The 72,089-nt window shown below is 43.2% G+C and overlaps 3 protein-coding genes across 5 annotated transcripts in view; 2 read left to right on the top strand and 1 right to left on the bottom strand.

Moving 5' to 3' along the window:
* LOC112258306 (protein FAM53C) overlaps positions 1–9,625 on the bottom strand; it is a 21,387-nt gene extending 11,762 nt beyond the window's left edge. The window contains exons 1-4 of one of the 2 annotated variants that reach the window (XM_024432594.2): positions 9,475–9,625; positions 9,172–9,301; positions 7,674–7,914; positions 3,831–3,888 (exon numbers count right to left, since the gene is read on the bottom strand). In XM_024432594.2, coding sequence (XP_024288362.1) covers positions 3,831–3,888; positions 7,674–7,745 — 130 coding nt within the window. In that variant the 5' untranslated portion in view covers positions 7,746–7,914; positions 9,172–9,301; positions 9,475–9,625. Of the gene's footprint in view, positions 1–3,830; positions 3,889–7,673; positions 7,915–8,956; positions 9,069–9,171; positions 9,302–9,474 lie in introns of those variants that run through there. The other variant, XM_024432595.2, reaches the window with a different exon arrangement.
* A 35,274-nt stretch (positions 9,626–44,899) lies between these two features.
* Positions 44,900–56,623, top strand: LOC112258305 (lymphocyte cytosolic protein 2). 2 transcript variants are annotated; one of them, XM_024432592.2, is made up of 21 exons: positions 44,900–45,466; positions 45,615–45,677; positions 45,810–45,856; positions 46,481–46,546; positions 46,643–46,671; positions 46,795–46,835; positions 46,961–47,054; positions 47,547–47,644; positions 47,742–47,802; positions 47,918–48,019; positions 48,106–48,131; positions 48,427–48,446; positions 48,704–48,808; positions 49,264–49,288; positions 50,425–50,437; positions 50,575–50,650; positions 50,790–50,833; positions 50,954–51,039; positions 54,765–54,839; positions 55,090–55,239; positions 55,570–56,623. In XM_024432592.2, exons 1-21 carry the CDS (start codon positions 45,389–45,391, stop codon positions 55,705–55,707), a joined length of 1,437 nt encoding a protein of 478 aa, XP_024288360.1. In that variant the 5' UTR covers positions 44,900–45,388; the 3' UTR covers positions 55,708–56,623. The 2 variants fall into 2 exon arrangements, with proteins under 2 accessions (XP_024288360.1, XP_024288359.1); XM_024432591.2 differs by having other exon boundaries at positions 46,961–47,159.
* Positions 56,624–61,019: 4,396 nt separating this feature from the next.
* Positions 61,020–62,855, top strand: LOC112259391 (forkhead box protein I1-ema). The gene is made up of 2 exons (XM_024434096.2): positions 61,020–61,790; positions 61,970–62,855. Exons 1-2 carry the CDS (start codon positions 61,196–61,198, stop codon positions 62,509–62,511), a joined length of 1,137 nt encoding a protein of 378 aa, XP_024289864.1. The 5' UTR covers positions 61,020–61,195; the 3' UTR covers positions 62,512–62,855.
* Positions 62,856–72,089: the final 9,234 nt, after the last annotated feature.

Here is a 72,089-nt window from a genome sequence, read left to right as displayed (position 1 = left end):
CTTGGGTTAACTGTTGGAATCATGGGAATAGAATGTTTATTCTAATTATATAGTTAGAATATAATAGTGGGCACTTTTAATACAGTGTTGTTTGACATGACAACGAATGAAAATGCCAGGGAGGAGTTATTGTGACAGGGTAGAAACTAATGTGTTGATAGGTGTTTCCTAGGGGACCCTATAATCTTTGGCTACATTGAATGTTTTCTCTTAGCTACTTCATGTAGATAACATTCTTGCTTTGCGTTTACCTCTTTAATTTAGAAGACACTGTTGCACAAACATGCCGATTACGTCTACGAAATCACTGGTATTATCAGGCTGCATAGCTAATTACGCTTGCTCTTACTCAGTACATTTATTAGCTAGCTAGCGATTAGCATTAGCGGCTAACAAGATTTAGGAACAAAATGCTAAGAAAAGACAAACTAGCTGTTTGCAGATGTAAGAAAAAAGCTAATAGTGTAATTATAGAATGCTAGTAGATTTATATTAAGAAGCAAAGTGACAACTGCATCGATGTTATCAACTGTGTTGCATATGCTGCATTGACCATGCAGACTGAAGGCAAGTGTCTCCTGATTAAGGAACATCAAATACGCTCCTTGAGTGACAGGGAGTGTGCCTAGGTCTGTGTGGAAATCGGCATAGAAAGAGATGACTCAAGTAGCAGAGTAAACTATAAAAATGGACGCTACACATTGCGTATCACATTTAAGAAACCAAACATTCAAATACCGGTACAGAAGGTAAAGTAAAAACCCAAACCAGTCCGTGTATCAATACTTGTATATAGCTAAAACAAAAAAGGGTATACCGCCCAGCCCTTAAGCTTACTCTAATAAACTCAGCAAAAAAATAAACATCCCTTTTTCAGGACCCTGTCTTTCAAAGACAATTTGTAAAAATCCAAATAAATTCACAGATCTTCATTTAAAGGGTTTAAAACACTGTTTCCTATGCTTGAACCATAATTAATGAACATGCACCTGTGGAACGGTTGTTAAAACACTAACAGCATACAGATGTAGGCAATTAAGGTCACAGTTATGAAAACTTAGGTCACTAAAGAGGCCTTTTTACTGACTCTGAATTACACCAAAAGAAAGATGCCCAGGGTCCCTGCTCATCTGCGTGAATGTGCCTTAGGCATGCTTCAAGGAGGCATGAGGACTGCAGATGTGGCCAGGGCAATATATTGCAATGTCCGTACTGTGAGACGCCGCTACAGGGAGACAGGGCGGACAGCTGATCGTCCTCGCAGTGGCAGACCACGTGTAACAACACCTGCACAAGATTGGTACATCCGAACATCACACCTGGGGGACAGGTACAGGATGGCAACAACTGCCCGAGTTACACCAGGAACGCACAATCCCTCCATCAGTGCTTAGACTCTCCACAATAGGCTGAGAGAGGCTGGACTGAGGGCTTGTAGGCCTGTTGTAAGGTAGGTCCTAACTAGACATCACCAGCAACGTCGCCTATGGGCACAAACCCACCGTCGCTGGACCAGACAGGACTGGCAAAAAGTGCTCTTCAAGTGACGAGTCGCGGTTTTGTCTCACCAGGGGGGTGACGGTCGGATTCACGTTTATAGTCGAAGGAATGAGCATTACACCGAGGCCTGTACCCTGGAGCGGGATCAATTTGGAGGTGGAGTGTCCGTCATGGTCTGGGACGGTGTGTCACAGCATCATCGGACTGAGCTTGTTGTCATAGCAGGCAATCTCAACACTGTGCTTTACAGGGAAGAGATCCGTCTCCGTCATGTGGTACCCTTCGTGCAGGCTCATCCTAACATGACGTGACTAACAGAAATTTAATAATGTGTCCCTGAACAAAGTGGGGGTCAAAATCAAAAGTAACAGTCAGTATCTGGTGTGGCCACCAGCTGCATTAAGTACTGCAGTGCATCTCCTCCTCATGGACTGCACCAGATTTGCCAGTTCTTGCTGTGAGATGTTACAGGTGCCTTGGTGGAAGAGTGGGGTAAGTTCCCGGACATTTCTGGGGGGAATGGCCCTAGCCCTCACCTTCCGATCCAACAGGTCCCAGACGTGCTCAATGGGTTTGAGATCCTGGCTCTTCGCTGGCCATGGCAGAACATTGACATTCCTGTCTTGCAGGAAATCACGCACAGAACGAGCAGTATGGCTGGTAACGTTGTCATGCTGGAGAATGCATCTGTGGAACTTGTTCAGTTTATATCTCAGTTATTGAATCTTATGTTCATATAAATATTTACAGATGTTACGTTTGCTGAAAATAAAACGCAGTTGACAGTGAGTGGATGTATCTTTTTTTTGCTGAGTTTATATTTACTGCTCTACACGGTGCATTCGGAAAGTATTCAGACCCCTTGCTCTTTTCCACATTGTTACGTTATAGCCTTACTCCAAAATGAAATACAATTTTTTCCTCAAACGACACACAATACCACATAACAAAGCAAAAACAGGTTTTTAGAAATTCTTGCAAATGTATAAATGTTTTATTTTTAAATAACAGAAATACCTTTTTTACACAAGTATTAAGACCCTTTGCTGTGAGACTCAAAATTGAGCTCAGGTGCATCCTGTTTCCATTGATCATCATTGAGATCTTTCTACAATTTGATTGGAGTCAACCTGTGGTAAATGACATTGATTGGACAGGATTGTGTCAAGGCACAGATCTGAGGAAGGGTACAAAAACATTTCTGCAGCATTGAAGGTTCCCAAGAACACAGTGGACTCCAGCATTATTAAATGGAAGAAGTCTGTAACCACCAAGACTATTCCTAGAGCTGGTTGACCGGCCAAACTGAGCAATCAAAGAAGGGATGTGGTCAGGAAGGTGACCAAGAACCCAATGGTCACTGACAGAGCTCCAGAGTTCCTCTGTGGAGATGGGAGAACCTTCTAGAAGGACAACCATCTCTACAGCACTCCACCAATCAGGCCTATATGTTAGGGAGGCCAGACAGAAGCCACTCCTCAGTAAAAAAGCACAACAGCCTGCATGCAGTTTGCCAAAAGGCATCAAAAGGACTCTCAGCCCATGATAAACAAGATTCTCTGATCTGATGAAACCAAGATGGAACTCTTTGGCCTGAATGCCAAGCGTCACATCTGGAGGAAACCTGGCACCATCCCTACAGTGAAGCATGGGTGGCAGCATCAAGCTGTGGGGATGTTTTTCAGCATTAGGGACTTGGAGATTACTCAGGATCTACGCAAAGATGAACGGGGCAAAGTACAGAGAGATCCAACCTGACAAAGCTTGAGGAGCTGCAGAGAAGAATGGGAGAAACTCCCCAAATATAGGTGTGCCAAGCTTGTAGCGTCATACCCAAGAAGACTCGAGGATGTAATCGCTGCCAAAGGTTCTTCAACAAAGTACAGAGTAAAGTGTCTGAATACTTAAGAAAATGTGATTTCAGTTTAAATACATTTGGGGGGAAAAAATGTAAAACAGTTTTTGCTTTGTCATTATGGGGTATTGTATGTATCTGATTGAGGGTAAAATAACAATTTAAGAATAAGGCTGTAACATAACAATATGTGGAAAAAGTCAAGGGGTCGGAATAGTTTCCGAACGCACTGTATTGCTGAGTCTACCTTTAAGAAGACTCCCTTTGCATGAGCAGCCTGAGAAGATACATGCGTGGAATAAATCACGTAATGTGGTTTCCTGTTTAACAACCTATACAAACATTTCCTTTCTGTCATTTGGAATTCACCTCCATTTATCTGTGCTCTTATCAACAGTGCAAAGCCAAAGTTACAATGCCTAATGCAAGACATTGCTGAATAACAGGCTACGTGGTTTCACTTGTACATACTCACCAGGCATCAATCCATCTGTAGGCCAGCAAATTCCTAGGTTGTTGGGGTCCAGCAGAAACTGGAAGACAGACATGTTTATTGAGGAGCAAAAGCACAGGGGAAAAAAATTCAGAACGGCTCAATTAACAGCAAGAGAAATAAATGGTCATGAAGCTGAGCACTGTTACAATCAAGACAAGGACATGCAAGCAGAGTCATAGGCTGACACATAAGTGGGCTCCCGAGTGGTGCATCGGTCTGGTTTCGATCCAGGGCTGTATCACAACCGGCTGTGATCGGGAGTCCCATAGGGCGCCGCACAATTTGCCTAGCGTCGTGCAGTTTAGGGGAGGGTTTGGCCATTATTGTAAAATAAGAATTTATTCTCGACTTCAAAACTAATTTTATTAGTCATATGCGCCGAATACAACAAGTGTAGACCTTACAGTGAAATGCTTACTTAGGAGCCTCTAACCAACAATGCAGTTTAAAAATACTGCCTTACGCAGTACCCTCTGTAGTGCCTTGCGGTTGGAGGCCGAGCAGTTGCCATACCAGACAATGACGCAACCAGTCAGGATGCTCTCAATGGTGCAGCTGTAGAACCTTTTGAGGATCTGAGGACCCATGCCAAACCTTTTCAGTCTCCTGAGGGGGAATAGGTTTTGTCGTGCCCTCTTCACAACTGTCTTGGTGTGCTTGGACCATGTTAGTTTGTTGGTGATGTGGACACCAATGAACTTGAAGCTCTCAACCAGCTCTGTCGATGAGAATGGGGGCGTGCTCGGTCCTCTTTTTCATGTAGTCCACAATCACCTTTGTCTTGATCACGTTGAGGGATAGGTTGTTGTCCTGGCACCACACGGCCAGGTCTCTGACCTCCTCCCTATAGGCTGTCTCATCATTGTCTGTGATCAGGCTGTTGTGTCATTGGCAAACTTAATGACGGCGTTGGAGTCGTGCCTGGCCATGCAGTCATGAGTGAACAGGGAGTACAGGAAAGGACTGAGCACGCACCACTGAAGGGCCCCTGTGTTGAGGATTAGCGTGGCGGATGTGTTGTTACCTACCCTTACCACCTTGGGGCACACCGTCAGGAAGTCCAGGATCCAGTTGCAGAGGGAGGTGTTTAGTCCCAGGGTCCTTAGCTTATTGATGAGATTTGAGGGCACTATGGTGTTGAACACTGAGCTGTAGTCAATGAATAGCATTCTCACATAGGTGTTCCTTTTGTCCAGGTGGGAAAGGGCAGTGTGGAGTGCAATAAAGATTGCATCTGTGGATCTGTTAGGGCGGAATGCAAATTGGAGTGGGTCTAGAGTTTCTGGTATAATGGTGTTAATATTAGAGGTCGACCGATTAATCGGAATAGCCGATTAACTATGGCCGATTTCAAGTTTTTATAACAATCGGAAATCGGTATTTTTGGACACCGATTTACATTTTTATTTTATTTATTTCATCTTCATTTAACCAGACAAGTCAGTTAAGAACACATTCTGGGCCTCACGGGTGGCGCAGTGGTTAAGGGTGCTGTACTGCAGCGCCAGCTGTGCCACCAGAGACTCTGGGTTCGCGCCCAGTCTCTGTCGTAACCGGCCGCGACAGGGAGGTCCGTGGGGCGACGCACAATTGGCTTAGCGTCGTCCGGGTTAGGGAGGGCTTGGCCGGTAGGGATATCCTTGTCTCATCGCGCACCAGCGACTCCTGTGGCGGGCCGGGCGCAGTGCACACTAACCAAGGTTGCCAGGTGCAAAGTGTTTCCTCCGACACATTGGTGAGGCTGGCTTCCGGGTTGGATGCGCGTTGTGTTAAGAAGCAGTGTGGCTTGGTTGGGTTGTGTATCGGAGGACGCATGACTTTTAACCTTCGTCTCTCCCGAGCCCGTACGGGAGTTGTAGCGATGAGACAAGATAGTAGCTACTAAACAATTGGATACCACGAAATTGGGGAGAAAAAAAGGGGGGTAAAAATTCCCCAAAAAAGAAGAAAAAAGAACGCATTCTTATTTTCAATAACTGCCTTGTTCAGGGGCAGAACGACAGATTTTTACCTTGTCAGCTCAGGGATTCAATCTTGCAAACTATCTAGTCCAACGCTCTAACCACCTGCCTCTCATTGCACTCCACGAGGAGACTGCCTGTTACACGAATGCAGTAAGCCAAGGTAAGTTGCTAGCGAGCATTAAACTTATCTTATAAAAAAAATCAATCATAATCACTAGTTAAACTAGTAATATCATCAACCATGTGTAGTTATCTAGCGTGTCCTGCGTTGCATATAATCGATGCTGTGCGTATCATTGCTCCAATGTGTATCTAACCATAAACATCAATGCCTTTCTTAAAATCAATACACAGAAGTATATATTTTTAAACCTGCATATTTAGCTAAAAGAAATCCAGGTTAGCAGGCAATATTAACCAGGTGAAATTGTGTCACTTCTCTTGTGTCCATTGCACGCAGAGTCAGTGTAAATGCAACAGTTTGGGCCGCCTAATTTACCAGAATTTTACATAATTATGACATAACATTGAAGGTTGTGCAATGTAACAGGAATATTTAGACTTATGGATGCCACCCGTTAGATAAAATACAGAACGGTTCCGTATTTCACTGAAAGAATAAACGTCTTGTTTTCGAGATGATAGTTTCCGGATTCGGCCATATTAATGACCTAAGGCTCGTATTTCTGTGTATCATGTTATAACTAAGTCTATGATTTGATAGAGCAGTCTGACTGAGCGATGGTAGGCAGCAGCAGGCTGGTAAGCATTCATTCAAACAGCACTTTTGTGCATTTGCCAGCAGCTGTTTATGACTTCAAGCCTATCAACTCCCGAGATTAGGCTGGTGTAACCGATGTGAAATGGCTAGCTAGTTAGCGGGGTGCGCGCTAATAGCGTTTCAAACGTCACTCGCTCTGAGACTTGGAGTGGTTGTTCCCCTTGCTCTGCATGGGTAATGCTGCTTCGAGGGTGGCTGTTGTCGTTGTGTTCCTGGTTCGAGCCCAGGTAGGAGCGAGGAGAGGGATGGAAGCTATACTGTTACACTGGCAATACTAAAGTGCCTATAAGAACATCCAATAGTCAAAGGTTAATGAAATAGAAATGGTATAGAGAGAAATAGTCCTATAATTCCTATAATAACTACAACCTAAAACTTCTTACCTGGGAATATTTAAGACTCATGTTAAAAGGAACCACCAGCTTTCATATGTTCTCATGTTCTGAGCAAGGAACTGAAACGTTAGCTTTCTTACATAACACATATTGCACTTTTACTTTCTTCTCCAACACTTTGGTTTTGCATTATTTAAACCAAATTGAACATGTTTCATTGTTTATTTGAGGCTAAATTGATTTTATTGATGTATTAAGTTAAAATAAGTGTTCATTCAGAATTGTTGTAATTGTCATTATTACAAATAAATAAATAAAATTAAAATCGTCCAATTAATCAGTATCGGATTTTTTTTGGTCCTCCAATAAATCGGTATCGGTGTTGAAAAATCATAATCGGTCGACCTCCAGTTGATATGACCAGCGTTTCAAAGCACTTCATGGCTACAGACGTGAGTGCTACGGGTCGGTAGTCATTTAGGCAGGTTACCTTAGTGTTCTTGGGCACAGGGACTACAGTGGTCTGCTTAAAACATGTTGTTATTACAGACGCGGACAGGGATAGGTTGAAAATGTCTGTGAAGACACTTGCCCTGCAACCTTGTGAATGTTAACCTGTTTAAAAGGTCTTACTCACATCGGCTGCGGAGAGAGTGATCACACGGTCCTCCGGAAAAGCTGGAGCTCTTATTTATGTTTCAGACTTGCTTAGTTAAATAAAGGTTCAATTTTAAAAACTTACCACGTTTAGGGCCCTTTGGTGAGCGTTGCTGTCCAGACTATGTTTCTGCAGATGCTCGATCAGTGAAACCATGCATGGTTGCGAGGTAGTGGGCAGTGTTGAGGGGAAGGGGCGTGTCCCTCTATCTGTTCTTCAATCTAATTGTGACTGGCAGAGCTTCTCTGGCACCTCCACTCCTCCTCTGGGCCAGGTTGCCCTGCCCAGTCTCACTGGGACATGGTCATCACTGTAGTCAGCTCACCTGAAGGGTAAAGTCCGATAGCAGGACGGACCAGTGTTACCAAAAGGAAATGACAGTGCAGGGGTTTTCAAATACAGGTGATTTCAAATACAGGTGATACCGCTCAAATGGGGAAGCTGTTAATGTTTTAGGACATTTGTAATCACATTTTCATGTTCTGTACAGTTTGCCATATTGACTTTTGGTAACCCATCACTTTCTCTGTATCTTATGGAGTAGACAAATTAAGCCTAGATGTCGAAATGTGGTCTTTTCCAGACCTGACATAACTTTAACACGTCTTTAGATGCTCAACCACTGACCAAACGTGCTCACAGGTGTTCAGACACACCATCTCTGAGTGCAGAAGTAATGGTGACAGGTGCCTGGGATGAGATGGCCTTCCTGATGCCACTCGGGGGTTTATTGAATACCTACTCAAGATCACGAGGCACATGTCCGACAACCAGAAAATGTAACCAAAAACGAACACCTCAACCAGTAACCGTAATGATGGATACGTGAATTTGAAAAGAGTGCATACTGAGGTCCAATCTGGCAAAGTACCAAGCATGTCATGATCTATCAAGAACTGGCATGCTCTTCTTCACTCAATAACAAGATTGAGAAAAAAGCTTCTTAGCTAGCTAACGTTTCGTAGCTACCATTTTGATAAGAACATTTGGAAAGCCAGAATGATGGCTACATAACTAGTTTATATCAAATGATGGTATCCTTGCTGTCCATTACAAACCTTTCAAATGAGCAATGTGTGGTAGCGAGCTATTCATTCACAATTAGTATATCATATTTTTGAAGATAGTTCTAAACCCCTTCACAGAATATGAAGCCTTCACTTAGCTAGCTCAGTCAAGATGACTAACGTTAGCAATAGCAAGCCGCACTGACAATATGATGCTAACTAGCTCGGTTAGCTAACGCAAATCGTAATTTGTATGGTTAGCAAGCTAGCTAGCTTAGCGTACGTCCATTTAACCGATTATGCAGACACATCCACACAAAACACCGCTTGTTAATCTGTAATAAACAAATGAATTATTACCTCCTACCCGATTAGATCACTAGCTGTCGAGGCTCGCTAGCTATTATTGCATGCATTTATCGCTAGAGCCTTGGACCGCTGTGCCATGTCTAGGACGCGTGCTTACAAAAACACGGCCAAGCATTTTATAACGCAGTGAGACGTTTCAGATAAATACAACTGCTAATCAATAAATTTTCTTTGTAACGGCTACTTGATTCAAATGTTGTTCTTACCTCGACCAACACCACCGTACATCAGGCCTTACAGGGGTTAAATGCTGCTGGTGAAGGATAAACCAATTTGGAGCCTGTGCAGAAAGCGACTGGCAGCCACGTTAGTATCTGTGTCTCCGATATTATTGACCTATTAAAAAGCATAACATGTACCAGAACCGTTGTTGATTACAATATCTGGAACATAAAATTAACGTCATAATCAACGTGCGATTGAAATATACAAGACATATCCGTATTAGACAAAAATTGCACAGCGTACAATTCAGTCGTCCATTTAAAATAAATTAAAAACGTTCAAACCTGTGAGCGATTTGAATGTATAAATAGGGGGCGCCCAAGCAGTGGGCGCATTCGATGATTATTCGAACAACAGAATAAGTAGCTGACGTGCAATAGCGTAGCATTTTAAAAGAGCGGACAAAAACTTCTTTTTTTTAAAAGATCGCAAGATTTCATTCATTGTTGAAAATGGCACAACTTTGACTGAACTGACGTAAGGTTATTAGATGGCTATAAAGTGTGGTACTTGTAGTTCACTACTCATATTCGGATCAGTTGTTTACTTGACACATTGATAGGCCCTGGGACCATTTTAAAGTCACGCCTTAACACTGGAATATGTCACTTTTCATATTACTTATATATCATCCCACCGTACGACTTATTGGTGAGGCAAGTACAAGAAATAGCGTATACCGTTATCTTGTGGATGCTTTGAATACTGCAGTTAGCGTTGCATGTTGGACCGGCCAAATGAAAGCGCAAAACGTTATGACCTCAGCGCTACCACCCCCCCAATCCCGGAGACCCATTAAACCAGGAAAGCGCGGACATCTCCTGAGAATTGTGTGTGGAAAAATCAAATCTTTATTAATTTCGCTTTGCATCAGTACTCCGGTTGTAACAAATGACAATTGAGAAAAACAAAATAAGAAACCAACAAAACAAAGTGATCAACATTCTGTTATTAGAAAAAGAGTGAGGTAGGTAGGATAGATGAGACAGCATTAGACAGTAGACCCTGAGAGTCAGCTGAGTCGCAGACTGGTGAACATGGTGAAGTGGCTAGTGGGTCAAAAGCAACAAAGCCAAATATGACGTCATTAATCTTTAGAAAGAAAACAGAATTGGGAGGGTGAGAAGAGTGTTAGAGAGCTGGGCCATGAAGAAAACCTAACACAAATAAATGCAATTGGGACAAGAAAATAAAGTTTAAACAAGTTAAGAATAATACTGGGTCCAAATAAACATCTAGGTAAAACATTAGTGAAGCAGATACTGCTTAAACATGTGTTTGATACAAAACGATGTGTAAAAAGTGTCCCAAAACTGACAAGTGTGTGGTCAATATTTTACAGAAATCATATCTTTCAGTCAGCACCCAGTGAACCCCTGCAAGTCTATAACGCTGTGACTGACAGCCATGATCAGGATGGTTTCCACGGTAGCCAGTCTCCCTGCATGGGCCCTTGTTGATCATGATCAGTTTCCAGGAGAAATCTCAGCCACCCCAACACATTCTCTTCAGCTGTTAGGCAACTGCTAAAGGAGTACCCCAAGCCTGGCTTGGAGGATGAGACCTGAGGACCAGACATATCCACCTAAAGATGCAAACCACAGTGAATGGATGTCTCCAAACAAGACAATGTCTGCTAACATAGGAACAGTAAAACTCAGACCTTTTAAAAGTATTATGGATACGTACCACCCTGCACTTTGGTCCTCCTCTCCTTCCACCAACGAAAATCGTTACAGAGTTTGCGTCTCTCACATGGGCAGGCAGACCATTCCATAAAAATGGAGCTCTATAGGAGAAAGCCCTGCCTCCAGCTGTTTGCTTAGAAATTCTAGGGACAATTAGGAGGCCTGCGTCTTGTGACCGTAGCGTACGTGTAGGTACGTACGGCAGGACCAAATCAGAGAGATAGGTAGGAGCAAGCCCATGTAATGCTTTGTAGGTTAGCAGTAAAACCTTGAAATCAGCCCTTGCCTTGACAGGAAGCCAGTGTAGGGAGGCTAGCACTGGAGTAATATGATCAAATATTTGGGTTCTAGTCAGGATTCTAGCAGCCGTATTTAGCACTAATTGAAGTTTATTTAGTGCTATATCCGGGTAGCCGGAAAGTAGAGCATTGCAGTAGTCTAAACTAGATGTAACAAAAGCATGGATTAATTTTTCTGCATCATTTTAGGACAGAAAGTTTCTGATTTTTGCAATGTTACGTAGATGGAAAAAAGCTTCAAGATTATGATCAGTGATTAGTTCATTGACTATAATTGCCGTTGAAGTAAGGGATCTAACATTAAGTAGCCCTATTTTGAGATGTGAGGTATCACGATCTCTCAGGAATGGAGGAGGTTAGGTACGGTTTCAGTAAGTTGAAGGTAAGGTTTAGGGAAAGGCATAAAAGTTAACATTGTTAACAGCACCGCTGATCATTTCTGCCTGTGTAAAAGTAGCCAGCTGCACTAGGGTCAGACAGCATTCCTATGTAGATTAAGACACTGCAGAGCCAATGTGAGATATGCCTCGGAAAATGTACCTCAATCCAGGGATGAGAAATGCTTTGTCAAAGATTTGAATAACTTACCTAAGATTGACCAGAGCCTATTGTTTCCAATGGGAGCACATTAATTAGTGGGCAGAACAAGCAAAGAGGTGGACAGAGCCAAACTAGGTAGATCCTATTGGCGTGTTCTAGCATTTATTTGCATATTGCCATTAGGGAACTCCTATGCCGAAATGCACGTGTGCAATAACTCAATTCGCCCTTGCACTCCTAAACACCCATTTTTAATCAACTTTGGCAAACGTCTAAAAAAAATAATTAACAAGGCTTTGTTACATCTTTGTTTCATTGATAAGAACATTTGCAGAACGTTTGGCCAAAATCCATCTCACTCCATCTTCTCCCACCGGGCTTCCTCTTATCAGTGAGTTGAAATGCCAACCAGATGCTTCACATATATACATCCAGTGAAATATCTGCCTCTTTGTTTATCTGTGGCGTTGTCCCATTATCAAATTGAAAACGCATAGAAGATTATGACTGCTTGTTTATAGCAGTTTTTCACAATCTTCTCTGTGTAACAGTTAGGCCAATAGGACAATTCGGAGTACAACACATTTTTACATTCCTAAACTACACAGGAATGCTGTCAGACCATAGTGCAGCTGTAAGCAAGCGAGTCAGTTCTGCTGGCTAGTCTAAAAGTAATCCAGACATATGGACATCTTGTTTTGGCCTAAACCTGCTTCTCTGGATATGTTTTGATGTTTGGCTGTTGTGCTGAATCAAAAAGAAACTCTGGTATCTTAATTAGATGGCTCTTCTTTCTCCTTTTATGACCAGACAGTCATACACAGCTCTACAGCCTGGAAGAAGCCAAGGTTCAGGGCTGTATGAATGAGTTGTTGCTCTGGACCTGAAGCCAGGGGGCAGCTCTGGGATGCCAGAACAAAGAGGCATTGACCAACCCCTAAAACAGCAGCACACAAGGGAGCAAAATGTTACTCTATCAATATACAGCAGGAATGGGCAACGCCAGTCCTCGAGGGCCTGATCGGTGTCACTTTTCCCTCAGCCCTTATAGCTAAAACACTTGATTCAACTAATAGCATTCCAAACTAAAGACCACGGCTAGTTGATTATTGGAGTCAGGTGTGTTAGTAGGGGCAAACGTCACCAATCAGGCCCTCCAGGGCTGGAGTTGCCTGTCCTTGATATACAGTCATGGCCAAAAGATGAGAATGAAAATGAATATTTGTGTCAAAGTCTGCTGCCTCAGTTTGTATGATGGCAATTTGCATATATTCCAGAATGTTATGAAGAGTGATTAGATGAATTGCAATTCATTGCAAAGTCCCTCTTTGCCATGCGAATGAACTGAATCCCCCCCAAAACATTTCCACTGCATTTCAGCCCTGCCACAAAAGGACCAGCTGACATCATGTCAGTGATTCTCTCGTTAACACAGGTGTGAGTGTTGACGAGGACAAGGCTGGAGATCACTCTGTCATGCTGATTGAGTTTGAATAACAGACTGGGAGTTTCAAAAGGAGGGTGGTGCTTGGAATCATTGTTCTTCCTCTGTCAACCATGGTTATCTGCAAGGAAACATGTGCCGTCATCATTGCTTTGCACAAAAGTGCTTCACAGGCAAGGATATGCTGCCAGTAAGATTGCACCTAAATCAACCATTTATCGGATTGTCAAGAACTTCAAGGAGAGCGGTTCAATTGTTGTGAAGAAGGCATCAGGGCGCCCAAGAAAGTCCAGCAAGCGCCAGGACCGTCTCCTAAAGTTGATTCAGCTGTGGGATCGGGGCACCAACAGTACAGAGCTTGCTCAGGAATGGCAGCAGGCAGGTGTGAGTGCATCTGTACGCACAGTGAGGCGAAGACCTTTGGAGCATGGCCTGGTGTCAAGAAGGGCAGCAAAGAAGCCACTTCTCTCCAGGAAAACATCAGGGACAGACTGATATTCTGTAAAAGGTACAGGGATTGGACTGCCGAGGACTGGGGTAAAGTAATTTTCTCTGATGAATCCCCTTTCCGATTGTTTGGGGCATCCGGAAAAAAGCTTGTCCGGAGAAGACAAGGTGAGCGCTACCATCAGTCCTGTGTCATGCTAACAGTAAAGCATCCTGAGACCATTCATGTGTGGAGTTGCTTCTCAGCCAAGGGAGTGGGATCACTCAATTCTGCCTAAGAACACAGCCATGAATACAGAATGGTACCAACACATCCTCCGAAAGCAACTTCTCCCAACCATCCAGGAACAGTTTGGTGATGAACAACGCCTTTTCCAGCATGATGGAGCACCTTGCCATAATGCAAAAGTGGCTTAACTAAGTGGCTCAGGGAACAAAACATATTTTGGGTCCATGGCCAGGAAACTCCCCAGACCTTAATCCCATTTTAAACTTGTGGTCAATCCTCAAGAGGCGGGTGGACAAACAAAAACCCACAAACTCCAAGCATTGATTATGCAAGAATGGGCTGCCATCAGTCAGGATGTGGCCCAGAAGTTTGGCCCAGAAGTTAATTGACAGCATGCCAGGGCGGATTGCAGAGGTCGGCTCCTTAAATGGACCTTGAAATGCAGTTTTGACGCGTGTTGACATGATGAATTTTTCTGCAGCCACGCAGTAAATTCGTCATTGCTGAAAGGACAGGTTTTAAATTAATGCCAAGAGCCATCAGTGCGGGGCTGCAGGGGTGTGCATCTTGGGTGCGTTCAGTTGGAATGTTTGCTAAATTCCCTATGGTTTGGACTGGATTACACGTTTCCCCAAAGCGCGTCGAAACAGCACACAATTCAAAGTGCAATTATGGAGCCGAGCTCTGTATGTTTTTTTGGTCATTCTATCATGTGTAGTTTGTAGAATGTAGTATTGTAGTGTGTAGTATATTGACTGAGTAACATGCTTGTCCCTGTTCGGTGCTAACATGCTTGTCCCTGTTCGGTGCTATTTTAAGGGTTGGTCAATGGCTCTTTGGTTCGGCATGTCAGTATGGTTAAAGTAATTTCTTTAATAATCTTACCTGATGTACAGCAGATAACAATGTGATTGTTTATCTTAATGAAATACAACCAGTTGTTCTATCAAATTAAATGACTCAAGGCGAAATGTCAAATTAAGCAGTCAGATTTTGTTTCGAAAATGCATTATACACTGCTCAAAAAAATAACGGGAACACTTAAACAAAACAATGTAACTCCAAGTCAATCACACTTCTGTGAAATCAAACTGTCCACTTAGGAAGCAACACTGAATGACAATCAATTTCACATGCTGTTGTGCAAATGGAATAGACAACAGGTGGAAATTATAGGCAATTAGCAAGACACCCCCAATAAAGGAGTGGTTCTGCAGGTGGTGACCACAGACCACTTCTCAGTTCCTATGCTTCCTGGCTGATGTTTTGGTCACTTTTGAATGCTGGCGGTGCTTTCACTCTAGTGGTAGCATGAGACAGAGTCTACAACCCACACAAGTGGCTCAGGTAGTGCAGCTCATCCAGGAGACAGGCCAGTACATCAGGAGACGTGGAGGAGGCCGTAGGAGGGCAACAACCCAGCAGCAGGACCGCTACCTACGCCTTTGTCCAAGGAGGAGCACTGCCAGAGCCCTGCAAAATGACCTCCAGCATGCCACAAATGTGCATGTGTCTGCTCAAACGGTCAGAAACAGACTCCATGAGGGTGGTATGAGGGCCCGACGTCCACAGGTGGGGGTTGTGCTTACAGCCCAACACCGTGTAGGACGTTTGGCATTTGCCAGAGAACACCAAGATTGGCAAATTCGCCACTGGCACCCTGTGCTCTTCACAGATGAAAGCAGGTTCACACTGAGCACATGTGACAGAGTCTGGAAACGCCGTGGAGAACGTTCTGCTGCCTGCAACATCCTCCAGCATGACCGGTTTGGTGGTGGGTCAGTCATGGTGTGGGGTAGAATTTCTTTGGGGGGCCGCACAGCCCTCCATGTGCTCGCCAGAGGTAGCCTGACTGCCATTAGGTACCGAGATGAGATCCTCAGACCCCTTGTGAGACCATATGCTGGTGTGGTTGGCCATGGGTTCCTCCTAATGCAAGACAATGCTAGACCTCATGTGGCTGGAGTGTGTCAGCAGTTCCTGCAAGAGGAAGGCATTGATGCTATGGACTGGCCCGCCCGTTCCCCAGACCTGAATCCAATTGAGCACATCTGGGACATACAGGGTCATACTGGGTCATACAGGCACGTGGAGGCCACACACAATTCTGAGCCTCATTTTGACTTGTTTTAAGGACATTACATCAAAGTTGGATCAGCCTGTAGTGTGGCTTTCCACTTTAATTTTGAGTGTGACTCCAAATCCAGACCTCCATGGGTTGATACATTTTATTTCCATTGATAATGTTTGTGTGATTTTGTTGTCAGCACATTCAACTATGTAAAGAAAAAAGTATTTAATAAGAATATTTCATTCATTCAGATCTAGGATGTGTTATTTTAGTGTTCCCTTTATTTTTTGAGCAGTGTATATGGATGAGCAATGACAGAGCCACATAGGCAAGATGCAATAGATTGTATAAAATACAGTATATACATATGTGATGAGTAATGCAAGATATGTAAACATTATTAAAGTGGCATTATTAAAGTGACTAGTGATCAATTTATTAAAGTGGCCAATGATTTCAAGTCTTTATGTAGGCAGCAGCCTCTCTGTGTTAGTGATGGCTGTTTAACAATCTGATGGCCTTGAGATAGAAGCTGTTTTTCAGTCTCTCGGCCCCAGCTTTGATGCACCTGTACTGATCTCACCTTCTGGATGGTAGCAGGTTGAACAGGCAGTGGCTCGGGTGGTTGTTGTCCTTGATTATATTTTTGGCCTTCCTGTGACATCGGGTGCTGTAGGTGTCCTGGAATTCAGGTAGTTTTCCCCCAGTGGTGTGCTATGCAGACCACACTACCCTCTGGAGAGCCTTGCATTTGTAGGCAATGCAGTTGCCATACCAGGCGGTGAAACAGCCGGACAAGATGCTCTCAATTGTGCATTTGTAAATGTTTGTGAGGATTTTAGGTGACAAGCCAAATTTCTTCAGCCTCCTGAAGTTGAAGAGGCGCTGTTGCACCTTCTTCATCACACTTTCTGTGTGGGTGGACCATTTCAGTTTGTTTGATGTGTACGCATAGGATCTTATCTTTCCACATTCTCCACTACTGTCCCATCGATGTGGATAGGGGGTGGTCCCTCAGCTGTTTCCTGAAGTCCACGATCATCTCCTTTGCTTTGTTGACGTTGATTGAGAGGTTGTTTTGCTGACATCAAACTCCGAGTGCCCTCACCTCCTCCCTGTGGGCTGTCTCGTCGTTGTTGGTATTCAAGCCTACTACTGTTGTGTTGTCTGCAAACTTGATGATTGAGTTGGAGGCATGCATGGCCACGCAGTCATGGGTGAACAGGGAGTACAGGAGGGGACTGAGTATGCACCCTTGTGGGGCCCCAGTGTTGAGGATCAGTGGGGTGGAGATGTTGTTTCCTTCCTTCACCGCCTGGGGGTGGCCCCTCATGAAGTCCAGGATGCAATTGCACAGGATGGGGTTGAGAGCCAGGGCCTCTAGCTTAATGATGAGCTTGGGGTACTATGGTGTTGAATGCTGAGCTATATTCAATGAACAGCATTCTTACATAAGTATTCCTCTTGTCCAGATGGGATAGGGCAGTGTGCAGTCTTATGACGATTGCATCATCTGTGGAAAGCAAATTGGGGCGGTAAGCAAATTGAAGCAGGTCTAGGGTGACAGGTAAGGTGGAGGTGAAATTATCCTCAACTAGCCTCTCAAAGCATTTCATAATGACAGAAGTAAGTGCTATGGGGCGATAGTTGTTTAGTTCAGCTACCATTGCCTTCTTGGGTACAGAAACAATGGTGGCCATCTTGAAGCATGTGGGGACAATAGACTGGAATTGGGAGAGTTTGAATATGTCCATAAACACCCCAGCCAGCTGATCTGCGCATGCTCTGGGGATGGGGCTAGGGATGCCGTCTGGGCCGGCAACCTAACGAGGGTTAACATGTTTAAATGTTTTACTCACATCGGCCACAGAGAAGGAGAGCCTACAGTCCTTAGTAGCGGCCGCATCGGTGGCACTGTATTATCCTCAAAGCAGGCGAAGAAGGTGTTTAGTTTGTCTGGAAGCAAGACGTCGGTGTCCATAAAGTGGCTGGTTTTCTTTTTGTAGTCCGTGATTATCTGTAGACCCTGCCACATACGTCTTGTGTCTGAGCCACCATCTATCCATGGTTTCTTGTTAGGGTAGGTTTTAATACTCACAGTGGGTACAATATCTCCTATCCACTTCCTTATAAACTCACTCACCGAATCAGCGAATACGTCAATATTATTCTCTGAGGCTACCCAGAACATGTCCCAGTCCGCGTGATCAAAACATTATTGAAGCATGGATTCCGATTGGTCAGACCAGCATTGAATAGTTATTAACACGGGTACATCCTGTTTGAGTTTCTGCCTATAGGAATGGAGGAGCAAAATTGAGTCATGGTCAGATTTGCCAAAAGGAGGGTGGGGGAGGGCCTTGTATGCATTGCGGAAGTTAGAGTAGCAGTGATCCAGAATTTTGCCAGCACGAGTACTACAGTCAATATGCTGATAGAATTCAGGTAACTTTGTTCTCAAATTTGCTTTGCTAAAATACCCAGCTACAATAAATGCAGCCTCAGGATATATGGTTTCCAGTTTTCATAAAGTCCAGTGAAGTTCCTTGAGGGCCGTCGTGGTATCGGCTTGAGGTGGCATATACACGGCTGTGACAATAACTGAGGAGAATTATCTTAGGAGAATATACGGTCGAGAAATTCTAGGTCAGGGGAACAAAGGACTTCAGTTCCTGTATGTTGTTACAATTACACCATGAGTCATTAATCATGAAACATACAACCCCCCTTCTTCTTCCCAAAGAGATGTTTTTCCTTACAGGGCGACGTACAAAGAATCCAGGTGGCTGTATCGACTCCGACAGCATATCCCGAGAGAGCCATGTTTTCCGTGAAACAGAGTGTGTTACAATATCTTATATCTCTCTGGAAAGCAACACTTGCCCTAATTTCGTCTACCTTGTTATCTAGAGACTGGACATTAGCGCGTAATATACTCGGAGGCGGTGGGTGGTGTGCGCGCCTCAGAAGTCTGACCAGAAGACCGCTCCGTCTACCTCTTCTCTGGCAACGTTGTTTAGGCTCAGCCTCTGGAATCAGCTGAAATGCCCTGGGAAGTTAGGACAAAGGATCAGCTTCGGGAAAGTCGTATTGCTCGTAAGTTGATGTCGCTCTGATATCTAATAGTTATTCCAGGCTGTATGTAATAACACTTAAGATTTTCTGGGCTAACAATGTAAGAAATAATATATAATACATAATGCAAAGTTTCCTAAGGACTAGAAGCGTGGCAGCCCTCTCTCTCGATGCCATTCTGAGTATGGGAGACATTGGGGTTGTGGGGTTCTTCAAGTTCCTTGGGGTGTACATTGATACTAAGCTGGCCTCGGCAGAAAACATGGCGAGAGTGAGGGTAAAATGTTAAAAAGTTATAAATGTGATGCGCTATTTGACAGAGATGGAGTGCGGGGCTGGGCGTTCCTCACTGAGGACAATGTACAGTTGAAGTCGGAAGTTTACATATACCTTAGCCAAATACATTTAAACTCAGTTTTTCTCAATTCCTGACATTTAAACATCCCTGTTTTAGGTCAGTTTGGATCACCAATTTATTTTAAGAATGTGAAATGTCAGAATAATTAGTAGAGAGAATGATTTATTTCAGCTTTTATTTCTTTCATCACATTCCCAGTGGGTCAGAAGTTTACATACACTCAATTTGTATTTGGTAGCATTGCCTTTAAATTGTTTAAGTTTGGTCAAACGTTTCGGGTAGCCTTCCACAAGCTTCCCACAATAAATGTAGTGAATTTTGGCCCATTCCTCCTGACAGAGCTGTTGTAACTGAGTCAGGTTTGTAGGCCTCCTTGCTTGCACACGCTTTTTCAGTTCTGCCCACAAATGTTCTATAGGATTGAGGTCAGGGGTTATTGATGGCCACTCCAATACCTTGACTATGTTGTCCTTAAGCCATTTTTCCACAACTTTGGAAATATGCTTGGGGTCATTGTTCATTTGGAAGACCCATTTGCGACCAAGCTTTAACTTCCTGACTGATGTCTTGAGATGTTGCTTCAATATATCCGCATAATTGTCCTTCCTCGTGATGCCATCTATTTTGTGAAGTGCACCAGTCCCTCCTGCAGCAAAGCACCCCCACAACATGATGCTGCCACCCCTGTGATTCACGGTTGGGATGGTGTTCTTCGGCTTTCCTCCAAACATAACGATGGTCATTATGGCCAAACAGTTCCATTTTTGTTTCATTTGACCAGAGGACATTTCTCCAAATAGTACGATCTTTGTCCCCACGTGCAGTTGCAAACCGTAGTCTGTTTTTTTATGGCGGTTTTGGAGCTGTGGCTTCTTCCTTGCTGAGCAGCCTTTCAGGTTATATCGATATAGGATTCATTTTACTGTGGATATAGATACTTCTGTACCTGTTTCCTCCAGCATCTTCACAAGGTCCTTTGCTGTTGTTCTGGGATTGATTTGCACTTTTCTTACCAAAGTATGTTCATCTCTAGGAGACGGTTTGACGGCTGCATGGTCACATGGTGTTTATACTTGCGTACTATTGTTTGTACAGATGAACGTGGTACCTTCAGGTATTTGGAAATAGCTCCCAAGGAAGAACCAGACTTGTGGAGGTCTACAATTTATTTTCTGAGGTCTTGGCTGATTTCTTTTGATTTGCCAATGATGTCAAGCAAAGAGGCACTGACTTTGAAGGTAGGCCTTGAAATACATCCACAGGTACACCCCCAATTGACTCAAATTATGTCAATTAGCCTATCAGAAGCTTCTAAAGCTATGACACCATTCTCTGGAATTTTCCAAGCTGTTTGAAGGCACAGTAAACTTAGTGTATGTAAACATCTGACCCACTGGAATTGTGATACAGTGAATTATAAGTGAAATAATCTGTCTGTAAACAATTGTTGGAAATATGACTTGTGTCATGCACAAAGTAGATGTCCTAACCGACTTGCCAAAACTATAGTTTGTTAACAAGAAATGTGTGGAGTGGTTGAAAAAGCAGTTTTAATGACTCCAACCTAAGTGTATGTAAACTTCCGACTTCAACTGTATGTTGCTTTGATCCTATCTGTAATAGACTATGGAACTATAGTGTATGGTTTGGAAGCCAGGACATCACTGGAAAGGGTTGATGTCATGATGTCATACAGGTGACATGTTGTGTTAGCTCTACAGCTGGAGATGGGGGAAGATGCCATTACATATTAGAAGACAACAGCTGACAACAGCTGGCAATTAAATATTGGGTGAACTTACAGGGACATGGCATGTCTCACCCCATGAAAGGGGTGACTGTTACAGGCATGTTGGGAACATGAACGTGGTGTGAATACAAGCTTTGGATGGGTGCGTAATACCGAGGCGAGGCAGATGGGACTGTATGACAGGGAGTGTAACACAACCTTACCTATCCCTGTGAGTCCACCATGGCTACTCCCTACTCCAGTAGTTGGTCTACAAATGTTGGAGAGATTAAGGAAAGACAGGGTGGGGGTTGATTTATTCAAGTTATTTAAAGATGGCTGTATACTGTATATCAGGATTTTATGCCGATATATACAGATGAATCAAAAGACCCAAGGGCAGGTTGGACTGGTTTAGCCTTTGTTGTACAGGAAAGTGGGGTGGCAGTCAGGAAACGCATTACAGATCACTTCGCTGTTTACACAGCAGAGCCGATAGCTGTACTGTTGGCATTGCAGTGGGTGGAGGAAGTCAAGCCAAACAGTGTAGTTATAGGGGATGCAGGTAGCCTAGTGGATTGAGCGTTGGGTCAGTAACTGAAAGGTTGCTGCATCGAATCCCCGAGCTGCCCCTGAACAAGGCAATTAACCCACTGTTCCCCGGTAGGCCGTCATTGTAAATAAGAATTTGTTCTTAACTGACTTGCCTAGTTAAATAAAGGTTAAATCCATTTTTTTTTTAAACCAGTTATGTATCAGACCTGTTATATGAGATACTCCTCACCCATGGCTGGGTATAACAGATGGGTATACAGGCTAGATTTACTTGAGTCCAAGCTCATGTGGGGGTGGAGGGAAATGAGGCAGCTGTTCTGGCAATGCAATCCCTTAACAGTGGGGAGGTGGACATAGAGGTGCCCATGAGTAAGGCAGAGGCTAAGAGCCTCATATGGTGGTGATGCAGGCATAATAAGGGTAGGCATCTCTACCAAATACAAAGGAAAGTTGGAGAGGGGAGGATGGCAGGAAGGGACAGGAAAGAGGAGCCCATTTTCTCTAGGACACAGCCGGCTGAACACCTAAAAGTGTGGTTATTGCCAGGAATTGCAAACATTTGTGTTAATACAGTGTGGACAATATGAGAGGGAGGGAGAGAGAGGTTGAGAAGTGGTATGACAGAGAAGGGGATAGAGGAATTGAGTATAAAACAGTTTATTAAGTAGAACATCATTAGGTATATAGTAGTTTCCAACCTTTTTATTTGATTTTTTAAGACAAATGGGGATGGCAGATACGATTTAGGTGGCGGTAATGCACCTTAAGATTGGATGCCAACCGCTGATAAACCCCACAGAATAAGGTGGCTTATTTATAAAGTTTTAGGGTGAAATAAATGCAATGTAAACACATTTAAACACATTTGTGCACAAAATTTGAGAGAAATAAGATTTTCGTGCATTTGGAACATTTTCTGGGGTATTTTATTTCAGCTCATGAAACATGGGAACCAACACTTTACATGTTGGGTTTATATTTTTGTTTACTGCACATTAGAAGGGCTGAGTAGATGGCTAATTTGGTAATAATTTGTATTCTCTCCTCTCATCTTCTTTCTTCTCACAGACCAGAGGAATCTGGAAATGTCCATGCGAATAGAGCGCTCCTCATTCGTCCGGGTGAAGAAACGATTTGAAGCTAACAATAAGAAGATTAAGAAGATTGAGGAGAAGCAGAAGGAGTATGATTTTGAAGAGCGCATGAAAGAGCTTTGAGAAGAGGTCAGTGATGGGGCTAGAATAAGCTTACTCTGTGTTAGTCCAAATGGATGTAATGTCTATTAGTTCAGGTCAGGAAATAAATGTCATTGCTGGTATGTCTAACATGCTGACTTAACCTGCTGGGTTGCGTGCGCCAGCATTGCAAATTAAATGTACATACATGCTATTCAATCATTGAATCCAAACTGCTCGCATGCGACAAAGGGCGTCTGCATTGCCTGGCCCTAAAATAGAACTTGGTTCTATGTATTTTAGATGCCTAAAGTGCTGCAAGTCCTGCCTCTCCCATCTGCTCCTTGGTTTGTAAGATCCTACGAACCTACATAGGTGATTGAAAGATGAATGAGGTGCACACTTAAGTCCAATTGGTCAAAGATTTTTTATAACTAACCAAAGATAGACCACAACCTGTCATTTCTAATGCGAGCAAATGAATCATAGTAGCAGAACAAGCAAGGAGGTGGGCAGAGCCAAGCTAGAGCTAGCGAGATCCTGTTGGTGCATTCTAGCATGTATTTGCATATTCCCATTAGGGAACGCCTTTTCTGTGAAGTGCTCATGTGCATTAACTTAATTTGCCCTGGCACTCCATCAGAACAACACCATTATTAAAACTTTGGTAAAGGGGAAATTCTACAAAACTTAGTCCACTGTTTGTAACAGATTCTAGTTTTGGAAACAGAAAATTCTATTGAGATGAAAATGTTGAATCGATGAGAAAATGATCAGAACATCCGCCAAAATCCATCTCGCTCCATCTTCTTCTACCTTCGGCCACTGGGCTTCCTCTCATCGACCATAATTTGGATGTGTGTAGGAATGCCAACCGGATGCTTCCGGCTCATTGTTCTATTTGGGTCGTCACTATTTACGACATCCACACAGTCATAAACACCACATATTTCTGCAATTTTTCTTCTTGAAATATGATTTTAAACCTGTGAGATTGTTGCGATAATGCACCTTAAAGTTGGTTGCCAACCGCCATATAAAATCCACAAAAGAAGAAGAAGGATGTGGAACGAGGAGAGATTAATCAAAGAAAATGAAAAACGAACTAGGTTTCCTCTTTTATCTGTGGATTATTTGTCAGAGTGGAGAACACATGATTTTGTATGACTCAAAATGGGTAAAAAAAATGTACCATATGCGTTTCAGGTGAAATAACAACCCAATGTTTATCCATCAGGACAAATTAGCTAGCAGCAACAAGCTAGATACATTTCCATGAATGTTTCATGTGTGTTTCGACCTGTCCCAAAATTAATATTGTTGGTTCACAGTTGGTTTTGGTATTTTAACTTGCGTGTCAAGAATGCATCGGGTGGGGATAGACAAAATCAACATGTGCACGATGACGCATGCAGACGCATGCACGGAGATGGGTTAGTCAACGTGTAAAACACTTGAGTTTAATGGCTTTAAAGCTATGCTACAACAAATAGTGAAAGCATGTATTTGAAAGGCTGGTCAGGGCTCACATCAACACCATCATCCCAGAAACCCTAGACCCACTCCAATTTGCATACCACCCCAACACATCCAAAGATTACGCAATCTCTATTGCACTTCACACTGCCCCTTCCCACCGGGTCAAAAGGAACACTTACTTGAGAATGCTGTTCATTGACTACAGCTCAGCTTTCAACACCATAGTACCCTCAAAGCTCATCACTAAGCTAAGGACCCTGGGACTGAACACCTCCCTCCGCAACTGGATCCTGGACTTCCTGACGGGTCGCCCCCATGTGGTAAGGGTAGGTAAGAACACATCTGACATGCTGATCTTCAACAAGGAGGGCCCTCAGGGCTGTGTGCACAGTCCCCTCCTGTACTCCCTGTTCACCCATGAATGCATGGCCTGGCACAACTCCAACCACATCATTAAGTTTGCCAATGACACAACAGTGTTACCACAAGGCCTGATCACTGACAATGATGAGACAGCCTATAGGGAGGAGGTCAGAGACCTGGCAGTGTGGTGCCAGGACAACAACCCCTCCTTCAACGTGATCAAGACAAAGGAGATGATCATGGACCACAGGAAAAGGAGCTCGCCCCCATTCTCATCAACGGGGCTGTAGTGGAGCAGGTTCAGAGCTTCAAGTTCATGGTCCAAACACACCAAGACAGTTGTGAAGAGGGAATGACAATGTCTATTCCCCCTCAGGAGACTAAAAAGATTTGGCATGGGTCCTCAGATCCTCAAAAGGATTTATACAGCTGCACCATCGAGACCATCCCCGACTGGTTGCATCATTGCCTGGTATGGCAACTGCTCGGCCTCCGACCGCAAGGCACTACAGAGGGTAGTGCGTACAGCCCATTACATCACTGGGGCCAAGCTTCCTGCCATCCAGTACCTTTATACCAGGCGGTGTCAGAGGATGGCCCTAAGAATTGCCAAAGACTCCACCTGCCTTGTCATAGACTGTTCTCTCTGCTACCGCGCGGTACCGGAGCGCCAAGTCTAGGTCCAAAAGGCTTCTTAACAGCTTCTACCTTCCAAGCCATAGGACTCTTGAACAGCTAATCAAATGTCTACCCGGACTATTTCCATTGACCCCCCTCCCATTTTTACGCTGCTGCTACTCTCTGTTCATTATCACTTTACCTCTACCTACATGTACATATTACCTCAATTACCTCGACTAACCTGTGCCCCCACACAGTGACTCTGTACCGGTACCCCCTGTATATAGCCTCATAACTGTTATTTTATTGCCGCTCTTTAATTATTTGTTATTAACAATAAAAATAAAAATAAATTTTTTTTTTTTTTTTTTAACTTCAGTTTATTTTACTAAATACTTTAACACTTATTTTTCTTAAATCTGCATTGTTGTTTAAGGGCTTGTAAAAACATTTTGCTAAAGTCTACTACACCTGTTGTATTCGGCGCATGTGACAAATACAATTTGATATGATGTATCCCAGCTACTTCTTTTCCCAGGAGAAAGCAAAAGCTTACAAGAAGGAGAAGCAGAAAGAAAAAATTCTTCAAGCAGAGGAGGATCTCTTCGAGGAGAATGATGACATCGCTGACCTGATAGGATTCTCAGGGTTTGGTTCCTCAAACAAAGACACAATTACCTAAAGAAATGTGTTTGATCACAAAGAAAATGTTGCTGTCTGTAGTATTCTATTAGTGTCACTATACTCCCTCTTCGGCCTCTAGGTCATCAGGCTGCTGATTATCCTGCACACCTGTCACCATTGTCTTGTGCACCTGCCCCTCATGACACTCACCTGGACACAATCACCTTTCCTCGGGTGTTATTGACTCTGCTTGCTTCCCAAAGTTAATCGAGGAGAGTCTGCGAGGAAAGTGACCGTGGATGGAAATGCACTTGCTTGAAATGAGACGGTCCTTGTCCAAATAAATGTGTAAAGTGCCCACATGAAAAAATAATATAGTATACCATTGTCACGTTCTTACCCTAGTTATTGTGTTAATTGTTTGTTTTAGTGGGTCAGGACGTGAGTTGGGTGGGCATTCTATGTTTTGTGTGTCTAGGTTGTTTTTCTGTGTTCGGCCTAGTATGGTTCTCAATCAGAGGCAGGTGTCGTTAGTTGTCTCTGATTGAGAATCATACTTAGGTAGCCTGGGTTTCACTGTTGTTTTGTGGGTGATTGTTTCCGTGTCTGTGTTTTACACCACACGGTACTGTTTTCGGTGTTCGTTATTCACGGTACGTTTATTGTTTTGTATAGAGTGTTCAGTTTATGTGTTTAATAAACAACAATGGACACTTACCATGCCGCATATTGGTCCTCCGATCCTTCTCGCCTCTCCTCTTCAGACGAAGAGGAGGAAAACCATTACAGAATCACCCACCAACCAAGGACCAAGCGGCGTGGTAACAGGCAGCAGCAGCAGCAGCAGCAGCAGTAGCAGCAGTAGCAGCAAAAGCAGCAGCAGGAGAAGCAACAGAAGCAGCAGAGGAAGCGGCAGCAGCAGTAAAAGTAGCAGCAGGAGAGGCAACAGCAGCAGAGGAAGCAGCAGCAGCAGGAGAGGCAGCATTATCTGGACTATACAACTTGGGAAGAGAGGTGGGCGGTCGACCCAGGGAGAGTGCCGGAGCCCGCCTGGGATTCGCTGAAGCAGTGTGAGGAGGGTTACAGGAGAATGAGGTTGGCGAAACGAGCACGGCGGCACGGTAGGAAGCCCGAGAGACAGCCCCAAAAAAATCTTGGGGGGGCACAAGGAGAGTGTGGCAGAGTCAGGAGTCAGACCTGAGCCAACTCCCCCTGTTTACCGTAAGGAGCCATGGATGGAATCCGAGCTGTCGGCGAAGCTGAGGGCTGAGTCTGAGAGGGTTGAGGAGTTATTGGACAGATTGGAGGAGAGTGAACGGGTGGGAGATGAGGAGACACTCGAGGAGGTGTTAATAGAATTGGAGGAGAGTGAAGAGAGAGAGCTGTTGATTTGGCGTAGTATGCAAGGCATTCGCCCTGAGGTGCATGTTCCCAGCCCGGTACCACCAGTGCCGGCACCCCGCACCAGGCTGACTCTCCGTCCCATCAATACAGGTGCTCCCGCCTGTCCGGCGCTACCAGAGTTTCCACCCCTCAGTCCAGAGGCGCCAGAGCCCCTCAGTCCAGAGGCGCCAGAGCCCCTCAGTCCAGAGGCGCCAAAGCTCCTCTGTCCAGCGCTGCCAGAGCCTTCCTCCTCTCCAGCGCTCCAGCGCTGCTGCCTCCCGCCTGTCCGGCGCTGCCAGAGCTTCCGCCCCTCAGTCCAGAGGCGCCAGAGCTCCTCTGTCCAGCGCTGCCAGAGCTCCTCTGTCCAGCGCTGCCAGATCCTTCCTCCTCTCCAGCGCTGCCGGAGTCTCCCGCCTGTCCGGCGCTGCCAGAGCTTTCGCCCCTCAGTCCAGAGGGGCCACAGCCCCTCAGTCCAGAGGCGCCAGAACCCCTCAGTACAGAGGCGCCAGAACCCCTCAGTCCAGAGGCACCAGAACCCCTCAGTCCAGAGGCGCCAGAACCCCTCAGTCCAGAGGCGCCAGAGCCCCTCAGTCCAGCGCTGCCAGAGCCTTCCTCCTCTCCAGTGCCGCCGGAGTCTCCAGTCTGCCCAGCACCGCCTGAGCTGCCCGTCTGCCCAGCGCCGCCTGAGCTGCCCGTCTGCCCAGCGCCGCCTGAGCTGCCCGTCTGCCCAGCGCCATCAGAGTCTCCCGTCTGTCGAGAGCTGCTAGAGTCTCCCGTCTGTCCAGAGCTGCTAGAGTCTCCCGTCTGTCCAGAGCTGCTAGAGTCTCCCGTCTGTCCAGAGCTGCTAGAGTCTCCCGTCTGTCCAGAGCTGCTGGAGTCTCCCGTCTGTCCAGGTCTGCCGGAGTCTCCCGTCTGTCCAGATCTGCTGGAGTCTCCCGTCTGTCCAGATCTGCCGGAGTCTCCCGTCTGTCCAGATCTGTCAGATCTGAGCTCCCCCTCAGTCCCGAGTTACCCCTCAGTCCAGAGCTACCCCTCAGTCCCGAGCGACCCCTCAGTCCCGAGCTACCCCTCAGTCCCAAGCTACCCCTCAGTCCCGAGTTACCCCTCAGTCCCGAGTTACCCCTCAGTCCTGAGCTACCCCTCAGTCCTGAGCTAACCTCAGTCCTGAGCTACCCCTCAGTCCTGAGTTACCCCTCAGTCCTGAGTTACCCCTTAAGTCCAGAGGTGTCCCTCAGTCCGGTGGGCCAGTTGTTTAGGGTTCCCAGGTCAGGGTCGGCGGCAAGGATCGCCGTTCCTAGGAGACCACAGAGGCGGACTAAGACTATGGTGGAGTGGGGTCCACGTCCAGCGCCAGAGCCGCCACCGTGGACAGATGCCCACCCAGCCCCTCCCCTATAGGTTCAGGTTTTGCAGCCGGAGTCCTCTGATTGAGAAACATACTTAGGCAGCCTGGGTTTCATGGTTGTTTTGTGGGTGATTGTTTCCGTGTCTGTGTTTTACACCACACGGTACTGTTTTCGGTTTTCGTTATTCACGGTACGTTTATTGTTTTGTATAAAGTGTTCAGTTTATGTGTTAAATAAACAACCATGGACACTCAGTCCCGAGCTACCCCTCAGTCCCGAGCTACCCCTATTGGTCCTCCGAGTCCCGAGTTACCCCTCAGTCCCTCTCAGTCCTCTTCAGACGAAGAGGAGGAAAACCATTACTGTCAAGGATTTCCTCCTCTTCTTCCGAAGAGGAGAGGCGAAACGGATCAGAGGACCAATATGCGGCGTGGTAAGTGTCCATGGTTCTTTTAATATGTAAATGTACACATGAACACTACAAAACAATAAACATGGAACGTGTGAAACCCTAAACAGTCCTATCTGTGTGCAAAGACAGAGACAGGAACAAACACCCACAAACACACAGTGAGGTTGTTTTTCAGGTTACCTAGTATGATTCTCAATCAGAGACAACTAATGACACCTGCCTCTGATTGAGAACCATACTAGGCCGAAACATAGAAATAACCAAATTATAGAAAAAACAAACATAGACTGCCCACCCAACTCACGCCCTGACCATACTAAATAAATATAAAACAAAGGAAATAAAGGTCAGAACGTGACAATTACAACCATGGTATAAATACTATGGTTTTCAATGTAGTGATGTTGTGAACTTTACTGTAGTATTTACATTTAAAAATATAAATACTTTAGTAGTAGTATATACCATAGTAATTAATGTAGTGTTTTTGTTGATTGTAGTATACTGTAAGTATTCACATGACTTTTTCCATATTTTGTTGTGTTACAGTCTGAATTTTAAACTGATTAAATATAGATTGTTTTGGTCATTGACCTACACACAATACCCAATAATGTGAAAGTGGAATGATGTTTTTATAAAGTTTTACAAATTAATAAATAAATAAAAGCTGAAATGTCTGTAGTCAATAAGTATTCCACCCCTTAGTTATGGCAAGCCTAAATAAGCTCTGGAGTAAACACATGCTTAACAAGTCATATAATAAGTTGCATGGACTCCCTCTATGTGCAATAATAGTGTTTAACATGATTTATGAATGACTACCTCATCTCTGTACCCCAGACATACAATTGTCTGTAAGGTTCCTCCCTCGAGCAGTGACTTTCAAATACAGATTCAACCACAAAGATCATCAAGATTTTAAAATGCCTCACAAAGAAGGGAACCAATTGGTACATGGGTTAAAGGGGGAAAAAAGCAGACATTGAATATCCCTTTAAGCATGGTGAAGTTATTACACTTTGAATGGTGTATCAATACACCCTGTCACTACAAAGATACAGGCATTCTTCCTAACTCAGTTGCCTGAGAGGAAGGAAACCGCTCAGGGATTTCACCATGAGGCCAATGGTGACTAAAATAGTTACAGAGTTTAATGGCTGTGATGGTATGTAACTGCAGATGGATCAACAACATTGTAGTTACTCTACAATACTAACCTAATTGACAGAGTGAAAAGAAGGAAGCCTGTACATAATAGAAATATTCCAAAACATGCATATGGCACTAAAGTAATATTGCAAAGAATGTGGCAAAGTAATTTGACTTTTTGTCCTGAATACAAAAAAGCTACGGAATGGAGCTAAGCACAGGCAAAATCTGAGAGGAAAACCTGGTTCAGTCTGCTTTCCACCAGACATTGGGAGGTGAATTCACTTTTCAGCACGACAATAACCTAAAACACAATGCCAAATCTAAACTGGAGTTTCTTACCAAGAAGTAGCTTAATGTTCCTGAGTGGCAGTTACCGTCTTGACTTAAATCTACTTGAAAATCTATGGCAAGACCTGAAAATGGTTGTCTAGCCAGTTGTGACGAGCAAACCCGTATCCGGGAGCGTAATCATAGCCTCAAATGCATTAGCATAACGCAACGGACATAAATACCCCTAGAAACTTTTCCTATTTATGAAAATTGCAAATGAAATGAAATAAATATATTCAAACACAAGCTTAGCCTTTTGTTAACAACACTGTCATCTCAGATGTTCAAAATATGCGTTACAGCCAACGCTAGACAAGCATTTGTGTAAGTTTATCATGGCATAATGCTATGCTAGGCTCTGCTGGCAGCAGGCAACATGTTCACGAAAATAAGAAAAGCAACCCAATTAAATCATTTACCTTTGAAGAACTTCAGATGCTTTCACTCAGGAGACTCCCAGTTAGATAGCAAATGTTCCTTTTTTCCAAAAAGATAATTTTTGTAGGCGAAATAGCTCCCGTTTGTTCATCATGCTTGGCTGAGAAATCGACCCTAAAATGCAACAACTATAACGCCAAACTTTTTTCAAAATTTGCTCCATGATATCAACAGAAACACGGCAAATGTTGTTTAGGATCCATCCTCAAGGTGTTTTTAACAAATATATTCAATAATATATCCGTTGAGGCAGTTGGTTTTTCATAAGAAGCGATTGGAAAAATGGCTACCTCAGTATTTTACGCAAGGTTTTCTGCGGGAGACACCATGTGACCACATGCCATATATGGTCCCTTACAGCCATTATTCAAGGGAAATGCCTAAAAAGACATCACAATGCTGTAGACACCTTGGGGAAAATGTGGAAAACGTAAGCTCATTCGTAGCTCATTCACAGCCATATAAGGAGTCATTGGCATGAGGCGGTTTTAAAAAATGCGGCACTTCCTGGTTGGATTTTTATCTGGGTTTCGTCTGTAACATCAGTTCTGTGGCACTCACATACAATATCGTTGCAGTTTTGGAAACGACAGAGTGTCTTCTTTCCAAAGCTGTCAATTATATGCATAGTCGAGCATCTTTTCGTGACAAAATATCTTGTTTAAAATGGGAACGTTTTTCATTCAAAAATTAAAATAGCGCCCCCCTAAATCCAACTGGCTAGCAAGGATCAACAAACAATTTGATAGAGCTTGAAGAATTTTGAAAAGAATAATGGGCAAATGTTGCACTATCCAGGTGTGGAAAGCTCAGAGATTTACCCAGAAAGACGCACAGTTGTAATCGCTGCCAAAGGTGCTTCTACAAAGTATTGACTCAGGGGAGTGAATACTTATATAAAACAGATATCTATGAATTTTTTTTTATTTTAAATTGCTAAAAATTCTAAAAACTTGTTTTCACTTTGTCATTATGGGATATTGTGTGTAGATGGGTGAGAATCTAATTAATTTAATCCATTTTGAATTCAGGCTGTTACACAGCAAAATGTGTTATAAGTCAAGGGGTATGAATACTTTCTGAAGGCAATGAACAGGAGCATTGTTGCAGGCTGTAGTATCCTGTAGTATTAACTGTAGGCTTTTTGCAGACTGTAATATACTGGAATATTTACTGCAGGTTTTTTGCGGACATTTCTGTAGTGTTTAAAATTGTGTTTTTGCTTTATTATCTTTTGACATAGAAGTGGAGGCTTTCCAAAAGAGCAAACCTACTGAAGAAATACTAAAAGAGCACATTTCCATAACCTCAAATCAAATGAAATTTTATTTGGAACGTGCGCTGAATACAACAGGTGTAGGTAGACCTTACAGTGAAATGCTTACTTACAAGCCCTTATTAACCAACAATGCAATTTTAAGAAAAATAAGTGTCAAGTAAAAATAGAGCAGCAGTAAAATAACAGTAGCGAGGGTATATACAGGGGGTACCTGTACAGAGTCAATGTGTGGGGCCACAGGTTAGTCGGGGTAATTGAGGTAATATGTACATGTACTCTAGGTAGAGTTAAAGTGACTATGCATAGATCATTAACAGAGAGTAGCAGCAGCGTGGAAGGGGGGGGGGTGGACAATGCAAATAGTCTGGGTAGCCATTTGATTAGCTGTTCAGGGGTCTTATGGCTTGGGGGTAGAAGCTGTTAAGAAGCCTTTTGGACCTAGACTTGGCGCTTCGGTACTGCTTGCTGTGCAATAGCGGAGGGAACAGTCTATGACTAGTGCGGGTGGAGTCTTTGACCATTTTTAGGGCCTTTAGGGCCTTCCTCTGACACCGCATGATACAGCCGTGAAGAAGCCTATTCCTCAGATCCTCAAAAGGTTATACAGCTGCACCATCAAGAGCACTACACTCTGGACCATGATAAATTGTTGGCGATTATGGACACTAAGGAATTTGAAGCTCTCAACCTGCTCCACTACAGCCCTGTCGATGAGAGTGGGGGCTTGCTCAGTCCTCCTTTTCCTGTAGCCCACGATCATCTCCTTTGTCTTGATCATATTGAGGGACAGGTTGTTGTCCTGGCACCACATGACCAGGTCTCTGACCTCCTCCCTATAGGCTGCCTCATCGTTGTCGGTGATCACTGTTGTGTCATTGGCAAACTTAATGATGGTGTTGAAGTCGTGCCTGGCCATGCAGTCATGGGTGAACAGGGAATACAGGAAGGGAATAAGCATCACACCCCTGAGGGGCCCCTGTATTGAGGATCAGCATGTCGAATGTGCTATTACCTACCCTTACCACCTGGGGGCAGCCAAATAGTTTAGAGCTTAAGCTCTTTTCTATAACCTGCATGGAACACAATATATGGTCTATACTTAGCATGTAGGTTTCTCACTTATGGGCTGCACAAATTGGAATTTGGGGGAGGGGAATGGTTTATGCAAACTAAAAACTGTCGTATTTACTATGGTTAAAGTGTAGAGTTTTTGGGGACATTACTGTTACATTACTATAGTATTTACTACATTTTTTTTAGGATACCACTAGTATTTACTATAGTATTCTACAGTATACAACAACATTCTATAGTAAGTACTACACATGATCGAGGGATACTGCAGTGTGTTGTATGCTATTCTACAGTATACAGTGCAGACCACTTCACTTTTTCCACATTTTGTTACGTTACAGCCTTATTCTACAATGTATTACATCATTATTTTTACTCATCAATCTACACACAATACACCATATTGACAAAGGGAAAACAGTTATTTTGAAATGTTTAAAAAACAAATAACAGAAATACCTTATTTACATAAGTATTCAAACCCTTTGTTATGAGGCAAACATTTTAGCTCAGGTGCGTCCTGCTTCCATTGATCATCATAGAGATATTTCTACAACTTGATTGGAGACCACCTGTGGTAAATTAGATTGATTGGACCTGAGTTTGAAAGGCACACACTTGTCTATAAGGTCCCACAGTTGACAGTGCATTTCAAAGCAAAAACCAAGCCATGAGGTTGCAGGAATTGTCCATAGAGTTCGAGACAGGATTGTGTCGAGGCACAGATCAGGGGAAGGGTACCAACACATTTCCGCAGCATTGAAGGTCCCCAAGAACACAGTGGCCTCCATCATTCTTAAATGGAAGAGGTTTGGAACCATCAAGACTCTTCTAAGAGCTGGCCGCCCGGCCAAACTGGGCAATCGGGGGAGAAGGGCCTTGGTCACTTGAGTGACCAAGAACCCAATGGTCACTCTGACAGAGCTTCAGAGTTCCTCTGTGGAGATGGGAGAACCTACCAGAAGGACAACCCTCTCTGCAGCACTCCACCAATCAGGTTTTTATGGTAGAGTGGCCAGACGTAAGACACTCCTCAGTAAAAGGCACATTACCCGCTTGGAGTTTGCCAAAAGGCACCTAAAGGACTCTCAACTCATGAGAAACAAGATTCTCTGGTCTGATGAAACCAAGATTGAATCTTTGGCATGAATGCCAAGCGTCACGTCTGGAGGAAACCCGGCACCATCCCTACGGTGAAGCATGGTTGTGGCAGCATCATACTGTGGGGAAGTTTTTCAGCGGAAGGGACTGGGAGACTAGTCAGGTTTAAGGGGAAGATGAACGAAGCAAAGTACAGAGAGATCCTTGATGAAAACCTTCTCCAGAGCGCTTAGGACCTCAGACTGAGGTGAAGGTTCTTCTTCCAACAGGACAATGACCCTGAGCACAAAGCCAAGACAATGCAGGAGTGGCTTCAGGATAAGTCTCAATGTCCTTGAGTGGCCCAACCAGAGCCCGGACTTGAACCTGATCGAACATCTCTGGAGAGATCTGAAAATAGTTGTGCAGCGATGCTCCCCATCCAACTTGACAGAGCTTGTAAGTATCTGCAGAGCAGAATGAGAGAAACTCCCCAAATACAGGTTTGCGAAGCCTGTAGCGTCATACCCAAAAATACTTGAGGCTGTAAATTGCTGCCAAAGGTGCTTCAACAAAGCATTTTCAGTATTTTATTTTTAATAAATGTGAGAAAAAAAATCTAAACCTGTTTTTGCTTTGTCATTATGGGGTATTGTGTGTAGATTGATGAGAGGAAAATTATTTAAAACACTTTAGGCTGTCAAGGGGGTCTGAATACCTTCCGATGGCCTTTGAAATTGGGACTCCAGCATCAAGTCCGTGATCCTATAGCCCACAGTGAGATGGCTGCAGCTGCATAACCCAGCAAGATCACACTGATATAGTCTGCATAGTCCTGGACAGAAGTCTGGGTTAATACGAGATACTCTCTCTGCTTATAATACATACCTAAATCTTGAATTTGAGTATGGTATGTGACTGGTTCACACCTGTGATGGGTAGGAGGCAGAGGTTTGACTGACGATGCCTTGCTGGTCCCAGACCCAGTGACAAGCCAGAGGGTAGATTAGTTCTGAGAAAACAAGAACACTCTCAACACAGGCCATATAACAAACCTCACCTCAAAAGTATTGAGTGCAGAGAAAGTGGCCCAAGAACCATGATTTTAGAATCTGTGAGTGAAAATACCTGAGAAAACATATGCAGGTTTGAGTATTATAGTTTCTAAATGTAAGTGGTTTCAGTTACTAGTTACCTTGTAATCAGTAATGTAATTTCGGGATTACTTTCATTTATTTTTTCATTACTTTCCCCTTATGCATTAGGAGAAGACAAAAACGATCCATCAAACACATTTAGGGTGTCATCGTAGTTGTCTCTCACTAGTGGTCAGATTTGCTCAGGTGGAACAAACTTAAACTTGTGCCTTTTTTCAGTGCTGAATTGAATGTCATTGTGAAAACAGTAAGGTACCATAATGTATTTTTTTTGCAAACATCTGAATTTAAAAGCATTCAACATCGTATATCGTACATCATATATATATTTTTTGAAGTATCTGTAGTCTGATTACAATATTTTTGCCTTTAGCGTAACACCCCAACCCTGCTCCCCCAACCCTATCAGTTACACCCCAACCCTGCAGATATGAGGTGGGTTCTGTTCTCTCGTTGGCAGCCCCTAGTGCCAGAGTAGTGGCCACAGCACAGCGAACATAGTTGAAGAAGTACACCATGTTTGTGTTGTCCAGTGTGGGGAAGAATTGGGTTCTGATAAAAGTGTTGTGCTCCCCAAAGGCAAATGCAGGGCCAGCAAGGTGACAACTGTGAACACAAAAAAAAAAATGGATGGAAAAAGAAATGGTGAACTTTGCTTTACCCGTTAGGCCTATTGTTTTGTCAGTTGTAATTGCATAAAAGCATGACTACTTTTTTCCAGCAGATTTAAAGATCTTCATGTTCTAAACAGTCACCTACTCATTTTCTTCTTTGACCTGTAAACAGAGTTCACAAACTCCTACTTTGCCACATCAGTCAGCAGGAAGTGGAAACTGTGCTATTGAAACAACTGCTGTCAAGACAGCAAGCAGCATGCATTCTATTGCTACTGCACTAACATGCAAGCATATTGCTTACAACCTGTTTATGGGTTGGTGTCAGTGGAGGCATGTGAGAATTTGACAGCTACAGTAGCCTGAAATATCAGTCTAATTTTTTGGGATGTGATTCTTGATTCTTCATAGATTAAACACTCACACAATGAGCTTCTTCAAAGGTAACATTTACATATTGTGAAAGGTGTTATTGAAGATGCCCCCCAAAAAATTAAAAGGTGGGTGTGCAGCTCAAGATAAGTGCCCCCCTCCACCACCCACCACTGGAAACAAGTTGTGAAAATGTTCAATTTGTTTTCAACTGTCTGCTACATTTTTTTATATGACATTGGAGACTTTGGATCTGTCTTGCCGGCCTCCACAAACGCAAGCCCAAACTTGAGTCATGTGCGATCCTAGTTGTAGCTATAGTTATAAGATTTTTAAAATCCACAAATAAGAGCTTTTATTGTATATGGCAAGGTAAACAATCCAGGATAAAATTATCAAATTTACAAAGAGGGAAAGACGTAGGAATACTATCCGTACCAAACTTTAAGTCGTATCTCCAGGCACTAGCATTTCGCCCCATCCTAAATTGGTTTTGACATGATTATTCTGCCCCTGGCTGAGTACAGAGAGAAATATGGTGTTTCCTATTGCCCTGGAGGAGGTGGTCTTCACTGATACTGTATATCCCTTAAACAATGTAAACTATGCCTTGGTCCTATTATTGCTCACACAATCTCTATTTGGAGAAACATTGAAAAACAATGTAACTGTGAATCAAAATTTCATGCCCATACTCCAATATTTCACAATAATGCCTGGCAATCTGGAGGCTGGCCTTTTGCATCACCCCATCGTCCAAATGTGGACTCCATACCCTTACCGATATCATGGACAGTAACGATTTTATAACATTCCAAGATTTGAAAGATACATACACATTACCAGGCAAATCTTTTTTTCTATATTTACAATTTTGGACAGCTATGCTGGCTATGGAGTCCCTTGAGAAACCCAACTACCCAATCATCCAATGATGGGATTTAAAAAATAAATTCTCCGGACTCCCGAAAGGACTGATCTCTATAATATGTATAAACACATTTTGGAAAGTTTATATTCAAAATGTATTGTCCATAGTCCTAATTGAATCCAAACAACCCTTTAATTGGAACAGAATATGGAAAATTATGAACTTGACATCCCGTAATCCAAACCATCAACATTTCAAGTTTGTTCCCAGACTGTATTTAACACCAAGGAAAAGTTATACGGTGTCCCCTAAATCAGGTAGGCACATTCCTTCATAGGAAGGAATGTGGGATTGCCCTGCAGTTAAATGCTTCTGCTGCAAAGTTACAAAATTACTTTTGATTTGCATGAATGTAAATATTCAATGCTTTGCATTTCTTATGTTACTTAACGTTGATAGCCCCTTCAGTCTCTCAATCAATCAGAGAAGATTACGGCTGGTAGGCAGCACTTCTGGGGGAAATGTTTTTGTCTCTTAAGATGGCAACCAACCCACTCTCTCCCATTTAACCAGTGGATACAGTTACAATTAGAAGTTATAACATTAGAATTATCGACAGCAAGCATTAATGGTGCTAGTCGAATGGTGGAAGACGGGTTGGGAAACGTGGTTTCCAGGTGGGGAGGGAGGATGTGGTCGGGTGGATGGTGACTGAGGTGGGGAATGGGTTGGGGTTATCTTTGTATGCATTTCTTTGATTGTTTTTGTACCTGTAAACCCCCCCACCCCACCTCTTTGAAAAAAAATAATGATAGCACAAATATCTGCTAGTTTGCTAGCAGGTTCGATAGCGCAACCATTAGCTAACTATGCAATGACAAACAAGCAAGTAGCTAACAAATAGCTACAACTTCCGGCGCCGACAGAGATGGCCGCCTCGCTTCGCGTTCCTAGGAAACTATGCAGGTTTTTGTTTTTTTACGTGTTATTTCTTACATTAGTACCCCAGGTCATCTTAGGTTTCATTACATACAGTCGAGAAGAACTACTGAATATAAGATCAGCGTCAACTCACCATCAGTACGACCAAGAATATGTTTTTCGCGACGACGCAGATCCTGTGTTCTGCCTTACAAACAGGACAACGGAGTGGATTCCATGCAGCGACCCAAAAGACGACTCCGAAAAAGAGGGAAACGAGGCGGTCTTCTGGTCAGACTCCGGAGACGGGCACACCGTGCACCACTCCCTAGCATTCTTCTTGCCAATGTCCAGTCTCTTGACAACAAGGTTGATGAAATCCGAGCAAGGGTAGCATTCCAGAGGGACATCAGAGACTGTAACGTTCTTTGTTTCACGGAAACATGGCTCACTGGAACGACGCTATCCGAAGCGGTGCAGCCAGCGGGTTTCTCCACGCATCGCGCCGACAGAAACAAACATCTTTCTGGTAAGAAGAGGGGCGGGGGCGTATGCCTTATGGCCAACGTGACATGGTGTGATGAAAGAAACATACAGGAACTCAAATCCTTCTGTTCACCTGATTTAGAATTCCTCACAATCAAATGTAGACCGCATTATCTACCAAGAGAATTCTCTTCGATTATAATCACAGCCGTATATATCCCCCCCAAGCAGACACATCAATGGCTCTGAACAAACTTTATTTAACTCTCTGCAAACTGGAAACGATTTATCCGGAGGCTGCATTCATTGTAGCTGGGGATTTTAACAAGGCTAATCTGAAAACAAGACTCCCTAAATTTTATCAGCATATCGATTGCGCAACCAGGGGTGGAAAGACCTTGGATCATTGTTACTCTAACTTCCGCGACGCATATAAGGCCCTGCCCCGTCCCCCTTTCGGAAAAGCTGACCACGACTCCATTTTGTTGATCCCTGCCTACAGACAGAAACTAAAACAAGAGGCTCCCACGCTGAGGTCTGTCCAACGCTGGTCCGACCAAGCTGACTCCACACTCCAAGACTGCTTCCATCACGTGGACTGGGAGATGTTTCGTATTGCGTCAGACAACAACATTGACGAATACGCTGATTCGGTGTGCGAGTTCATAAGAACGTGCGTTGAAGATGTCGTTCCCATAGCAACGATTAAAACATTCCCTAACCAGAAACCGTGGATTGATGGCAGCATTCGTGTGAAACTGAAAGCGCGAACCACTGCTTTTAATCAGGGCAAGGTGTCTGGTGACATGACTGAATACAAACAGTGCAGCTATTCCCTCCGCAAGGCTATTAAACAAGCTAAGCGTCAGTACAGAGACAAAGTAGAATCTCAATTCAACGGCTCAGACACAAGAGGCATGTGGCAGGGTCTACAGTCAATCACGGACTACAGGAAGAAATTCAGCCCAGTCACGGACCAGGATGTCTTGCTCCCAGGCAGACTAAACAACTTTTTGCCCGCTTTGAGGACAATACAGTGCCACTGACACGGCCTGCAATGAAAACATGCGGTCTCTCCTTCACTGCAGCCGAGGTGAGTAAGACATTTAAACGTGTTAACCCTCGCAAGGCTGCAGGCCCAGACGGCATCCCCAGCCGCGCCCTCAGAGCATGCGCAGACCAGCTGGCCGGTGTGTTTACGGACATATTCAATCAATCCCTATACCAGTCTGCTGTTCCCACATGCTTCAAGAGGGCCACCATTGTTCCTGTTCCCAAGAAAGCTAAGGTAACTGAGCTAAACGACTACCGCCCCGTAGCACTCACATCCGTCATCATGAAGTGCTTTGAGAGACTAGTCAAGGACCATATCACCTCCACCCTACCTGACACCCTAGACCCACTCCAATTTGCTTACCGCCCAAATAGGTCCACAGACGATGCAATCTCAACCACACTGCACACTGCCCTAACCCATCTGGACAAGAGGAATACCTATGTGAGAATGCTGTTCATCGACTACAGCTCGGCATTCAACACCATAGTACCCTCCAAGCTCGTCATCAAGCTCGAGACCCTGGGTCTCGACCCCGCCCTGTGCAACTGGGTACTGGACTTCCTGACGGGCCGCCCCAGGTGGTGAGGGTAGGCAACAACATCTCCTCCCCGCTGATCCTCAACACTGGGGCCCCACAAGGGTGCGTTCTGAGCCCTCTCCTGTACTCCCTGTTCACCCACGACTGCGTGGCCACGCACGCCTCCAACTCAATCATCAAGTTTGCGGACGACACAACAGTGGTAGGCTTGATTACCAACAACGACGAGACGGTCTACAGGGAGGAGGGAGGGCCCTCGGAGTGTGGTGTCAGGAAAATAATCTCACACTCAACGTCAACAAAACTAAGGAGATGATTGTGGACTTCAGGAAACAGCAGAGGGAACACCCCCTATCCACATCGATGGAACAGTAGTGGAGAGGGTAGCAAGTTTTAAGTTCCTCGGCATACACATCACAGACAAACTGAATTGGTCCACTCACACAGACAGCATCGTGAAGAAGGCGCAGCAGCGCCTCTAGGACCTCTTCAACCTCAGGAGGCTGAAGAAATTCGGCTTGTCACCAAAAGCACTCACAAACTTCTACAGATGCACAATCGAGAGCATCCTGGCGGGCTGTATCACCGCCTGGTACGGCAACTGCTCCGCCCTCAACCGTAAGGATCTCCAGAGGGTAGTGAGGTCTGCATAACGCATCACCGGGGGCAAACTACCTGCCTACACCACCCGATGTTACAGGAAGGCCATAAAGATCATCAAGGACATCAACCACCCGAGCCACTGCCTGTTCACCCCGCTATCATCCAGAAGGCGAGGTCAGTACAGGTGCATCAAAGCTGGGACCGAGAGACTGAAAAACAGCTTCTATCTCAAGGCCATCAGACTGTTAAACAGCCACCACTAACATTGAGTGGCTGCTGCCAACACACTGACACTGACACTGACACTGACTCAACTCCAGCCACTTTAATAATGGGAATTGATGGGAAATGATGTAAATATATCACTAGCCACTTTAAACAATGCTACCTTATATAATGTTTACATACCCTACATTATTCATCTCATATGCATAAGTATATACTGTACTCTATATCATCGACTGCATCCTTATGTAATACATGTATCACTAGCCACTTTAACTATGCCACTTTGTTTACATACTCATCTCATATGTATATACTGTACTCGATATCAGCTACTGTATCTTGCCTATGCTGCTCTGTACCATCACTCATTCATATATCCTTATGTACATATTCTTTATCCCCTTACACTGTGTATAAGACAGTAGTTTTGGAATTGTTAGTTAGATTACTTGTTGGTTATTACTGCATTGTCGGAACTAGAAGCACAAGCATTTCGCTACACTCGCATTAACATCTGCTAACCATGTGTATGTGACAAATAAAATTTGATTTGATTTGATTTGATCTGATTTTTGTATAGCACATTAGCTATGTGTTGTTCACGTTATTAGGCTCGTGAGTGACTGCTTGTGATGGCGGCAGATACGATAGATAGATTCTGGTGCTTCTATTACATCAAAGAACCTTACCCGTGTGATTAGCTAGCTAAGTAATAATAGACCTCCGCCGAGGAGCATGCGAAAGGCCTCTGTGACTGGCCTTGGTCTTGGACCATGTTTACACCTTTTTTCTTATTTTTTTAGGAGGTAGATCAGCTTTAATATTGTGGATAGATTGTAGCCTCCATCAATGTAATTTTTTTCTCATAATTTCCAATCCCCCATATATTATTGGGTATATATATACAAGTGGCTTGCAAAAGTATTCATCCCCCTTGACATTTTTCCTATTTTGTTGCCTTGCAACCTGGAATTAAAATATATTTTGGGGGGGATTGTATCATTTGATTTACACAATATGCCTACCACTTTGAAGATGCACATTTTTTATTTATTGCGAAACAAACAAGAAATAAGACAAAACTTGAGCGTGCATAACTATTCCCCCCCAAGTCAATACTTTGCCACCTTTTGCAGCAATTACAGCTGCAAGTCTCTTGTGGGTATTACTCTATAAGCTTGGCACATCTAGCCACTGGGGTTCTTGCCCATTCTTCAAGGCAAAACTGCTCCAGCTCCTTCAAGTTGGATGGGTTCCGCTGGTATACAGCAATCTTTAAGTCGTACCACAGATTCTCAATTGGATTGAGTTTTGTGCTTTGACTAGGCCATTCCAAGACATTTAAATGTTTTCCCTTAAACCACTCAAGTGTTGCTTTAGCAGTATGCTTAGGGTCATTGTCCTGCTGGTAGGTGAACCTCTGTCCCAGTCTCAAATCTCTGGAAGACTGAAACAGGTTTCCCTCAAGAATTTCCCTGTATTTAGAGATATCTATCATTCCGTCAATTCGGACCAGATTCCCAGTCCCTGCTGATGAAAAACATCCCCACAACATGATGCTGCCAACACCATGCTTTTACTGTAGGGATGGTATTCTCGGGTGATGAGAGATGTTGGGTTTGCAACAGACATAGCATTTTCATTGATGGTCAAAAAACTAAATTTTAGTCTCATCTGACCAGAGTACATTCTTCCATATGTTTGCGGAGTCTCCCACATGCCTTTTGGGGAACACCAAACAAGTTTGCTTTTTTTTTTCTTCAAGCAATGGCTTTTTTCTGGCTACTCTTCTGTAAAGCCCAGCTCTGTGGAGTGTACGGCTGAAAGTGGTCCTATGGACAGATACTCCAATCTCCACTGTCTATCTTTGCAGCTCCTTCGGGGTTGTCTTTGGTCTCTTTGTTGCCTCTCTGATTAATGCCCTCCTTGCCTGGTACGTGAGTTTTGGTGAATGGCCCTTTCATGGCAGGTTTGTTGTGGTGCTATATTCTTTCAATTCTTTTAATAATGGATTTAATAGTGCTCTTTGGGATGTTCAAAAGTTTCTGATATTTTTTTATAACCCAACCCTGATCTGTACTTCTCCACAACATTTTCCCTGACCTGCTTGGAGAGCTTCTTGGTCTTCATGGTGCCGCTTGCTTGGTGGTGCCCCTTGCTTAGTGGTGTTGCAGACTCGGGGGCCTTTCAGAACATGAAATCATGTGACAGATCATGTGACACTTAGATTGCTCACAGGTGGACTTTATTTAACTAATTATGTGACTTCTGAAGGTAATTGGTTGCACCAGATCTTATTTAGGAGCTTCATATTTTATTTGTTCATTTTTTTCTGCAAAATCACTGCATGTTTTGGAACTGCTGAACATAACACGCCAATGTAAAATGTGATTTTTGGATATACATATGCACTTTAACGAACAAATCATACATGTATTTTGTAACATGAAGTCCTATGAGTGTCATCTGATGAAGATCATCAAAGTTTAGTGATTCATTTTATCTATATTTCTGCTTTTTGTGACTCCACTCTTTTGCTGGAAAAATGACTGTGTTTTTCTGTGACTTGGTGGTGACCTAACCTATTCGTTTGTGGTGCTTTCGCTGTAAAGCCTTTTTGAAATTAGACACTGTGGCTGGATTAACAAGAATTGTATCTTTAAAATGGTGTAAAATACTTGTTTGCTTGAGCAATTTTAATTTGGAGATTTTTGTTGTTTTGAATTTGGCGCCCTGCACTTTCACTGGCTGTTGGCGGGGTGGGACGCTACCGTCCCTAATATCCCAGAGAGGTTAACACAGTGTCCAAAGATAGGCCAAATGTATACAGAATGCATGTATACGTCTGCGTAGAGGTGGATCAGAGAATCACCAGCAGCAAGAATGACATCATTGAAGTATACAGAGAAAAGAGTCAGCCCGAGAATTGAACCCTGTGGCTCCCCTATAGAGACTGCCAGAGGTCCGGACAACAGGACCTCCGATTTGACACACTGAACTCTATCTGAGAAGTAGTTGGTAAACCAGGCGAGGCAGTCATTTGAGAAACCAAGGCTATTGAGGCTGCCAATAAGAATGCGGTGATTGACAGAGTCAAAAGCTTTGGCCAGGTGATGAAGATGGCTGCACATTACTGTTTTTTATCGATGGTGATTATGATATTGTTTATAACTTTGAGCGTAGCTGAGGTGCACCCATGACCAACTCGGAAACCAGATTGCATAGCGGAGAAGGTACGATGGGATTCGAAATGGTCTGTGATCTGTTTGTTAACTTGGCTTTCGAAGACTTTAGACAGGCAGGACATGATGGATATATGTCTGTACCAGTTTGGGTCTAGAGTGTCTCCGCCTTTGAAGAGGGGGATGACCGCAGCAGCTTTCCAATCTTTAGGAATTTCAGACGATACGAAAGAGAGGTTGAACAGGCTAGTAATAGGGGTTGCAACAATTGCGGTGGATCATTTTAGAAAGAGAGGGTCCAGATTGTCTAGCCCAGCTGATTTGTAGGGGTCCAGATTTTACAGCTCTTCGTGAGTGTCATTAGGCCTGTTGTGTATGTTATGCTCCTAGCTATGTTAACTGGTATTTTTCTTACAAGGGGTTGTACTTCCCCTTGCTGTTGCCACCACTACTGTCATCATCAACAGGAAACTCAAGAGGAAGTTTGCTTTCTTTCTTTTCTCAGAGCTCTCAGGGAACGGACTAGCTTTTAAGATATTGACATTTAAATGTATATGTTGCTGTTGTCTGGACTTCAGATCATACAAAACTCTTGGTGGATGGATTTCATCACCTACCAGCCACTTGACATCACACCTGACACGATTTCACAGAATAGTTTTTTTTCTACTTTTGCCCTCAGATAGCACTTGTGGTGGGTGTTGTTCTGCCTCTTTTCTGTGTTGTGAAAGAGTGATATCTTCCCATTTTATTTCTCTGAACACTCTTCAGGCTGCACACTTCCTCTGCACAGCGCCAGACAGAGCATTGCCAAGGGTGTCGCAGCAAGATACAAGGAGCCATTTTCTGACAGGCCTCAAAGTCAAACATGGCTATGGATATGACTGCCCCGTAACATAGGAGGTTTCCCAGCCAGCTGTCTTTCCAAGGAGTCTGTAAATATTTAATTTATATTCAGAAGACAGAGGGGAAACAATGAGTTTTGACAGAGTGCCATCCAAGTCAGAGGTCATGGGCTGGAATCCACACCAATTGTCAGACTACATGAGGAGGGTAAGTCATTTTCAGGTTAATTTTGCACCTTTTGTTGACAGCTCACAACCTGTAAAAGCTTTCCTTAATTCTCTGTCATACAACATCATATTCAAAGCTGTTTCACAGTGTCCATATTAATTTATTTTTTTTTTTTTTTTTTTTACAGTTGGAGTTAAGTGGATGTGACAAAGTCATCGTGAAATGTAATATTAATGGGCAAAGGTTCTTGGTAAGAGATATGAAGCAAACGTGTGTCCCTTTTCCCACGTGTTCCTAGTTGGACTGGAAGACAAAATAATTTATATTTGTACTGTCATGTGATATATCACTTAATGGAAATACTTAATCTATCATTTTGTAGAACATGAGTGAAAATGACATTCAGAAATTCCCCAAAGTCCATTCACCGTGAGTATTTCATTAATTTCTCTTGAATTTTGTTAAACTGAACATTTCAACAATTACATCAAACCATTTTTACATGCTCACACGGAAAATCAGCATAGGCACCCAGGTAGACTAAGCACCCTGAAAAAGTACTCCACTTTTGGGTGGACCATTGTAAGGCAAAATTAAGACCACTCAGTCTCTTATGCCCCTGAACAATGAAAATGTTGGGAAGTATGATAATTACACAGGGAGAGGAAACTATTCAACAGAGATAAACTTCTTTTTTTTAACATGAGTGTTTTAGGGCAGGAAACAGTAAAGCGGGGACCAAGAAGGACCAGAGGGATAGACAGATAGGGAGGAGAGTGGTAGGGTGCCTTATTTTAGAAGAACATTCGGAGAGCCAAAGAGTGACAATGAAATTTCAACCTACTTTTTAGATCCCACATCCTGTCACAGGCGGACTCAAATAGCACTCACCAATCATTGCTCACAATATTAAACGTGACACATGCTCAGAATAGAATTATAAGGGAATTATTGACTGTGTCGATACGCGACACAGTCAATAATGGTGACACGGTTTGCCCCAATAGATGGTAGCGGTATTGACTGCCACAATGTTGTCTGCTCTTTTTACAGACTTATCTCCAAAATATGCTGTGAAATCAACAGGAAAGAAGAAAAAAGGCCATTCTTCGCTAAAAGGTGTGCACTTCTTGCAATTCTTAGCAATTAAACTTTAGTAGTTTAATTCAAAGCAATATCCAAGCACAATCTTTATCTCATCTGTACTTTCTCCAGATCTACAGCACCAAAATATCATGAACCAGGTATGTATTATTTAGAATTTGAAAGCATAGACTTTACCCTAGATCAAGTTATTATGATTGACATAGAAGCAATTGGACCATGATAAATGGGACATTTTACCATTCTACTGCTTCCTACTGCAGATACATCACAAGAGGTTCAGCCCTGGGGACCTGATGAATTTGTAAGTCTGTATTTGGCCATGTTAGTTTACTGCATTCCATTCCTCCCTCTTAATTTCAAGTCTTGTTCCTCTCGGGAATATTTCTCTTTTCATCAGTATTTAACTTGGTTGTCTGTCACTCCCAGGATGATGACGATGACTATGTAAGCCCAGATGCTGATGATGATGACGGCAGTGTGGGCGATTATGAGTACCCAACAGAGGGGCCGGAGGTTGGAGGTGAGGACAGTGACAACGACTATGAGCCACCTCCGTCTGAGCCGCCTGATGAGATTCCTTATAAACTCTGTGTTGCCAAGCGCATGGCTGACGGTGACTACATTGGTACGGAGACATCCGTACAACACTGCCATGCAAAACTACTCTCACAAAGGACATATGTTGTCACTTTGTATTGTCCCACATTGATTACAATTTGTCTGTCTGTGTGTCTGTGTGTCTGTGTGTCTGTGTGTCTGTGTGTCTGTCTGTCTGTCTGTCTGTCTGTCTGTCTGTCTGTCTGTCTGTCTGTCTGTCTGTCTGTCTGTCTGTCTGTCTGTCTGTCTGTCTGTCTGTCTGTCTGTCTGTCTGTCTGTCTGTCTGTCTGTCTGTCTGTCTGTCTGTCTGTCTGTCTGTCTGTCTGTCTGTCTGTCTGTCTGTCTGTCTGTCTGTCTGTCTGTCTGTCTGTCTGTCTGTCTGTCTGTCTGTCTGTCTGTCTGTCTGTCTGTTTAGATAGTACCCCGCACTGCGGTACAGCTTTAAGGCAACCACCTCCACCACCTCAACGCCCTGGGCCTGGTCCTCCCCTCCCCTCCGCCAGTCGCCCTAGTGTGAGTATGTCCCCTCTGTCTGCACTCCTCTTTCACTCCCCCACTCTCTCCTTTCACTCAGTCCTTCATCATTACGTTAAACTCTTTGTTTCTGCAGCTAGTGGAGCCTCCCCCACCCAGAAGGGAGCAATCTCCCCAGCGCCCTGGCAGACTCCCTGGTAAGAGTAAATGTACACTCTGGAATGTTAGTATCTCACTATAAATATAGCATTTTAACACTTTTCAGTCACTTGTATTGATTTTTACCTTGTCTTTTCATATTGTCTTTTAAAGTGCCCGCTCCTTTCTCAAGTGCTCCCCCTGCTCCACTAGTTGACCGCAGAATAAAGCCCACCAAGCTGGATCGAACAAACCTTACTGAATCTCCAGTACCAGGTACTCTCACACCAATCTTAAACTAGCAAGCAAAAGTTTACTACAGCAGTTGTCTATTCTTACACCTGCTCTGTTTGTCCACACAGCAAGGAAGTTGAACACAACAGATAGGGTGAGAATTACATTTGATTATGTTCTAATTAGTCCTATATTGTGTCCAAACAACTTTCTTCTCATCCCTACATCATCGCTCAATGTCAAGTGAAGACAATTATGCACATACATCTTTTATGTGCTTGCTGAAGTTATACTTAGCTTTTTATAACTGTATACATTTTGGCTGGAAGCATGTCCACATGTGAGTGTTTAAAGGCCTTTACTGATAGTTTGAGTCTTTACTAATAGTTCGAAATAGGTAGAATTCACAATGAAGTATATGACATGTTTGTTTTTCCTCACACACACAGCCTGCTCCACATTTATGGAGGTAAAGAAGTCTTCTTTTTTTGTGTGTATTGCTTTCCTTCGTACGACTTCTCCCAATTCTATTTCATGTCCTTGACAATGCACCGCCTTCCGTGTTTGAATCGTGACTGCACATGTGCATATGTGCCACATTTGTTGTACATACACTCAGTTATATAACTGTTCCTTTTTCTCAAGAAATGAAACAAGCCATAACTGAAATGCTCACTACTCTGACCAGTATGGAAACCTCTGACTTCACATACCTTCTATTTCCAGGCCTCAGGCAGAAGAGAGGAGTCCAGACCCTCCCAGGATGCCCAAACCGCCCCTCCCTCTGTCAGCTAGAGTCATCAGGAGCAGCTCGTCGGTGGGCAACAACAGGTCTGCAGTGCATCCAGCTTCCCTTCATGCTCCATACAGCACAGCTCCAGGCACATTATGTCATATACACTACATATCAGCTGATCCTTAAATAAACACACTGTGGTTCAATGGTTAGGGAAGTACAGTACACTCCATCAGGAATACATGGGGTGGAGGAGTGGAATGGTGGTTGTTTAGTTAGCAGGAGCTATTTGAGCTGGGGTGAATCACTGCCACAGATCACTCCTTTGTAGGACCTTTGCTTGTGGTACAAAGGAGAAGCTCTCTGCATCACAACATGTGCATCATTTTAGTATTACCCTTCCAGTTTTCTGTCTGTGTTTCGTTTGATTTGTTGGCTGTTGCACATATTTGGCTAAATCTTTGTGCTCGCTTACTCAGTTTAACGCTAATTAGAAATATGCAAGTGAATATAACAACTCAATCATCTGTAATGTTCATTTCTGTTGCAGATATGTGCCTGGTGCAAGAAATGAGGTAAGGCTATTTCACTGGATCACCACAACGGTGGAAGTTTTTTCCTTTTATTTTACCTTTATTTTACCAGGTAAGTTGACTGAGAACACATTCTCATTTACAGCAATGACCTGGGGAATAGTTACAGGGGAAAGGAGAGGGGATGAATGAGCCAATTGTAAGCTGGGGATGATTTGGTGACCGTGATGGTATGAGGGCCAGATTGGGAATTTGTCCAGGACACCAGGGTTAACACCCCTACTCTTACAATTTATTTTTAATTTTTTTATTTAACCTTTATTTAACCAGGTAGGCTAGTTGAGAACAAGTTCTCATTTGCAACTGCGACCTGGCCAAGATAAAGCATAGCAGTGTGAACAGACAACAACACAGAGTTACACAATAAGTGCCTCGGGATCTTTAGGGACCACAGAGAGTCAGGACACCCGTAAAAAGTCCCATCTGAAAGACGGCACCCTACACAGGGCAATGTCCCCAAACACTTCCCTGGGGCATTTTTTTTTAGACCAGAGGAAAGGGTGCAGCATCTGGTTCATCCAGGGACCAACCAGGACCAATCCTGCTTAGCTTCAGAAGCAAGCCAGCAGTGGGCTGCAGGGTGCTAATAAGGATTTTGAAACTGTGTATTTAGCTTCACTAAACCCCTATTTAATCCTGGTTCTAACATGCGTCCTTTGTCCTGATCTTGTCCACATTATGATTGTGCCCACATTTTTTGACAGGTGTAGTAAGAAAATAAAAGGCGCATTGTGATCTGATTGTGATCAGATCTTCCTGACCAATCATTGTGTCTGGATATCTTGCAAGTGTAGATCTAATCTGAAAACATTTAAATCATCATTATCCCGCCCTCTAAAATCATTGACAGGTGGCATGTTTCTTAAAATAAATAAATATTATTTTGAAAAGATATCCCTTCAAATAATAACCAGGAAATCTGGTCACAATGTGGACATAGTGGACGCATAAAATACATATTTATTACCATGTGCAGACACGTATCTGCAAAATTGGGCACAATCAGAACGTGGACAGGGTCAAAACAAAGGACTCATGTTAGCACCAGGTATAAACGGGGCTTGAGAAAAGGCTGTAGTTCCACCTCATACCATGTTCCTCTCTTATGTCACCAACAGGTACGAAATGAAGGTAAGCCATTTTCTAAAAAGCTTTTTCTTCTTGTACAAGGGAACTTTACATTACACTTCATCTTCCTCCTGTTTTTAACCTGAGAGACTGTGCAGTACGTCTTTCATTCTCATAATGATTATATGTATCTCTTCTAGTGTCCATGGCCAAGTCCTTCAACTCCAACACCTTTCCTAGACCAGGGCTCCCTAGACCACCCTTACCTTCAGACTGGTAAGATCGGTTGTTTTGTAACGTCAAAGTTAGGGAAGGAAAATGGCTTATACGGAGGATATAACTTTGCCGCGGTGATGGAATATAAAGGTTACCATTTGAATGGTAACCTGTAAACTCTTGTTCTACTTCTCTCCAGCTTGCCACCTAATATCGCTACAACTGCTTCAAGACTGCAGGCATGTGAGTGCTGTGTTTTGACTTTGGTCCCCATTATCAAACACTCTTCTCTGGTAAATGATACTGTGTGACTCACAACTTCTCGATTGATCACTGATTGGATTCTCCTTTTTCCTTTCTAAGCTTTCTCCCACAGGAGCAAGATTATGTCCGTGCCGTCACCTGTGCAAGCTTCCATGCCCCCACCGGCAGACCTAGTGGATGAACAGGTGACCGCCTACCATACAGACCGACAGACAGACAGATTTGCGAATATGAACGTACTTACGTTGGACCGGCTCTAGTGATGCAATGACTTGCATAGATCAGTAGGTGGCGACATTGTATTGTTCTTCTTTATTTTTAATTTTTAAATTTCTCCTTTATTTAACCAGGTAAGCTAGTTGAGAACAAGTTCTCATTTACAACTGCGTCCTGGCCAAGATAAAGCAAAGCAGTGTGACACAGACAAAAACACAGAGTTACACATGGAATAACTTCCAAGGGAGTATTGTAGATTCTGGCTGCAGCCCCTAGTCTCAATTGCTGTGGTGTCTACGAGCAGAGCCCTTTGACTATGTGAGACAGCTCCTATTGAATCAATCAAATATTTCAGTAGGCCCTCATGCAGTACTGTATGTGCAAATAATGGTAATTTTGAGCATTTAATCAATCATTCAATCAAATGTATTTATAAAGCCCTTCTTACATCAGCAGATGTCACAAAGTGCTATACAGAAACCCAGCCTAAAACCCCAAACAGCAAGCAATGTAGAAGCACGGTGGCTAGGAAAAACTCCCTAGAAAGGCAGGAATCTAGGAAGAAACCTAGAGAGGAACCAGGCTCTGAAGGGTGGCCAGTCCTCTTCTGGCTGTGCCGGGTAGAGATTATAAGAGTACATGGCCATTAAGGCCAGATTGTTCTTCAAAATGTTCAAATGTTCATAGATGACCAGCAGGTTTGTAGAGGGTGCAACAGGTCTGTACCTCAGGACTAAATGTCAGTTAGCTTTTCATAGTTGAGCATTCAGAAGTCGAGACAGCAGGTGCGGTAGAGAGAGAGAGAGAGATTTTGAAAACAGCAGGTCTGGGACAAGGTAGTACGTCCGGTGAACATAGCCATAGGCAGAACTGTTGAAACTGGAGCAGCAGCACGACCAGGTGGACTATGGGACAGCCAGGAGTCATCAGGCCAAGTAGTGCAGGGTAGCCTAGTAGTTAGAGCGTTGGGCTAGTAACCGGAAGGTAGCATGTTCAAATCCCTGAGCTGACAAGGTACACATCTGTCATTTTGCCCCTGAACAGGCAGTTAACCCATTGTTCCAAGGCCGTCATTGAAAATAAGAATTTGTTCTTAACTGACTTGCCTAGTTAAATAAAGATAAAACCCCCAAAAAATGTAAGTCCTGAGGCACGGTCCTAGAGCGCAGCTCCTCTGGGAGGAGAGGGACAGAGAGAGAATTAGAGGAAGCATACTTCCCTCATCAATCTACACAGAATACCCCATAATGACAAAGCAAAAATATATTTTTAGAAATGTTTGCAAATTTAGAAGAAATTAAAAGAAAAATATATTTAGACCCTTTACTCAGTACTTTGTGGAAGCACCTTTGGCAGTGATTACAGCCTTGTGTCTTCTTGGGTATGATTCTAAAAGCTTGGCACACCTGTATTTGGGGAGTTTCTCCCATTCTTCACTGCAGATCTTCTCAAGCTCTGTCAAGTTGGATGGGGAGCATCGCTGCAAAGCTATTTTCAGGTCTCTCCAGAGATGTTAAGTTAGGCTCAAGTCCGGACTCTGGCTGGGACACTCAAGGACATTCAGAGACTTGTCCCAAAGCCACTCCTGCGTTCTCTTGGCTGTGTGCTTATGGTCGTTGTCCTGTTGGAAGGTGAACCTTCGGCCCAGTCTGAGGTCCTGAGCGCTCTGGAGCAGGAGGATCTCTCTGTACTCTGCTCCCTTCATCTTTCCCTCGATCCTGACTAGTCTCCCATTCCCTGCCACTGAAAAACATCCCCACAGTATGATGCTGCCACCATTATGCTTCACCGTAGGGATGGTGCCAGGTTTCATCCAGACGTTTGGCATTCAGGCCAAAGAGTTAAATCCTGTTTTCATTAGACCAGAGAATCTTGTTTCTCATGGTCTGAGAGTCATTTAGATGCCTTTTGGCACACTCAAAGTGGGCTGTCTTGTGCCTTTTACTGAGGAGTGGCTTCCGTCTGGCCACTCTACCATAAAGGCCTGATTTGGTGGAGTCCTGCAGAGATGGTTGTCCTTCTACTCTGGAGCTCTGTCAGAGGGACCATTGGATTATTGGTCACTTCCTTGACCAAAGGCCTTCTCCCCTGATTGCTCAGTTTGTCCTGGCAGCCAGCACTAGGAAGAGTCTTGGTGGTTCTTCTTGAATTTAAGAATGATGGAGGCCACTGTGTTCTTTGGGACCTTCAATGCTGCAGAAATGTTTTGGTACCCTTCCCCAGATCTGTGCCTCGACACAATCCTATCTCGGAGCTCTACGGACAATTCCATCTACCTCATGGCTTGGTGTTTGCTCTGACATGCACTGTCAACTATGGGACCTTATATAGACAGGTTGTGGGCCTTACCAAATCATGTCCAATCAATTTAATTTACCACAGGTGGACTCCAGTCAAGTTGTAGAATCATCAGAAGGATGATCAATGGAAACAGGATGCACCTGAGCTCAATTTCTAGTGTCATAGTAAAGGGTCTGAATACTAATGTTTTTTTGTCATTATGGGATTTGTGTGTAGATTGATGAGGATTGTTATTTATTTAATCCATTTTAGAATAAGGCTGTAACATAACATGTGGGAAATGTCAAGTGGAACACTGTGGCCCCACCCGACAATTCCCCCGGACAGGGCCAACCAGGCAGGATATAACCCCACCCACTTTACAACAGCACAACCCCTACACCACTAGAGGGATATCAACAGACTACCAACTTACTACCCTGAGACAAGGCTGAGTATAGCCCACGAAGATCTCCTCCGGCGCACAAGGCCGACGGGGCGCAAAACCAGACAAAAAGATAATGTCGGACACAACACACTCAAGTGACGCACCCCTCCTAGGGACAGCATGGAAGAGCACTAGTAAGCCAGTGACTCAGCCCCCGTAATAGGGTCAGAGATAAAGAAACCCAGTGGAGAGAGGTGGACCCGGGCAGTTTGTTTCTCCAGTACCTTGCCGTTCAACTTTGCCAGACTACACTCAATCATAGGACCAACTGACCTATTGAAGAAATGAGTCTTCAGTAAAGACTTTAAGGTCGAGACCGAGTCTGCGTCTCTCACATCGATATGCTGACCATTCAATAAAAATTGAGCTCTATAGGAGAAAACCCTGCCTCCAGCTGTTTGCTTAGAAATGCTAGGAACAATAAGGAGGCATGGATCTTGTGACTGTAGCATACGTGTAGGTATGTACGGCAGGACCAAATCGGAGAGATAGGTAATGCTTTGTAGGTTAGCAGTAAAACCTTGAAATCAGCCCTAGTCTTAACAGGAAGCCGGTGTAGAAACGCTAGCACTGGAGTAATATGTGATCACATTTTTTGGGTTCTAGTCAGGATTCTAGCTGCCGAGTCTAGTACTGACTGAAGTTAATTTAGTGCTTTATCCGGGCAGCCGGAGAGTGGAGAATTGCAGTAGTCTAATCTAGAAGTGACAAAAGCATGGATTAGCTTTTCTGCACATTTTTGGACAAAAGTTTTCTGATTTAGGCAATGTTACGAAGAAGGAAAAAATATTCTTGATAGGTTTGTAAAAGACAACAACTCACTTCTATTGAAACATTTGGAAACATTACGAACGTAGCCATTGTTGTTGTGACATGGTTTTTGTCTGAATCCTATTACAGAAATTAGTAACAGGTCACAAATCCCATATTATTGATGTGTGATTGTGTTCCTATGTGAATGTGTAGGACATGAACCCTCAGTGGTACGTTGGCCAGGTGTCACGGGGCCAAGCGGAGGGCTGTCTCAGACAGGTCAATAAGGTGAGGCGTCTTCTGCTACCAATATCACTCACACACCTGGTTGACGGGAATAACTCTCATTCATGCACTGTACTTACAGATTCATTGTGACAAAGGTTTTTGAAGGGGACCATGAAATATCATATATAGTCCAATGTCCAAAATGACAATATTATTTAAATAAATATGTATAGTTCACTAGTGCTCTGTGGTGATAGAATACAAACACCACTATGACGAGCAGTGTTTTTCTGTTTCACTTGCTGATTAGGATGGTGCATTTCTGGTACGAGACAGTTCTAAGCGCTCGTCCATCCAACCCTATACGCTCATGGTGCTTTACCAGGACAAAGTCTACAATATCCAGATTCGCTGTGAACAGAACAAGTTTCTGCTGGGAACTGGTCTGAAGGGCTCAGAGGTACACCAATATCTACCTCATTCATCCTGACTAAGGCTTGGAGTTGATCCTGTTCAGGTCAAATGGTCCAAAATAAATTCATAGCCCTAATTATGACCAGTCAGAGTAAAATGTGTAATTCTATATCATATTAGCAAGCATTCTGAGGATGACGTAGTGAGCTTTGTGAACTGTATCTGGCATCTGAAAGTTTGTTATATAGTACTTTTGGCCCCAAAATCAACGAGAAGATTTGATTAGATGTACCATCTGACATGTATGTTTCAGCTTCTGTTATGATACGACTCAATGAACCCCTGCTAATGGATGGGTTCCTGTTTTCTGTTTCAGACCTTTCCGATGGTGGCACACATCATCAACCATTACAGACAGCAACCACTTCTGCTGATTGATGCTAAGAACCGTGAAGCAGGTCAGCAGAACCAGTGTCCCCTGATCTACCCAGCAGGTCTCCGTCCATCCTTTTAATAGAAACCTGGGGGGAGGGAGAACAATAACATGGACCAATAGTCAAGATTAACATTGGTTTTAATAAAAGAATACCACTAACATTATGGGGGAATGAATTATGCAACCTTTGAATTCCAGTACATTGTCTTTACATGTACAGTCATTTCATGTAAAAGCCAAGTGACTCTTGGATGAAGAGTACGCCACTGTCAACTGTTTACTCGATGGACTTGAAAAAGAAAAGTCAATACTGGTTCAACAATATTTGTCGTTTTTTTCTCTCTCTTACTTATGTATTTATTTGAGTACGGAAACCACAGAGGCTGAAAATGTCAGTGTGCGTAGTTCTGTCAATGTTTATGTTGCTCTGTGTTATTTTCCTGTTACGAGCCTAGATAGCAGCAAGATCTGCTGTGAATCAGAACCAGCATACATTGTCCAAGTAAGGACATAGTGGGGTAAACAGTCAATCACTACTGCTGAGCTTTCATAATGCGGAATTGATTGGCTTCCAAATAAAACAGTATTTCTTTCCTGCACGGTTAAATGAAAGCAATGTCATTTAATTTCTGACACTGTATGTTCCTTTATGTAGCTGTATTTACTGTTTAAACCATCTTTGCATTTTTTTGGGATTGGAAACGTGGCAGAAATTCTACAAATCATTGGTCATTGATGGCGGCACACTAGAAAAAACTTCACTGACCTCTGTGCCAAATTTTGCCCGTCTTTTCCATTGACTTTTTTGTCAACGACTTCCGTTGTTTCTCTAACTTGCCTGAAACATAGACAATGACAAAAAGGGTTGTCTCACTGCTGATCTGGTAGTGTAGTATTAAAACCAGTTCCAAAAAGTGTAAGTGTGTTGCATCTGCACCACGAACCTGTTGTAAACCATAATCATAATCTGTGTATAAAAGATTTATGTCCCTAATCTCAAATGTGTTTGTTATAATTTACACAAGCCTTACATTAGTGTAATACATGTTAAACCTGACTCCTCTGCCTAGAGAGAAAATATAAATCATGCAGTATGTAAAATACAATAGCAGACAATATAACCCTCCTGGAGAGACAGGCATGCTGTTATGTCTGTGTCAGCACAGCAGGAGAGGATTACATCAATCACACTAACTGCCATCCTTGGCAGCCTCCAAGATTTTTTTTCCTGGAAATGAATCATGGAACACTTAACCTGTCCTTGCAGGCAACTTGAGAGAGACAACTCTGAGCTGATAAGGTGGGATATATCTTTGGGAGGAACAAATGATGAGGAGCAAAAACTACCCAACTGCCATATGCCTCTGTCTGCCCAAATTCAGGCTTGAATCATCTATGACTGTGCAGAAATGTTCGCAGTAAAGCCTGCATGGATCACTGAAATCAAAGCCCTCGCTCACCCCGAAAAAGGCCATGGCGGTACATAAATCCCTGTCTAAGTAAAAATGAATTATTCTGCATGAAGAAGCCATAGACATCAAGCTCTCTGGAGCCACGCAGCCTGGCCTCATAGAATAGACGTAACATAGTAAATGAAAACGCAGGATACAAATGAGTATGATATGTTACGTTTGGTATGGTTACATAAGACACTACCTGCAAATGTTACATTGATGCTGCCTGCAAACCGTGGCTAACTGGGCTAGCACATGAAAATCATTTTGCTATGGTATTTCTGAATCAAATGTTACCATATAGCTAGACCCTTCCTGCTAAATGTACTGTGAACAAAAGGTTCGATGTCCCAAGTGTGGCTTATCGATAGCTAGCTAGCCAAGGCAAGAAGATCCATGTGATCTCTCCTGTTGAAGTTCCTTTAAAAATCATTTTCACAATCACAAATACACTCACCATGTTAGCACTGTCCCTAAATAACGATACCTGTAAACATTAGTGTTGTTTCAAGTTATTTATTATAGTTAGCTAGATGGAGAACAGCATCTGTCTTCACATTCTGCTGCAGAAATCTAACTGACCAACTAACTGGCACCCAGTTGACAAAAACACTTCAGTGAGAATTGCCGGTGGTATTTATTGGGTTGACTCATGTAGCCAACGACGCAGCTCTGCAGAGTGGTAGCTGGCACAGCCACAAAGTCATAAAATCTGATTTTTAACCTAACCTTAACCACACTGCTAACCTTAAATGAAGACCAAAAAAAGCTAATTTTGGTTTTCTTACAGCTGGCCCATTTAACGGAAATCGCTCGGTTCTGCCATTTAAAAAAATCCGTTAACATTTATTTCAATTGCTTATTATTATTATTTATTTATTTTATTGCACAAAACACCAGTATCCATACAGGAAGCATACAAACAAACAAACAAGAACAGCATATACGCTATCCTAGAGAGTTTGCCATAGTCTTTGATACTATTCCATCTGGAACTCTCATGCCTTTTAGAGGTGTAACCAGACCTCACCTTTTTTGAAATACCCTCCTGTTGACTATCCAGGAAAAATGTGTTTCTCCTTGCTCCCTCAGTTCAATGATAGAAATATATGTGCTTTATTTCAAAGGGATGTTGTATTTATTCCTTATGTTACAACTTACGGGAAATAATTTGTTAATATAACCTGGGTGGTTTCAGTTCTGAATGCTGATTGGCTGAAAGCTGTGGTATATCAGACCATATACAATGGGTATTCCAAAAAATTCCTTTCCTGTTCTAATTACTTTGGTAACCAGTTTGTAATAGCAATAAGGCACCTTGGGGGTTTGTGGTAAATGGCCAATACACCATGGCTAACATAAGAACATACATTAGCATTAACTATACTTTTTGTGATGAGCATCCAGAAACATTTTTTTATGTGTTTTGGCATTGTCTACATGTAAAAGGATTATGGCAAGATATTTGCAGATTTATAATTGATAACATTCTTGATGACTTTTGTTTATTATGGGAAAATATGCTGCTCGGTTTCCTTAACTATAATAAGGATAAATAAAAACAATTTCACATTTAATTGTGCTAATGGGGAAATGTCATATTCGTTCATATAAATTCACAATTAAAAAAACATTCTTCCTTGTTTTCTAAAAGGAGTTTGAGCAGTACATTAAAATCATTCTACATTATTTGAATAAGAAAGCTGTAAAAACAGTCAATACGTGTATGTCAATACGTGTCTGTAATTTGTTGTACCCCCCTAGGACCTGCCTCCAGGTCAAGATTCATGACAACAGAGCTCGCCAGCTTGTATCATATAACCCGGAAAGGAGTTACCTCTGGTTCGATCAGCCGTCCCTATGGGGAAAATTAATGGGGAAAGAATAGGGTTTTGGGATAAACGCCGAAAATAAGGTCTGAGGTTAACACAGGTTTAGGAGATTTTGTTCTAGGAGATCATTTCAGTCATGACCTTTCTGAATTATGAAGCCTTTATGTACTTTTAAAAAATACATAAATACTTAAAAATTCACAAAAATAGACATTAGCTGATGAAGATTATCTCGCAGAACAAAACGTATAAGATCTCCTAAGCCTGTGTTTACCAATGACCACATTTTTGATGTTTATTTAGAAACCCTACAAAAACACCAGTTATTTCACCATAGACGGGCAGGTTGTTTAGCAACAAAACCAGATGCATGTGCAACTATGTGGTAAAACAGACAGGGTTGGCTTAGATAGTTGACAACATGTAAACTATATTTCGTCTCCAATGTTTCTTGAAAACATGAATACATTTCCACAATGATCACTTGTTTGTCTCTCAAATACATTGTTACATTTGTTGGTTAGCTAGCCAGTGAATTTTAGCCATATTAGCAATGACATGAAATGAGTCAAAACAAGACATGGTATCACAGCCTGGTCTCATATACTAGACATAACATAGTAACTTAAATCCGGGCCACCTAAATTAGTAAGATATGTTACAGTTTGGTATGGTTACATAAGACAAAAATGAAAGGCGGGTGGTTGGTCGGGGTGAATGGGTGGGCATATAACCCAAAGGTTGTGTGTTTGAATCTCATCACAGACAACTTTATCATTTTAACTAAGTAGCAACTTTTCAACTACTTACTACTTTATAGCTACTTTGCAACTACTGAGCATGTTAGCTAACCCTTCCCCTAACCCTAACCTTTTAGTCACAACAAATTGGAATTTGTAACATATTATACATTTTGCAAATTCGTAACATATTGTACATTTTGGACATTCGTAACCAGGGCCTAAAATGAACACCGGCCACCTGCCAAATGCGGGTAGATTTTGGCATTGGTGGGTAAGAATGTCTAATTCACCAGCCACGTTGGAGGATGATCACACACAGGGCTCTACCATGCAAGAATGTAATAACATTTTCTTTCATATCTGGTAATACACAAATAAATAGGAATCCATGCTGGGGGGCTGTGTGCGCTGTGAGTGAAGTGCTGAAAGATTTGTTTTTATAACCAATGCACACAGGCATAACAGTTGGTCTAACTACTAAAGTGAGACTTTATCCTCGTGTTTCAAAAAACATTTTGACTGGTAAAAAATCTTAGTGGCTGGTAGATTTTAAAATCTACTTGCCACAGTAGCTGGTAGAAGGAAAACATAGTTTTAGGCCCTATTTGTAACATATTGTACATTTTGCAAATTCATAACATATTGTACAAATTGCAATTTGTAAAACATTTTATATGAATTGTAATTGAAATGGATGATGGACATCCACAAATTAATACACACCATATGAAACATAACATATCATACAAAAACGAGTGTCTTAGATTTACGTAGAGAATAATACGAAATGCTCTGAGACCTTGTTGGGTATCAAGAACAAGACAAAACTAGCTGAAACGAGTCACTTACTATTCCCCACATGGCAGTTTCTTTTCATTGTTGGTAGATATCTGGCCACCCAGACTCACAACAACTCCCGGACTTCTGCCCCATTGATGTGTGCGCATTGTTTTTGTGACGTTGTTAGCTAACCCATTTACAGGATTTCCCCAAAGAATAAGTGACCTATTATATTAGAGTCTAAATTGTTATGCTTTTAAATTACTGTAATATTTGTAAATGTAGCACCAATTTCCCATTACTCAGTAAAACAATCATTTTTCCCATGTTCTTAACCATATTGACTGGGTGGGTGTCAAATTAAAATTGCAAAACATTTCACAGAGCTTAGAGCTTAACTGCTGTTGGAGTACTGGTGGAATTCCACCTCCAATTCAAAGGGAATCCTCCACGCCTAAACCGGCCTAAACTCACTCAAATGCAAAGTGTGACACGGTCACAGAAACAACCAATCAGAGCAGACGTGGGTGTCGCTGTAGTACTATAAATTGACCAGGTGAGACAGGTGGCAGGTTGTGATGCACCTGTACTGGACACAAAATAGAACAGAGTGAAAGGCAAATTCACCTCTCAGCTCAAAGCAGAGGAACAGATAATATTGAAGAAAAGCGAGATCCAGATTTTTTTTTTTTTACCAGAGCCATTTATCAGACTGAAGAGACCAGCTGCCAAACCAAGGACCAGTCTGTGGGTGAGCATGACGATGTTTGTGTCACAGAGCCTCTCTCCACCTTCATGTGGGACCCAGTACCCCAGTCTGGGACAGGAGTCTCCAGAGTTCAGCCTGTACAGCGACAGCTTCTACAGCCCTCCAGCCGTGCCTAGCCTGCAGCAGGCCACCCCTCCTGCCTATGACCTGGGAGACTACACCAGCCCTTCTACCAACCCTTACCTGTGGTTCAATGGCCCAGAGCTCAACAGTGTTCCCTACATAGAGGTACCCACGGGGCCGGCGTGTGGGCCCTATGTGCCCCAACACTGCAACATGCAAAGGCCCTATCTGGGTGCTGATGGGCCGGGGGTTGTGGTAGGGGACCTGAGCTGGTTTTCCATGCCCTCTCAAGAAGAGCTGATGAAGCTAGTCAGGCCACCCTACTCCTACTCTGCCCTTATTGCCATGGCGATCCATGGGGCCCAAGAGAGACGACTCACCCTGAGCCAGATCTACCAATATGTAGCAGACAACTTCCCCTTCTACAACAAAAGCAAGGCCGGGTGGCAGAACTCTATTCGCCACAACCTCTCCCTCAATGACTGCTTCAAGAAGGTGCCCCGAGATGAGGATGATCCAGGTAAGAACATTTCCTTGGTTTTAAAAGATTGGTCTTTTAATTTCAAGGTATTCCAAGAGAAATGTAAACAATTGTAACCTTTAAAAACATGGTGTAATGTGTCTCAGACAGATATTAACTCTTGCCCAACTATGTGAGAGCAAATCCTTAACAAACATGTCTTATGTGTCTCCTTATAGGCAAGGGTAACTATTGGACCTTGGACCCCAACTGTGAGAAGAGGTTCGACAATGGCAACTTCCGTCGCAAGAGGAAGAGGAAGTCGGAATCCCTGCCTGGCGACGGGGGCTCCTCAGGTTCTGAGTCATTAGAGTCCAGCCCCAAACACCCCAACAACATGAGTGACGTGTCCAGCTCCTCTGACCGCGGCCCCTCCCCCATCTCCTCAGCTCCCTCCCTCTGCCTGAACAGCTTCCTGTCTCAGATGGCTGAAGTGGGGACGGTATCAAACACAGTAGAGGCAGATACCCTCCACAGACCCAGGCTGCCTATAGAGGTACCCCAACGGGCCTCTCCGTCCCAGGGTTACGGCTCATACTCTCCCAACGCTACAGTGCCTCACTGGGAAGTCCATATGTCTCATCCGCAGCACCCTACCATCCCTTCCTCCCCTCCCCTCTACCCTGGGGGCTACAGGGACTCTGTCCGCTCCCTGCTCAGCAACCAGCTATACCCAGCCTTGGACTCAATACATTACCAACAGGAAGGCACAGAGGTGTAAAGCACAACTGATAGAGCCACTCTACTCCATAGGGCAGCCTGCCTTTGGGCAAACTCTCACCACAACATCTTCCTCAGCAGAGAATGAAACTTCACTGAACTCATACTAAAGAGGATGATTTACAATGTTTTTTTCCCCTCTCTCTTAATTGATTATACGTATGTATATTGTTTGCTGTTCCATATACTGTCTTTATAATATGAACTCATCTATCTGTAAAACATTTGAGGGATTCTTGGATTCAAACATTTTTAAAGTGGGTTTTGTATGTGATGTACGTAAATGTCCTGTCATCAAGCTTTTTACTATTTTTTTAAATAAAGAACAACAACAATAAGAAATTCTCACTGCTATTTTTCTGGGAGTATTTATTGCATGAAAACAGATTTAAAGAGGCAAATGCAGATTATGGTCACACTTCAAAACATGATTAATTCTGAAATAACTATTTAGGGTGGTACATTATATCATGCAGTTTGATCAAGATCTGATTGCCAGTGCTTTTGATTGAGATAAGACAAGTCAAGCTCCCATTACAGTCAATGATCTGAGAGACAGGGTGTGAAATGAGGGAGGCAAAGAAACCGTTAAACACTGAACGGGAGGAGGACAGGTGAGAGCCAGGGAAAAAAAGATATATGCAACAGAACTCGTTCCTCAAGGTTGCCCTCTGCTCCCGCTTACAGCTACAGCCCCCTCTCCTCACCTCTATCTCTCTTTATTTGCGCCTCTTGTGTTCAGGGTATAAGCTAATGCCTCTCACCATTAGTCAGCCATGCTTTTGGACACATAATAACCTATTTAACAGATCGATGTCATGTTAAACTATGTGAACAGCACCTGAAAGTGTTAAAAGGCTATCTGCAATTGTGTGCTATTTTCCATGTTGGTAAAAAAAAAAAAAAAAAAAAGAAACAGCAAGCAAATGTGTAGAAGCACGGTGGTTAGGGAAAACTCCCCAGAAAGGCCAAAACCTAGGAAGAAACCTAGAGCGGAACCCAGGCTATGAGGGCTGGCCAGTCCTCTTCTGACTGTGCTGGGTGGAGATTATAACAGAACATGGCCAAGATGTTCAAATGTTCATAAATGACCAGCAGGGTCAAATAATAATATTCACAGTAGACTCATTACATACAATATACGGCATGTAGTTATTTGCTTGAACTATTTGCTTTCACCCCGTCACAATGTAGAAACTGCTGACTGCAACATTAAAATGTCACACCTCTAATATTCACAAGAGCTAAAAAAAAACACACACAAAAACACGTCACCTCAACAGATTCCACTGAGGAGGTCAGTAAAGATGCTGAGGTCAACATCTGTAGCCCAACGCTTAGAGCCGTGGGAACTCAGCACCCCATTTCTCCCTCTGAGTAGCAGGCAGCAAAGGGGGACTAGAGAACATGCTTGAGGAACCATTCCCATGTGTATCTCTGGCATGGAAGAATCTGTGGAGAGGCACGAGAGAAACATTGAGTGAGAAATTGAAGGGAGGACTGGGGAGAGTGAGGAGAAGGGGGAAGTGGATAATGATCCTCTCTACAGGCCTCAGCGCCCTCCAATCCATCGCTCCTCTCCTCTCCTCTCCTCACCCCACACCTCCCCTGTTACTACTCAGTCTGGAAGGTGAGTGAAGGGGAAAGAGGTTTCCCTTAACATGGAAGCATGATCACTTGTCTTAGTGGTCTTGGCTGTGTGATAGTCACAGTTATAATCATTCGCCTCTGTTCTCTACTTTGATGCTTCCTTTCCTCCTGGGCTCCTGAGTGGCGCAGCGGTCTAAGGCACTGCATCCCAGTGTAGGAGGTGTCACTATAGTCCCTGGTTAAAATCCAGGCTGTATCATATCTAGCTGTGATTGGGAGTCCCATAGGGCGGTACACAAATGGACAAGTGTTGTCTGGGTTTGGCTAGGGTAGGCTGTCATTGTAAATAAAAAATCGTTCTTAACCGACTTGCCTAGTTAAATAAAACAATTTTTAAAAATCCTTTCCTCTGTTAGAGAAGTGTGAATGTTTGTTTTGTTTTTTTACAAATATCAGTACAGTATGTGTCTTTGTCTTATTATCCAAATGAACCCTCAGGCGTCCAATAACTCTGTCAGCGCATGACAACAGCAGCCTCATCATTACCCAGTCAAAGCTGATACGAGTGGCATGTGCCACACATCTCTAACTATAGCACCATCGCCGCCACCACCCCACCCACATTCTCCAGTGACCCCATCCTCATGTGTTTTTATTGACACAATACTATCTTGACTGGATGAAACAGCCCTCCCCTTTCAGACGTGTCATAAAGAGGGGATTAATACGTGACCAGCGATCACAGTAAGGGTGCCCTGTGTTTACAGTCTTGTGCCTCTTCAACTGTTTCTGTCAGTGTTGCTTATGGGGAAAGATAGATTTCTTTTGTCTTTAGCTTCCTGTGTGTGTAGTAGTGGAAAAACCAGCTCAGGCTCCCTGTAACCAGCTCAGGCCCCTAAGTATTTAAAAAAAAAAATAATAATCTTAGCCAGGTCGATTTAATTAAGGTAAATACAGTTTCTCTACATAAACGACTAGAAATAATATAATAATCAGATAAAAACCCAATATGTAAATTAATGTCTCTTAACAAGTCAAATAGATCAACAGCTGCCAGGCTTAATGCGTCCTGTGTTTGACATGTGCCGGTGGTCTGTCTCTAGCTCACAGCAGGGGCACGTCTGAGGCCAAAGGGGGCAGACGGCATTCTGAAACCCCCTCTACCTGTTCACTGTACACGTCTCTCTGCTCATCCACACGCTCAGTCTAAAACCAAATGGTATTGTTAAAAAAAGGGGCCGAATGGCACAGTGGATCACTTCTACCTGTTCAAATGCTTCTCTCCTGATTCACTGTCTTACATCAACATTTCTAGTGGCGTGATCCAAAATGTATTTTCATCACTACCTCGTCAACTCAGGCAGGTTCTTCATTTTCATTTGAAAAGACCTGCATTCATTGACATGAAAAGGCTTTATCAGACATTATATTTACTTTTTTTTCTCTCTCCAGTTGCTTAAAATAACTTTGGAGCAGTATTGTATCCCAAAAGACAGGGTTGAACGGTATGACCGTGATTTATCCATGTTGTGTCCGACGCCAAATTTTTTGTTTATTTTCAACTATCATCTCCCACTGCATCGACGTCCACCTGCACATGTATTGCGTTGTTTTAGGAAGTTACATATGATCTTCATGTAGGTAGGTAATTCCTGAGTAATCATTTAAGTATATTACTGTAATACGCCACATACACAGTTCATTGTACCAACCCTAACGTGAGTACATTCAATCCAAACCAGTAAAACCCATTTGACACAGAGAAAGGTGTGCTACCATCCCAACTGGGTGAATCACTCAATGACTCTAATTACGTAGAGGTGGGGGAGAGTAATGTGGACCTTAATACAAAGACCCCAGCCTGGCAACACTGGGGCATTAATAACCCAGTCAACGCTAATACACTGATAAGTCCGGCATGTGCCACACACACACACACACATGCAGACACACACAAACACACACACACACACACACACACACATGCAGACACACACAAACACACACTTCTCTTCACCTTATTGACCTTGTCAAATGACACAAGCTTTACGTCTTTAGTGATACAACAGGGCAGGCATAATGCTATCGCTATCTGCCCTTGGTAAGATGGGGCACCCATATTCAGATGAGTAAATCTGACGAGGTGCCTCACGTCCAACGACACAGTAAGTGTGCCTTGTGTTTACTGACACATTCCACATCAATAGGACAGTATTGTTGGTAAACACTGATGCTGATGGGGGTAGAGATGAACACCTCACTATGCCCTCGAGCTCAATCCTACAGGTCTGGAACAAACTGTTGGATCCACCCAAAGAAAGAAGAAGAGGGATACAAAGTATATAGAAGACATTGTGTTTTTATTTGTTTGGTACAGTTCAAAAATATGATCAGAGTTGAGTAAGAGCATCAAAGATGACATTTTAATACATTTGAGAAAGTTGATTGTTATGACTTTGCCCAAGATAGTGTTATCTTATTGCAGGTATTTTACAAGAACAAAGGCCTCATTGGGGGATTGTTCAGTAGACTGACATTAAACCCATATTTACATGGTCTTCAGTTGGAATTTATGTCTCAAAAATATTGCTAAATGAATTAAACGTTTGTTTATATAGAGTACCAGTACCTGTCAAAAGTTGTACCATTTTTTACATTGGTTGAGAGAATGCCAAGAGTGTGCAAAGCTGTCATCAAGGCAAAGGATGGCTACTTTGAAGAATCTCACACATAAAATATATTTTGATTTTTTTAACACTTTTTTTGGTTACTAAATGATTCCATATCTGTTATTTCATAGTGTTGATAACTTCACTATTATAATACAACGTAGAAAATAGTCCAAATAAAGAAAAACGCTGGAATGAGTAGGTGTGTCCAAACTTTTGACTGGTACTGTATGTCAGAACATAATCCAGTTTTGGCCTGCAGTGCTTTACCCTGGGAAACATGATCTTAAATGGTGGGATTGTTGGTACAATATTCCTCTTACCACAGATATAATCCTTGATAAATTTGTCCCAGTGCCCATTCTTGCTATTCCCACAATTATAGCTCCAGACAATTTGCATAGGAATATGCACATTGCCAAAGCGGTACATGGATTGAGAAAACATGACCTCAGTTGCCTGTCTAGGCATTGCAGATGTTATATTAACTACTATGTTGTGTCTTACCAATTTCACTGAACTTAATGAACTTTTCCACTTGACTTTTGTTGTATTTTCAGTGTGTTTATGTAGGGTTTACAAACGGTTACTCTCCACACTTTTTTTAGACTCACTCTACTGTGTGTCCTCTGATGAAACCAGAGGGCTGAGGGGGTTTCTATGGCCCACTTCAAATGTCCAGATCACATAACAAAGGGCTCATTCATGTACACTGTCATGTACACTCTCTTGTACACTTTGGGATTGTTTACAACTATTTCATTTCCAATATTCTATTATGTGCAGTATATCCATTATTTCCCCATTCATATTGAAGGTTAAGGGTCAATTTATAAAACTGAAAAGTGGCATTAGTTCAAATACTGTCTGATAAGATTAGAGGAAGGAAATGGATCACAACCAATGATTTATATATATACACTAGATTACCATCTTGGCACTCCCTCACCATTGTAAAAACTATTTTGCAAGCTGTAGAAATACATTTATTAATGGCAACAACGACAAAATACACATATGTTCTATTACAGACACCTTAATGCATACTTTTTAAATATATTATTATATTGTATATAAAACATTTTTCTTAAAGAATAATTTTTGAGATAACTAATGTTACTGTGCCTACTACAGCAACAAAAATACTTATATACATTTAATTGAAATACTGTAGAATTCCATTCATTCTTATGGAGGACTGCTCCTTCTGGCTGACAGTTGGCTTCAAAGTCTCTCAGCGGCCAATAAAAAGCATCCGCAATCCAGGGTTTATTAATGTCACAGTACTCATCTTGCGTTGTGTGCAATCATCGACAGGAACTTTAACATGTAGCACCTGTCACACCCTTATCTGTTTCACCTGTCCCTGTGATTGTCTCCACCCCCTCCAGGTGTCGCTTATTTTCCCCAGTGTATTTATCCCTGTGTTTCCTGTCTCTCTGTGCCAGTTCGTCTTATATGTTTCCAAGTCAACCAGCGGTTTTCCCGTTCTCCTGCTTTTTGCATTTCCTCCTTTTTTCTAGTCCTCCCGGTCTTGACCCTTGCCTGTTTCTGGACTTTGTAACCCCCTGCCTGACCATTCAGCCTGCCTTGACCATGGGCCTGTCTGCCACTCTGTACCTCCTGGACTCTGATCTGGTTTTGACCTTTTGCCTGTCCACGACCATTCTCTTGCCTACTCCTTTTGGCTGAATAAACATTGTAAGACTCCAACCATCTGCCTCCTATGTCTGCATCTGGGTCTCGCCTTGTGTCATGATAGCACCAGTCATGGAGATTTACTCTGATAGAAACAGCACAAAATTGCACGTCATGCAATGCATGGCTCACCATCCAACTCTGCACTCACGCACGCTGGTTTTGTGCTTGTTCACTGGGCAACGTAGATACAACAATTACAACATATAATATTTTCAACAATGTACCTGATAGAAAGCACAAAATTGCACGGCTCACCATCCAACTCTGCACTCACGTACTGTACAAAATATACAACCCCCCCCAGACACAGTAAGTTGCTAGCTAGTACTAGCTGGAATTCTCTACAACAAAATGCACATAAAACCTCTGCCTCTTATGTGTGATGTTCTAATAACATTTACATAAATGTATCTAAATTGTACATTCAAATCATCACTCGGGAGTATAAAAATCCCTTTTGACGTACAGAGCTTTGCAACCAACAACTTACCTCTGGTTTGGTGCTTGTTCACGGGGATGATTCTAACTAAAAACATCCTCCCTCGTAAGCAACCCATGCAAACCATCCAATAAGATGCCATGTTAAGTAGGTGAAGGCAAGACAAAACCAAAAACCCATTGGCTTAACAAAGGGGAATCACCAATAGAACCCTGTTACATATACATCATTGATCACAACACAGATGACCTTTGGATGGTGCAAACTTGAGGACATCTTTGGACAGCTGTAACCAGTGTGAAATGGCTAGCTAATTGGCTGTGTGAGCTAGTAGTGTTTCAATTGGTAATGTCACTCGCTCTGAGACCTTGAAGTAGTTGTTTCCCTTGTTCTGCAAGGACTGTGGCTTTTGTGGAGCGATAGGTAACGATGATTTGAGGTTGACTGTTGATGTGTGCAGAAAGTCCCTGGTTTAAGCCCAGGTTGGGCCGAATAGAGGGACGGAAGCAATACTGTCATACAACCATGCTTGTCAGCTAATGCACACAAGCTAGATCCTATTGTATTTGGCAGGCCACCTCAAGATATCGCCAGGGGCACTGAAGTCAAATTTGAAAGAACAGATAAGATATGAACGCTTTCACTTACCATTTCCATTGAGATTTACTCACACACCAGTGTGTTGCCAGTGTTTTATGCTAATGCAGTAGCAGTGTGTGGGTAAAATCCCTGAGGAAGCCAAGCCAAGCCAGTAAAAAAAGCAATACAATCTTTGTTGTGATAATTGCATTGTTTGTTCTATAACCGATTCGTTCATACGCCACCATGATATACAATAAGGTCGTGACAACAAAAACAACAGTCACTCAGTAACAGGATAAATTCAACTACCCTTACGTTTGTTTCATCACAAAACTGCAGAGCGACATCTGTCCGCTGAAGTCCACAAAGCAAATATTGCATGTAACAAACAGTTAAGTCACCTGCAGCACGGTCAAGCAAGTTAAGGTTTTTACAGTTTACTCAACAACTACTGATTTAGAACAACAGAGTTACCGCAAGTCAGCGCAAAAACAACAGGAGCACTGTCTCCGCCATTCCAGCATCATTTCCATTTAGACATTTATCAAATCAACAAGGCTATTTAAACATTCATCAAATCAACAGTGCTATATATGCTTAAAGATCAAATATATGTGGTTAAAGATACCAAAAATGATTTAGTCCAATCAATGTTATTCAATATCACGTGGCTGTCCTAGTAAGCTAGCTACTTTTTTAATGTATTTATTTAACCTTTTTTTTAAAAACTAGGCAAGTGAATTAAGAACAAATTCTTATTTACAATGACGGCCTACAAAGAGGCAAAAGGCCTCCTGCGGAGATAGGGGCTGGGATTAAAAAGAAAAATGCTAATACAGGACATCAACACAAGCAGACCAGAAACAGACAATTAAGTTTTGCTTAGAAATTGATTTCATTAGTGTGAAGCCAAATCCAAACTGGCCATCCTTAGGGGGCGTTTTGCTGCACCAGGACAACCCACAGTTCAGCTCATCTCAGCTCAACGCTGATTGCCAAAATGTTTTATCGATGGAGGCCAAATCAAATCAAATGTATTTCTATAGCCCTTCTTACATCAGCTGATATCTCAAAGTGCTGTACAGAAACCCAGCCTAAAACCCCAAACAGCAAGCAATGCAGGTGTAGAAGCACGGTGGCTAGGAAAAAATCCCTAGAAAGGCCAAAACCTAGGAGGAAACCTAGAGAGGAACCAGGCTATAAGGGGTGGCCAGTCCTCTTCTGGCTGTGCTGGGTGGAGATTATAACAGAACATGGCCAAGATGTTCAAATGTTTATAAATGACCAGCATGGTCAAATAATAATAATCACAGTAGTTGTCGAGGGTGCAACAGGTCAGCACCTCAGGAGTAAATGTCAGTTGGCTTTTCATAGCCGATCATTGAGAGTATCTCTGCCGCTCCTGCTGTCTCTAGAGTTGAAAACAGCAGGTCTGGGACAGGTAGCACGTCCGGTGAACAGGTCAGGATTCCATAGCCGGAGGCAGAACAGTTGAAACTGGAGCAGCAGCATGGCCAGGTGGACTGGGGACAGAAAGGAGTCATCGTGCCAGGTAGTCCTGAGGCATGGTCCTAGGGCTCAGGTCCTCCGAGAGAGAAAGAAAGAAAGAGAATTAGAGAGAGCATACTTAAATTGACACAGGACACCGTATAAGACAGGAGAAATACTCCAGATATAACAGACTAACCCTAGCCCCCCGACACATAAACTACTGCAGCATAAATACTGGAGGCTGAGACAGGAGGGGTCAGGAGACACAAATGCTTGCTGGCATCAATCAATCAAATTCTATGCCAGCAACATGTTATACTCTTTTGGTCCAGACAGCATCTGATACAGGGCTAAACATACTGAGACAGATTGATGCTGTTTCCCTCGCTCTGATGATTTCTCCGGTAAGATTCAGCCACTTGCGAATTGACGGAAAATTATAAAAACACACAGAGAGACGAAAGATAAATTATTTTATCATTTGTATTTTTTTGTTCATCAAATATTTGGGCAGCCTGGCTTCCCTTGGCGTCCAAGAACACATGCAACTGTGCTAATGTAAACTCCAGTGTAATTGTGTTTCCATAGCTCGGGTTCGTTTCTGTTTCCATCTACGCAGGCCAGCATCCGTGTCTCACTGGGCCATGGATCCAGGGGACCTGCTCTGACTTAGGGCCAATGCCAGGCAAGCTGGAATTTAAATTTCAAAGGCCTAACACCTTTTCAAAAGGCAACTGTCTTGATGATGCAGAGGTTGTTGATTCTGCTATACCCAAGTCTTTAGTGGCACACTACTGATGCAATAACAATTACACTAGAGCTTACATTAGCAGAACACTAGCGACACAATGGTGTGGGGTAAGTCTTAGGTGGAAGTGCACCATTAAGGAAGTGGCAGACATAGAAAAATATAGGGGAAGCACTCCCTATGTGTTCAGTGTGTGTCCCACTCCCAGGTCGCCTGCTTGTGGTCTTGTCTCAGCCTGCCTCACTTGTCACCTTGGCGGGCCGCACTGTGAGCCCCTATACGAACCACCTCGCCCCTATACCCGTCCACTCGTCCCACGGGTTTCATTCAATAGGACGGGAGCACACAGGAGTAAACAA

The sequence above is a fragment of the Oncorhynchus tshawytscha genome, linkage group LG09 (assembly GCF_018296145.1).
Source record: "Oncorhynchus tshawytscha isolate Ot180627B linkage group LG09, Otsh_v2.0, whole genome shotgun sequence".
Taxonomy (NCBI): domain Eukaryota; kingdom Metazoa; phylum Chordata; class Actinopteri; order Salmoniformes; family Salmonidae; genus Oncorhynchus; species Oncorhynchus tshawytscha.
This window is presented reverse-complemented; position numbering and strand designations above follow the sequence as displayed.

What these genes read in the sequence shown, in the direction of transcription:
- LOC112258305 (XM_024432591.2), top strand. Translation starts at nt 45,389, where the DNA reads ATGAGTTTTGACAGAGTGCCATCCAAGTCAGAGGTCATGGGCTGGAAT. An exon ending in GCGCCCTGGCAGACTCCCTG is followed by an intron (nt 47,803 to 47,917) that starts GTAAGAGTAAAT and finishes TGTCTTTTAAAG; the next exon opens with TGCCCGCTCCTTTCTCAAGT. An exon ending in TACTGAATCTCCAGTACCAG is followed by an intron (nt 48,020 to 48,105) that starts GTACTCTCACAC and finishes TTGTCCACACAG; the next exon opens with CAAGGAAGTTGAACACAACA.
- LOC112259391 (XM_024434096.2), top strand. Translation starts at nt 61,196, where the DNA reads ATGACGATGTTTGTGTCACAGAGCCTCTCTCCACCTTCATGTGGGACC. An exon ending in CCGAGATGAGGATGATCCAG is followed by an intron (nt 61,791 to 61,969) that starts GTAAGAACATTT and finishes GTCTCCTTATAG; the next exon opens with GCAAGGGTAACTATTGGACC.